Source organism: Manihot esculenta, chromosome 13 (genome assembly GCF_001659605.2).
Source record: "Manihot esculenta cultivar AM560-2 chromosome 13, M.esculenta_v8, whole genome shotgun sequence".
In the NCBI taxonomy this organism is placed as follows: domain Eukaryota; kingdom Viridiplantae; phylum Streptophyta; class Magnoliopsida; order Malpighiales; family Euphorbiaceae; genus Manihot; species Manihot esculenta.
The window spans coordinates 1,989,670-2,060,371 of record NC_035173.2 but is presented as its reverse complement, the minus strand read 5'-3'; the positions used below and the strand labels follow the sequence as shown (position 1 = coordinate 2,060,371).

Here is a 70,702-nt window from a genome sequence, read left to right as displayed (position 1 = left end):
TGACCTCGACCTATTCCAGGAGGGCCATGACCCCTGCCGCGACCACCTCCTCTACCTCTACCGCGTCCTCTACCACGCCCACTTCCGCATCCTCGACCTCTACTCATGTCCTGGGGACGCTTCTCATTAGTTTTTGAGGACTTAGCTCATGCTTTCCACTCTCCTTTAGTAAGTAGCATGTGTTCGTCTGTCCTGGAGTCGTAGCTCCGCAACCTCTCCTCGTGAGCTTTGAGAGAATCGGTTACTTCTTCAATCGTCTTTACAGACAGATTTCTGAATTCTTCTATGGTTGAGGCAATCTGAAGATACTTAGGGGACACTGATCGCAACATTTTCTTCACTACATAAGTTTCATTAACCACTTCTCCAAGTGCTCGGAGCTTGTTGACAACAGTTGAGATTTTTCCTATGAAATCATCGACAGACTCACCATTTTCCATTCTCATGCTTTCGAGCTCCCATCTAGGAGCTTGTGCTCGTACTTCTTTGACCCTCTCTGCACCGAGGTTCATAACATTGAGAGCATCCCATGCCTCTTTAGCTGATTTCTTTACCCCTAACTGTAATAAGGTATCTTCGGTGATCCCTTGAAAGATTACCGCCAATGCAATCCGGTCTGAACGAGGATCAACTGGATCTTTCGACTCAACGACATCCCAAACACCTTGAGCTTGCATATATACTTGCATCTTGATTGCCCAAACCGCATAATTTGTCTTAGTTAGGAGCAGATACTGTAGAGAGACACCCCCTTCTCTTACAGGCGCTCTCACTACCGCTTCTGCCGTCTGTCCAGTTTCTGCCGTCTGACCACCATTGCCGCCGTTACCACTACGGACAACACTCAACGATGATGATTCGTGCCAAGGCATGTATTTGGGCATAAACAAGGTCCTGTGCTCTGATACCAAGTGAAGACTGAGAGGCTGTTCTCCTGCAACCTCTTAAGCTGATCTCCTGAATGCAAGTGATCACTCTGCAGCAGATCTAGCCGAGCTCTCCGACCTCCTGTAACTCTGCAGCAAATCTTGCCGAGCTCGCCGACCTCCTGTAACTCTGCAGCAAATCTTGCCGAGCTCTCCGACCTCCTTTAAATCTTGCCAAGCTCGCCGACCTCCTGTAACTCTGCAGCAAATCTTGCCGAGCTCTCCTCCCACGACTTTGCAGCAAATCTCTGATAAGCCAGTCTCCTTTATCGAATGGGACCACTCCTCCTTCCCTTACGAACACTTTAGCAGGACTAACGACCTCCTGCAACTTGCTCAAGCCAAATTTATAAGAATGTGCAGAATTTCTCTGTGCAAAATGTAAATCCCTTCTCTTTACAATTAGCTGATCAAATTGTTTCAGCTTTTTATTCTTATTTATACTGAATCAAATCAACCATTACAAACTGAAAATGAAACTTACTCCGATCTTGAAGCCACATTGCGCAAGATTCGGATTACAGAACACGTGGGCAACAGACTCTTAACAAATTGAAAACATGTAGAAACACGTGGGTACGTGTTTTATTAATAAAACAGAAAAACAGAGCACGTGAGTACGTGCTTAACAGAAAATGGTGCGAACAGGCTTACTTTCATCATTTATTAGGTAAGTGGAAGTAAGAATACGTACATTATGATCAAAGGCTTTTTGGAGCACAAGATTTAAATTTTACAGCACAAGATTTAAGTGGAAGTGACAATAATTAACATAAATTTTAAAATTTTATTAAAATAATAAATTTTACAAATAACGACCGATTGATCAATATATTATATGTATTTATAAATAACAACCAATATGAAAGCCATTGATTAATTTTAAGTAATAATGTTTGTGTTGATTTTTTTAGGGATAAAATTATTTAAAGGGATTTTAAATTTATTAGTCTTATAAATATAATTTGTAAATTTATTTTTGAATACTCCTTAACACAAAAAAAAAAAAAAAAACATTTAGTAATTCAAAAACAAAATCAGAGCAATATTTTTTTAAAAAAAAAAAGAAAAAGATATATGTAATATTGCCATGATATAATTAGTCCATGAAAAATGTTAAGAAATAAACTTTCTTTTATTTGTCAAGATTATAATTTTATTGAATTCAAGTTGGAATGAACTCAAAAATAAATATATGTTAAGCCATTAGATTACAAAAGAATATAAAATTCCCATTTCTCTTTAAACTAAAGAATGGACCATTTTAGTCCATCTCTCTTTATATGATTGAAAGAAAAAAGATGGAGAAATATTTACAAGCCTTTGATCAATCCTTGAATATCAATGAAAATATTGTGACACCTCGAAGTATACATATTTTTTTTGTGTCAACTATTGTGTTGGACAAATGACACTACAATATTAGTCATAATATAATTGTTTAATTTACAATTAGCTACAATTCTCATATTAACTTGTCTCTTGGACATGAAAAAATTAGGAACAGCTTGTAATTTTTTAATAGAAATATTATTTACACCATTAAGAATTATAAATCATAAAGAATAAATATAGGTTAAAAAAAATAAACCAAGTTTGAATGTTTAAATCTTGTTACTACATTGTAGGCGATCAACTAGATATTGTAGAATTATGCATTATTGATCATTTTAGTTAAGATTTTAAAAGCAAATACCGAGTCGTATGAAGAATAAAAAAGTAATATTTTCTCCCTAGTTTAGCTCATTAAGCCTCCTCAAATGGTGCAACTTAACATCTAAATCTTAGCATTAAAAAAAGTATAAAAGGGACAGAGCTCAGCATGTTTATTCATCCGCTAAAAAACAAACAAAAAAACAAATATCTTCAAAACCTGAAAAAGATAAAACAAAAGGAAAAAAAAGTAAAATCAAGATGAAGAAATTTGGGTTTTTCATTTGTTGTATTTCACTATTGATTATACTTTCCTTCCTTAATGTTTCAAACGCTCAGGTGAAAGATGTCGTTGCAGAAGAGAAGAAACTTGCTGCTGCCAATGAGGTCAAAGGCGAGGTAGAAGCCGATCCTCTGACCGAGAAACTAGCTGAGTTACAAGACGGTGAAGAAGCCTCGGCTCCCGGCGGTGCAAAAGCCTCAGCTCCTGGCGGTGCAAAAGCCGCAGCTCCCGGCGGGAAGGAAGCCTCTGCATCCGCTGAGAAAAAAACTAAAAAGTAGATTTCTAAATAATCTAAAAGTTTATGTTTACAAGATTCTTTCATACAGTCTCAACAAATAAGATAAGAAAAATGCTAATTAGTGTATTTCCAAATAAATAAAACTTTCGCGTTTGCAATATTCTTTCATGTACCGCTATATCCAGCAAGAATTAAGTTATATGGAGTCCTAGTAATCCATGGTAAGAGAATTAGGGAGAGAACCTAATTAGTGGTAACCGACTCGGGTAATATAGTTATAAAAATGTTAGTGCAAAGATTCATGTATTAATTTAATATTACAAATTTACATGAATTAAAAAATAAATAAATCATAGGTTAGATTGAGAACAAAGACTAGGCTGTTATACAAGTCAGCAATTAATGGCAAGTTTTGCTCTTAAATTTAACTCATTTAATGTGTACAATTTGTACTCACTTGACAAATATGTAATACAGTTGGTAAGCTTGTGTTATGCAAAGCAGCAATCCAAATGCAAGTGGACCTTCAAACCAAATTGAAAGGGGAAAAATTAAGGGCAAAATCATAAAAACGTTTTTTCAAAAGAAATATGCATGTAGAAAATTGAATACCAGCAATACACTCAATGTAACTTAAAGGAAATGGCATGCCGTGGGTAACCTGCCCAAACATAGCAAGATTTGCCACCAATGCCCCTTTTTGAATTCCAGGAAATTGATGGACATCTACACGGAAGACAATAAGAAGAAAATGATGTGCTACAATGTTAGAATGTCAATAATGAATCTTCAAAGTTAAAGTCATCCAACCACAACAACATTCAAATAAACTATTGAAATTGCACATGATATCTTGGAATGTAAAGCATTGAATGAGAGAGAGAGGTTGATATTAAAATTTCTTATCTTCGTAGTCTTACAGTGTCTTCTACAACCGCTAGACTGGTGTGCCAATTCACCCTTACATGAAAGATTCAAAGCTCACATGCCACTGAGAAAGAAAACTCACTTCAAGTAACATATCTAGATGCATTTATGATCTGCATCATCATGACCCTGATGTTTAAACTTTAAGTTGTCATGAAGAATCCTATCTCAGCTTCCTAAGCACTATTCTTTTTCTCACTCTCAATCAAGGGATTTCTTTAAAAGCCAAAACCAAAGGAAAACGAGTCTAGTATTGCTAAAGGCATGGCTTGGGGTTTCAAGAAGCAACGCAGGTGATGTCAGCAAGGCATCTAATCTGTGAGCCTGCACCGAATGCAAGGCGCAAACAGGAGGTTGTCCATGTATCCTGCTAGCTCATAAGTGTCTTTAGGAACTTTGGTAGGGCCACTTCGACTTCAATGCTATCAAGAACTCGGGCCCCTTATCACCAAGGAATTTGTGTTAAATAATGATGCTTTCTTAAGCACAGCAAGCAAGAAAAAAAATTGCGGAATGGAATAATTAGAGAAGCCAATACCTGACAGGCGACACCTGTTTTTTAATTTTTTTTATAAATGAACAGAGCCAGCAGGGGTGCTGGCTTTGTTTAATAGTAGAATAATGTTATTTTATAATTTATTATTATCAAAATTTATATTATAAGTAATATTAAAATATTTCAAGTTTAATTCTTGTAATTTTAAATATTCATATTAATTTATTTATTTATAAATTATAAATAGTCTAATGATATCGTGCAGATTTATTCAATGATAAAATATTTTTAATTATTTATTGATACTATATAAAAAAATTTTACAGTCGTGAGCTATTGCTGTAAGATAAGGTTACGTGGTAAGATTTGATAAGCTGATAAGCGGTCTCACCCATAGAAAGGATGACTCACGGCCAGCTCCTAATTAATACTCAGATGACTATCATTCTCAGAACCAAGAGAAAAGACTCGCCCTCAGGACAGGTCGGCCTCAAGTCGGACTAATCCGCCCTCTCAAACGTCGAGGCAAGTCTCTATAAGGAAGTTACCATTTAACGGCTATAATCCAGCAAATCTCCTTTATGCCTGTGGTCACGAGATTCCCAACCAATTAGCTTGTCAAGATCCCTTATCTACAGTTCAGCTACATCATCGCCGGATTATCAGGAAATGCTATATTTATCTCCACCTTCTTACAATATAAAAAGAAAAATGATCATAGAGGTAAAGGTACGCTATTCTCTCACACCAATATTTTGAATTCTCGGCAATTTCTTACTCCCGTTTTTTTCTTCAGTTTACTGACTTGAGCATCGAAATGGCTACCGTAAGCGCCAACCACCTCACTTTCTCCCTCTTGCAGGTCTATCCAATCACAGCACAGCTCCAATCTAGCCATGTTATAATTTTAGTTTCAGCAACGTCATTAGTTCCATTGTCGGGAAGTCTATTTTCGGGAAGTCCATTGAATTCTCTCTATTCATTTAGATTAAAATCAATCTCTTATCCCTTTTCTCTTAAAAAGAAATCTTACCTTTCCCTCCAGACATGGCCGGAATCTCGCAGGCTGCTGCTAAGGGTGTTACTAATGAAGACGCCACTATTTCTTCCACCCCTAGCAGCGGACAAAACGTGCCCTCAATGGTCAATGAAGTAGATCTCAACAATCTGAATATTGAGCAGATGCTCTAGTACGTCAGAAGATTGCAGGTTACTTTCGAGCAATGCAAAGGTCGGGAAGAGGCGTCGCCCATAGCTCCTAGTGGAAGGGAGGAAGTCTCATTGACACCTCAAGGCTTCGGACAAGGGCAATCTAGACGCGGTCTAAAGGGAAGGAAAAGTCCAAGAAAGAGGAGTCATCCGTTAATGCGCCAAAAAATTACAGCAAAAAGCTAGTATGGGTTGCTCCAAGGCACCAGGAAGAACAAGAAGAGGATAAAAGAACGAGCCAAAAATAATACTAGAAGCTAGAGAAACAAGAATACAGGGAAGAACATGAAGGTTATCTAGTCTCCCAAGGAAGGGATGACCAAAGTAAGTATAAGGATTACGCCCCATTAAATGACTCAGGAATACATATTCTAATATGATTTAGAAAAACGACAAGAAGATCAGGTGGCCTCTCAAATCCTAAGAAAGCTGAAAAACGAGGTAGGACTAGGTACTGTCATTTTCATGTAGACCATAGACATGTAAAGGAGGAATGCCAGTAATTGAAAGACGACATCAAAATATCAGTAAGGAATGGCGCACTTCGGAAGTTCACCAGAAAAAGAAAAGATGGTAGGCCTGAGCTCAAGGTAATAATTCTGGAAATCACCCCTGACAGTGAACCTGTGGAGATTATTCATGTGATTACAGGAGGACCAAGTGTTAATAGAGGAGACAATAAAGAGAATGTCGCAGACGTTCAACTCCTGGATCTAACTCCGAGCTTTGAAATTGGACAAGTTAGACGACCGAGTCTTTTATTTTATGTCTAGAAAATATTTGTGATTTATCAAAATATTATAAAACTAAGATGCATTCTTTAAACTTCTTGATAGGAAAATCATAATCTTTGGATGGATGAAAGCATGAAGACAAGAACAAAGGGTATAAGGCAATTGCCAGCTATCCGGGCATGGGTCCCGTAGATAATTCGTGCATGGGTCCCACATTATAATCTGGGAGTTGGTCCGTGGAAATAAATTCATAAAAAACCACAAAGCCATCTGGACATAGGTATCGCACGATAAGGCAGTTTATGTTAGGCCTCAAGGTAGGTATAATCAGGCCGATTTACAAGGTGTTAATCTTACATCATGAGAAGTTTCTAAGGCATTTGATGCCAGGTCTGAAGGTAGGTATACGCAAGCCCACCTACCGGAAGATTCTAAGGTATTTGATGCTAGAAAAATACCTGAAAACTCACAAAGGCATTTGGTGCCAAAATCTCATTAAGATTATAAAAATACAGAAGCTCGTCAGGGCTGTATAAGGCCAAGGAGCTCACAAGGGTTAGAAAAATATCTGAAAACTCTTGAAGGTTAGAAAAAGCCAAGAAGTTTGTAAGGGCTAGAAAAATGTCTGAAAGCTCGCAAAGGCATTTGGTGCCAAAAACTCGTCAAGGCTGTAAAAGGCCAGGAAGCCCGTCAGGGCTATATAAGGCTAAGGAGCTCGCAAGGGTAAAAATGCCTAGAAGCCCGTTAGGGCTGTAAAAATCCAAGAAACTTATCATGGCTAAAAAAATGCTCGCAAGCTCGTTAGAACTGTAAAAATACACGTAAGCCCATCAAGACTGTAAAAGGCCAGGAAGCTCATTAGGGCTATAAAAAGCTAAGGAGCTCGCAAAGGCTAGAGAATGCCCGAAATCTCGACAGGACGAAAAAAATACTCAGAAGCAGGGCTAGAGAATGCCCGAAAGCTCTACAGAGCGAGAAAGTTCTCGAAAGCAAGTCAGGGCTAGAGAATGCCCGACAAGGCAAGAAAATGCTCGGAAGATAAGACAAAAAAATGCTCGAAAAATTGACTAAGCAATAAAATGCTCGGAAGATTAGTCGAGACAAGAAAATGCCCGAAAGCAAGTCAAGGTTGGAGAATGTCTGAAAGCTAGTAAGGGATAGAGAATGCCCGAAAAGGCACGAAAATGCTTGGAAGATAAGTCAAGGCAGGAAAATGTCTGGAAGATAGACAAAGCAAGAAAATGCTCGAAAGATTAGTTAGGACAAGAAAATGCTGGGAAGCATGGACAGGGCTAAAGAAAGCCCATAAGTACATCAGGGCTAGAAAATGCTCGTAAGCCCGTCAAGGCATTACTATATCACTCAGATCAATCTTTGCTAGATAAGGTCTTGGACTTGACTGGTTGGCAGGGCAAGTAAGAAAAAAGCATGGATATCATGCGCTCAGCCCAGACAAATAAGCCACATGACCCAGACTATGAAGACAACTGTCACTTTCGAATTTAAAGATCTGTAACGACCCGAAATCCGGACCGCTACCGGCGCTAGGATCCAGATCGGTATAAGGCCGCCGGGACCCGTAGCAAGCCTGACATACCTCCTGTAAACCTGTTTAATCTCATACATGATCAACAAGTACATAAAAATTTTGATCTTTCTCATTCAATCACCAAACTCAACCTGTGCATGCACAACTCATAAACATAAACATCAACCCCACACTTTTCAATTAAAAAAAAGTAATATATTACATTCCATTTCAAAAAAAAAAAAGTGATATATTACATATTAGGAATACTAAAATATTTATATGAGAAAAATATAATAATTTATTTTAGGGAGATTTATGTTTTAGTTCCTGAGTATTGCCATTATTAATAAGTGAGTCCCTACATTTTAAAAAACTTATTCAAACGTCCTTAATTTTCTCTTCGTTAACGAAATAGTCCTTTTGTCATCTTTTCCGTTAAAAATAGATAAAGAATGAGAGAAAATTTTTAAAATTCAATTTTGCCCTCAAATAAAATCCCTTATTTAGTTCTTGGATATTGCTATTATTAACAATTCAGTCCCTAAATTTTCAAAGATCTATTAAAACATCCTTATCTTTTTTCATATCTATTAAAACGTCCTTATCGTTTCTTTCCGTGAACGAAATAGTGCCTCCTCCTCCTCCTCCTCCTCCTCCTTGAAAAAGAAGAAAAGAAGAAGATCATGATAACATAGCGTATAGTGAGTTTGGTCTACATAAAACATCATTAAACCATTATATTTAAAAGATCATGTAACAAAAGGGATTAACATACATACTAGGGTCAAGCACGACTCTAATCCTCAATAACATCATTATATTACATAACTGATCAATACTATACTTTACATTACATCATTCTCATGTCTACTTCTAACTATTACGTAGACATGACTTTACTCTAGCTGACCTCCTGGCCTATCCCGTACCTGCAAACCTGAGAAAATTTGGGAGTGGGGTGAGCTACTAGAGCCTAGTGAGCAAAATAATAAAACATTGTATTTAAAACATATGATATCATGGAATGCATCACAGCACAAACAAATCACATCAAGGATGAACTTGTCACCATTTAGCCCTCCATATAGTCTAATCATGCTAGGGGCGTAGTGCAGGCACGCCTGGACTTCCATATCATAACATACATATCCAATCTGTAATACCCGGCTAGAATCCGGCATCGGAATTCCTGTCGTCCGGTGGAATCCGGGGTGTCGGACTTCTAGAGGAGGGTAGGATTTATGTGTTTTACTGATTGAACTAGGTTTTGAGCTGAAATGACCCAAGGCTGATGAGCCAAGTTCGGCCGCCGAAGGTAAGTTCGGCCGCCGAAAGTGCTCAATGTTCGGCTTCCGAATTCAGGTTCGGGCCCCGAACGTTGCATGGTTTTGCATGCGCTTCGGCAGCCGAAGCTGAGTTGCTGAGCCAGCAGTTTTGTATCCCTTAGTCAGCATATTAGACAGGTGTTATCACCAGATAATGTCCAGAAGATTGGCCACGTCTCCCATACTTTATTTGCTGAGTTTGAGCAGCTCATGCAGAGTGTTTTGATCGTTCACAAGGGTTTGAGTGTTTTGCAGCAAAAAGCTAAGTTTGTGAGAGTTTGAGAGTTTGAGAGTTTGAGGCGAGTTGGTCCGTTTTCCCTTGTTCAGAGTGTTCATCTTCCTGTTTACAGAGGTAAGGGAAGAGCTAGAACCTGTTTATATGTTTTCTGAAGGTTTTATGGGGATTAAGGAAAGAGATGCATGCTTAGGTTAGTAAAGGGAGTTTTGATGATTTATGCATGTATACATGTTTATGTGTTATGGTTGATTTGTTGTTTGGGGTTATTAGATAGTTTTGGACCCCTGTGACCATATACGTATGTATATGAGTGTTGAGGAGTTGATTATGCATGTTTGGAGATGTTGAAGGGAAGGAGGAGCTTGGTTTGCCGACGGGCTGAGTTCTGGATGAACTCAGGTTCGGCAGCCGAAGGTTCATTCGGCCGCCGAACCTCCTGCATGGTGGCTTTGGCTGCCACAGCGTGCCCCGAGAGTTTTGCATGTTCGGCTCTGTTTAGGGGGTTCGGCCGCCGAAGGTGCCGCCGAAGGTAGAGACTTTCGTCTCTGGAGTATGTTTTGGCCCCCGAAACTTGCCCCCGAAAGGGTTCGGCCGCCGAAGCATTAGATTCGGCCGCCGAAGGTGCTTAAGTTTCGTCTCTGGAAAGGACTTTCGGCCGCCGAACCTGCCGCCGAAAGTGTTCTGTCCAGCCTTCTTTTGCATGCTTTGCATGAGGTTTAGAGAGAGGTTAAGGGGAGTCTTGGGAAGTTTAATAGAGTTGGTCAGCAGTTAGTTTGGTCCCTCATTTGCATTTATCTGTATCTGTACAGACCAGAGGAACCAGAGAGAGCAGCAGTGAGTACTGCTCTAGAGTGTACAGAACCTGCAAAGTCAGTCCAGAGCCAGAGGTGAGTGGAACTAAACTGATTACTTGATTTAATTCAGACAATAACTGCTTTTAGCATATTTCATGCATCATATTTATACCATAGGGTGATTGCATTAGAATGCACAAAGATGTTGCATTACATAGCTTTATTATGGGTGTGGGTAAATGCTGAATGATCCAGTAGTTCCAGACAGGAAGACCAGGACCCCATTCTACGGCCTGGCAGGTAAAGGAAGACCAGGACCCCATTCTACGGCCTGGCGGGTATAGGCAAGTAGTCTATACTGGCAAAGGGTAAGTACAGGTGTTATATACACATATACATATATGGTACAGGAAGTCCAGGACCCCAGTCTACGGCCTGGCACGGATTACTGGGATTATGTGGTGACAGGTTTACTCTTGATGTGGCTTGTTTGTGTTATGACGCATTTCATGAGATCATGTTTTACTGAGATATTTTACTGTTCTACTCACTGGGCTATAGAGCTCATCCCACTCCCTTAATCCCAGTTTTGCAGGTTCAGTGTACAGTGTACAGGGACAGTCCAGCAGAGTACAGAAAGAGAAAGAGTAAAAGAGCTTGTAATCGTATAGAGTGGACATGTAACTTGTAAAGAGATGTTATAGTTGTGTATAACGTTAGAGTTGTGCTTGACTAGTGATGTATGTGTTGTACATGATCTGGATATGTATCTATGTCTATGTTTTTCTGTATGTTTTATAACCAGGCTTAACAGGTATGAGTTAACCCATCTAGAGCAAGCTCTAGTCAGGAGTACAGAGTACAGAGTACAGAGTACAGAGTACAGAGATAGTGCATGCACAGGTTAAGCCTTGGTTCAGCACAGAGTTGTTATTTATACAGAAAATGTATAATCATGTATGAGTTGTACAGGTACACAGAGAGTATAGCAGGCTTGCTACGGGTTCTGGCGGCCTTAAGCCGACCTGAATCCTAGCGCCGGTGACGGTCCATTTTGGGGTCGTTACAGATTGGTATCAGAGCCCTAGGTTCACATGATCGGACCTAAGAGACAGTGTCGGGCTCATAGGAAGTGGTCAAGCACAATAGGAAAGCATGTCCACTAGGATAGGGTGTTGCGTCCTATCTGTGTTATGCCATGAGTTATGCATGTGTAGTATGATTGAGCTCTATGTTTATGTGCTGATATGCTATAGTATGTGTTGTTTTTCAGCGTTAAGATGCGAGGAACTCGTCGATCAGCTCGATTGACTGGAGTCCCATCAGATAGTGAGGGATTAGCTGCTCGTCCTCCTGCATTGCCGAGGGCAAGGTCTCAGAGATCTAGCAGGGAAGGCATGTCAATAGACCCTAGAAGGTCTGTAGACGAGAGCAGAAGAGGGATAGTTAGAGGAGGTAGATCTGAGGAAGAGAGGGAGGCCATGGAGACTGATCTGTCTATGGATGAAGGTATGGGAGAATCTCTGGGAGGTGTTCAGGTCTCAGGTTTTGATTATCCAGCTGTTTCCCAGGTTCCAGAGTATCCAATGGAAGGTATGTCGGAGTACTCTCGATTTGACCCATATCCTACATCTATGCCATATATGCCATATCCTTACTATTACCCATCATATCCACCATATCCTATGTATCCACCCTCCCCTACCCATCCAAGTGCAGCACACCCAGAAATAAATGAACCAGTACCTCCACCACCACAAACAGAACCAGCAGTCCCTGTTGCACAAATACCTCCACCTAGTTCATCTGGGAGTAAGGTACAGATGACTGAGTACCTTAAATTGGATGCTCCTAAGTTTTATACAGGAGATGATCCATTTGAGTACTTGAGATGTGTAAAAATGATTACTGATGAGTTGGGTGCGGATGGTAGTAGAGCCATTGAGATGGCAGGGTTTACACTAAAGTGTAAGAAGGCTTAAGAATGGTTTAGGAACTATATAGAGCCTAGACTGAACAGTATGTCGTGGGGAGAATTTGCTAATGAGTTTGCAGGATGGGCTTTTCCTGATAGCTCCAGGGAGATGAAGCTAATAGAGTTTGAACAGTTAAGACAAACAGATGAGATGACGGTTGATGAGTTCACAGATAAGTTTCTCGAGTTGCTTCAGTACGTGGGTCAGGCCTATGATACTGATCAGAAGAAAGCTAGAAGATATACCCTAAGACTTCATCCCAGGTATTCTTCTTTAATCCTTCCAGCAGAAAAGGAGAGTTTCCACTCTATTGTGGATGCAGCTAGGAAGATGGAAGCTAGTGCCAAGATTCAAAAACAGTCTCAGGCACAGGCTTCGGGTTCTAAGGCCCCCAGTTCAGGTACCGCAGGTAGCAAACGATGGGATAAGACAAAAGGAACAAAGAGTAGATTCTGGAGTAAAGTCAAGTCTGGTCTGGGAATGGGTAGTGGCTCAAGCTCTGGCACAACTATTCCAGCATGTAGGAGATGTGGAAGACCACACAGAGGAGCTTGTCAGTTGGGATCTTCAGCCTGTTTTAGATGTGGACAGGTGGGGCATTTTGCTCGAGAGTGTCCTCAGGTGACTTTTGTGGCACCTTCCCAGCAGATGAGTTCAGGCAGTGTAGCACAGCCAGTAGGGCAGCCAGTGGCTCCAGCCATGCCTCAGAGTAGTGGCAGAGGTAGAGGGAGAGGGGCAGCCTCTACTTCAGCAGCAGGTTCCCGAGGTGGAAATCCTGTAGCCCCAGCACGGATTTTCACTATGACTCAGGAGGAGGCTAATACATCGAACACAGTGGTGTCAGGTAATCTCATCATTGGGTGTTCAGATGTGTATGCTTTGATGGACCCCGGTGCTTCTCATTCCTTTATTGCTTCGAGAGCCATAGAGAGATTGGGTTTGATCAGGTCTGAGTTAGAGTATCCTCTCTGGGTCAGTGGACCCAAATGCGACCCATCAGTGGCAGTGTCAGTCTGTCGTTTCAGTCCAATATTTATAGAGGGTAGATACCTTCCAGCTGACCTTGTGGTTCTAGATTTGACAGATTTTGATGTCATTCTAGGGATGGATTGGTTATCTACATATAGTGCTACTTTGGACTGTAGAGAGAAGATAGTGAGTCTCAGAGACCAGGATGGGTCAGAGTGTGTCTTCAGAGGAGACAGGAGAGGTACACCCAGAGGTATGATTTCAGCCCTTCAGGCTCGTCGTTTGCTTAGGAGGGGTTGTCAGGGGTTTCTAGCTCATGTGAGAGAGCTAGACAGTCAGGTGAGGGAACCAGCCGCAGTACCAGTAGTCCGAGAGTTTCTCGATGTGTTCCCAGACGATTTACCAGGACTTCCACCTGATAGGGAGATAGGGTTTGAAATTGAGTTGCTGCCAGGTACGAGACCTATCTCTATTCCTCCCTACAGGATGGCACCAGCAGAGTTAAAAGAGTTGAAAGAACAGTTGCAGGACTTGGTAGATAAGGGTTTCATCCGCCCTAGTACCTCACCTTGGGGTGCTCCAGTGCTTTTTGTCAGAAAGAAGGATGGATCCCTCAGACTTTGTATCGACTACAGACAGTTGAACAAGGTCACTATCAAGAATAGGTATCCCCTACCTAGGATTGATGATCTATTCGACCAGCTAGCGGGAGCAGGTTGTTTTTCTAAAATAGATCTAAGATCCGGGTATCATCAGTTGAGAGTGAGAGAGGCAGATGTGCCTACGACAGCTTTCAGGACTAGATATGGGCATTATGAGTTCTTAGTAATGCCGTTCGGGTTGACTAACGCCCCTGCAGCATTCATGGATCTCATGAACAGAGTTTTCAGTGAGTTTCTGGATCACTTTGTCATTGTTTTCATCGATGATATTTTAGTGTATTCCAGAGATGCAGAGGAGCATGCCCAGCATCTGAGGATAGTTCTGCAGACACTGAGAGAGCATGGTTTGTATGCCAAGTTCTCGAAGTGTGAGTTTTGGTTGAGGAGCATTTCCTTCTTGGGACATGTAGTATCAGCAGAGGGTATTGAGGTAGACCCCAAGAAGATAGAGGCTGTAGCTAACTGGCCCAGACCCACGACAGTGACTGAGATTAAAAGCTTTCTGGGACTGGCAGGTTACTACAGGAGGTTCGTTCAGAACTTCTCAAAGATAGCAGCTCCTATGACCAAACTAACTCAGAAGAACCAGAAGTTTGTCTGGTCAGACCAGTGTGAAGAGAGCTTTGAGGAGCTCAAGAGGAGATTGACAACAGCACCAGTGCTAGCTCTGCCTGTGAGTCATGAGGATTTCACAGTGTTCTGTGATGCATCTCGAGTGGGATTGGGTTGTGTATTGATGCAGAGTGATAGGGTGATAGCTTATGCGTCGAGACAGTTGAAGAAGCACGAGTTGAATTACCCCACCCATGACCTAGAGATGGCAGCAGTTATCTTTGCACTTAAGATGTGGAGGCATTACCTCTACGGGGTTAAATGCGAGATCTTCACTGATCACAAGAGTTTACAGTACATCTTGAGTCAGAGAGAGCTGAATATGAGGCAAAGGAGATGGGTAGAATTGCTCAGTGATTATGATTGTACGATCCAGTATCATCCGGGTAAGGCGAATGTCGTGGCAGACGCCCTCAGCCGGAAGTCACTAGGCAGTTTATCCCATATAGCAGCAGAGCGGAGACCAATAGTGATGGAGCTGTACAAGCTCTTAGAAGAGGGGTTACAGTTAGAGTTGTCTGGTACAGGTGCGTTGATAGCACAGATGAGAGTGACACCTGTGTTTCTAGAGCAGATCGCTCAGAGACAGCATGAGGACCCTGAATTGATGAAAATTGCCAGGACTGTTCAGTCAGGCAACAGTGCAGAGTTCAGATTTGACAGTAAAGGGATCCTTCGTTATGGTAGTCGACTTTGTGTACCAGATAGGGGCAGTGTGAAGGACCACATTATGAGGGAAGCTCATAATGCGAGATATAGTGTTCACCCAGGAGCCACCAAAATGTACCAGGATCTCAAAAAGATCTATTGGTGGCCAGCCATGAAGAAAGAAGTGGCGCAGTTTGTGACAGCTTGTGAAGTTTGTCAGAGGGTGAAACTAGAACATCAGAAACCAGCAGGAATGCTTAACCCATTGCCGATTCCAGAGTGGAAATGGGAGAACATAGCCATGGATTTTGTAGTGGGTTTACCAGCAGCGTCCAACAGAATAGACTCTATATGGGTGATTGTGGACAGACTCACAAAATCTGCTCATTTTCTTCCAGTTCGGAGTAACTATTCTGTGGATAAGTTGGCACAGGTCTATCTGGATGAAATAGTACGATTACATGGTGTTCCAGTGTCGATAGTTTCAGACAGAGGACCTCAGTTTACCTCCCGCTTTTGGCGGAGTCTGCAGAGTGTGATGGGCACGCGATTGGAGTTTAGTACTGCTTTCCACCCACAGACTGATGGACAGTCAGAGAGGACCATCCAGACCATTGAGGATATGCTCAGAATGTGTATGTTAGACTTTGGCGGTTCTTGGAGGCAGCATCTACCTTTGGTGGAGTTTGCCTACAATAACAGTCATCATGCTAGCATTGGGATGGCTCCTTATGAAGCTTTGTATGGGAGGAAGTGCAGATCCCCTGTTTGTTGGGAAGAGATAGGAGAGAAGGCTCTTACAGGGCCAGAGTTAGTAGAGATTACTCGTCGCGTAGTGCCCGTGATCAGAGATAGAATCAAGACAGCGCAGAGTAGACAGAAAAGTTATGCAGACGTTCGCAGAAAGCAGTTAGAATTCCAAGAGGGTAGTATGGTCTTACTGAAAGTGTCTCCAATGAAAGGAGTGGTTCGTTTTGGAAAGAAGGGTAAGTTAGCTCCACGGTACATTGGACCCTTTGAGATTTTGCAAAGGATCGGAAATGTGTCGTATAAGCTAGATTTGCCTGCTTCTATGGCGAGGATTCACCCGGTATTTCATGTTTCTATGCTACGGCAGTTTGTGTCAGATCCGAATCAGGTTCTGAGTGAGCCTGAGGTGGAGATTCATACAGATCTCACCTATATAGAGCAGCCAGTGCGGATTCTGGACACACAGATCAGACAGCTAAGGAACAAGGAGATTCCGATGGTGAAAGTTCTATGGAACCACCATAACCTAGAAGAGTGCACCTGGGAGACACGGGAATCTATGCTCCAGCAGTATCCATACTTGTTTTCAGGTTTGTTTCCTCCAGTTTATGTGTTATTTGTTTTTGAATCATTCGAGGACGAATGTTTTTAAGGGGGGGAGAATGTAATACCCGGCTAGAATCCGGCATCGGAATTCCTGTCGTCCGGTGGAATCCGGGGTGTCGGACTTCTAGAGGAGGGTAGGATTTATGTGTTTTACTGATTGAACTAGGTTTTGAGCTGAAATGACCCAAGGCTGATGAGCCAAGTTCGGCCGCCGAAGGTAAGTTCGGCCGCCGAAAGTGCTCAATGTTCGGCTTCCGAATTCAGGTTCGGCCCCCGAACGTTGCATGGTTTTGCATGCGCTTCGGCAGCCGAAGCTGAGTTGCTGAGCCAGCAGTTTTGTATCCCTTAGTCAGCATATTGGACAGGTGTTATCACCAGATAATGTCCAGAAGATTGGCCACGTCTCCCATACTTTATTTGCTGAGTTTGAGCAGCTCATGCAGAGTGTTTTGATCGTTCACAAGGGTTTGAGTGTTTTGCAGCAAAAAGCTAAGTTTGTGAGAGTTTGAGAGTTTGAGAGTTTGAGGCGAGTTGGTCCGTTTTCCCTTGTTCAGAGTGTTCATCTTCCTGTTTACAGAGGTAAGGGAAGAGCTAGAACCTGTTTATATGTTTTCTGAAGGTTTTATGGGGATTAAGGAAAGAGATGCATGCTTAGGTTAGTAAAGGGAGTTTTGATGATTTATGCATGTATACATGTTTATGTGTTATGGTTGATTTGTTGTTTGGGGTTATTAGATAGTTTTGGACCCCTGTGACCATATACGTATGTATATGAGTGTTGAGGAGTTGATTATGCATGTTTGGAGATGTTGAAGGGAAGGAGGAGCTTGGTTTGCCGACGGGCTGAGTTCTGGATGAACTCAGGTTCGGCAGCCGAAGGTTCATTCGGCCGCCGAACCTCCTGCATGGTGGCTTTGGCTGCCACAGCGTGCCCCGAGAGTTTTGCATGTTCGGCTCTGTTTAGGGGGTTCGGCCGCCGAAGGTGCCGCCGAAGGTAGAGACTTTCGTCTCTGGAGTATGTTTTGGCCCCCGAAACTTGCCCCCGAAAGGGTTCGGCCGCCGAAGCATTAGATTCGGCCGCCGAAGGTGCTTAAGTTTCGTCTCTGGAAAGGACTTTCGGCCGCCGAACCTGCCGCCGAAAGTGTTCTGTCCAGCCTTCTTTTGCATGCTTTGCATGAGGTTTAGAGAGAGGTTAAGGGGAGTCTTGGGAAGTTTAATAGAGTTGGTCAGCAGTTAGTTTGGTCCCTCATTTGCATTTATCTGTATCTGTACAGACCAGAGGAACCAGAGAGAGCAGCAGTGAGTACTGCTCTAGAGTGTACAGAACCTGCAAAGTCAGTCCAGAGCCAGAGGTGAGTGGAACTAAACTGATTACTTGATTTAATTCAGACAATAACTGCTTTTAGCATATTTCATGCATCATATTTATACCATAGGGTGATTGCATTAGAATGCACAAAGATGTTGCATTGCATAGCTTTATTATGGGTGTGGGTAAATGCTGAATGATCCAGTAGTTCCAGACAGGAAGACCAGGACCCCATTCTACGGCCTGGCAGGTAAAGGAAGACCAGGACCCCATTCTACGGCCTGGCGAGTATAGGCAAGTAGTCTATACTGGCAAAGGGTAAGTACAGGTGTTATATACACATATACATATATGGTACAGGAAGTCCAGGACCCCAGTCTACGGCCTGGCACGGATTACTGGGATTATGTGGTGACAGGTTTACTCTTGATGTGGCTTGTTTGTGTTATGACGCATTTCATGAGATCATGTTTTACTGAGATATTTTACTGTTCTACTCACTGGGCTATAGAGCTCATCCCACTCCCTTAATCCCAGTTTTGCAGGTTCAGTGTACAGTGTACAGGGACAGTCCAGCAGAGTACAGAAAGAGAAAGAGTAAAAGAGCTTGTAATCGTATAGAGTGGACATGTAACTTGTAAAGAGATGTTATAGTTGTGTATAACGTTAGAGTTGTGCTTGACTAGTGATGTATGTGTTGTACATGATCTGGATATGTATCTATGTCTATGTTTTTCTGTATGTTTTATAACCAGGCTTAACAGGTATGAGTTAACCCATCTAGAGCAAGCTCTAGTCAGGAGTACAGAGTACAGAGTACAGAGTACAGAGTACAGAGATAGTGCATGCACAGGTTAAGCCTTGGTTCAGCACAGAGTTGTTATTTATACAGAAAATGTATAATCATGTATGAGTTGTACAGGTACACAGAGAGTATAGCAGGCTTGCTACGGGTTCTGGCGGCCTTAAGCCGACCTGAATCCTAGCGCCGGTGACGGTCCATTTTGGGGTCGTTACACAATAGTGCCAGGGGAGTAGTGCAGGCACGCCCGGACTTTCTCTTACATAGTGCCAGGGGCGTAGAGCAGGCACGCCTGGAATTCCATATCCTACCATCATGTCATAACATATGAGGGCTAATGGATCATTCAACATTCATCCACATTAACAACATAATATGCAATGCAACATATTCATGAATTCTAATGCAAGCACCCTAATATATCTCATGGCATTCATGATGCGTGAATCATGCTAAAACTTTCATTATTTGCTTTGAAACATAGAGAGTTATTCCACTCACCTCTGGCTAGCTCTGACAAGACACTGAAGCAGCTGTCTCACTGCTGGGGTCCTCGGTTCCTCGGGTCCGAACCTACACAGGTGGACTCAAATGAGGTACCAAACATTCATGAACATAACTCTAAAAATACCCCCCAAAAACCTCCTAAAACACCTTAAAACAATCATAGAAATCATGCAAAGGAAGGCTGGACAGGGCACTTTCGGCGGCAGGTTCGGCGGCCGAAAGTCCCTCCAGAGACGAAAGTCATGCACCTTCGGCGGCACTTTCGGCGGCCGAAGGTTCCTTCCAGAGATGAAACTCATGCATGTTCGGCGGCACCTTCGGCGGCCGAAACTCCCTTCCAGAGCCGAAAGTCTACTTTCGGGGGCAGGGTTCGGCAGCCAAAGGCTGGCCTCCACAGGCAGGTTCGGCGGCCGAAAGTCCCTTCGGCTGCCGAACCTGAGTTCTTCCAAATGGCAGAACTCAGCCTCCAACATGCACATTTGCCTCTCAAAACATACAATCATGCATTTACCTATTCTACAACAAGCAAACTCAAGCCAACAAGCATATAGGGGTCTCAAACTATCCTAAACCCCAACTACAACACATCAAACATACATAAACAACCCACATTGCTCAAAAACTCAACATTAACTCATAAACTCAAAAATAACCTAAACATGCATTTCTAACCCACAAATCTCATAAAACTTGTTTAAAACATACAAGAATGGTAGGATCGAAGCTTACCTCTTGAAGATCTAGAGGAGAAACGATCCTAGCTTGGAGATGGGGGAGATCTCGCTCCTTGGGTCTCCAAGCTCCAAAACTTGCTCAAAGTTCACAAATCTTCAAAAGCCAAGCAAACACTTGTTAAAACTTGAAAGATTGGAGGAAAAACCATCAAAAACGACCATAGGAGAGCATGGACTCACCGTTGACCGAAAATGGGGAGAAAGCTTGACCGTTTCGGCCATGGAGCCCTTAAATAGGGGTTGGCCAGACTACCTTCGGCAGCCTAAAGTGCCTCCAAAACTCATGCAAGTTCGGCGGCCGAACATGGGGTTCGGCGGCCGAACCTGAGCCACTTTCGAAAGCCTAACTTGCCCCCCTAAACTATCCCATGTTCGGCGGCCGAACTTGAGGTTCGGCGGCCGAACCTGGAAATGCCTCCTTGGTCATTTTCATTAAAAACTCAACTTCTTTCTTACTTAAAATCATAAAGCACATTAAAACATTTTATGAAAACATGATTTTACCCTTCTAGAGGTTTTCGATATCCGAGATTCCACCGGATGGTAGGAATTCCGATACCGGAGTCTAGCCGGGTATTACAGAATCTAAGACCAGTAGGGGACCTCTGATGCTACATAAGAATTTTTCAAAGTAAGTTACAAGCTGTCACCATAAGATAGGGCCATGTGGTAAGGTTTGATAAGCTGATAAGCGGTCCCATCCATAGAAAGAAAGACTCAAAGGTCCAGCTCCTAATCAAGTCTCGGATGACCATCATGCTCGAAACCAAGAGAAAAGACCCGACCCTAGGACAAGTCAGCCTCAGGTTGGATAGTCCCACCCTCTCAAACATTAAGGCAAGTCTCCATAAGGAAGTTACCGTTTTACAACTACAATCCAGTAGATCTCCTTTACGCTGCAGTCACGGGATTCCCGACTAATTAGCTAGTAAAGATCCCTTACCCACAGGCTAGCCACATCATCACCGGATTATTAATAAATGCTATATTTATCTCCACTTTCTTACAGTATAAAAAGTAGAACGATTACAAAGACAAATGTACACTATTCTCTCACACCAATACTCTGAATTCTCACAATTCCTTACTCCTGCCTTATTCTTCAGTTTACTAACTTGAGCGTCGGAATGGCTGTCATAGACGCCAACCACCTCACTTTCTTCTTCTTGTAGGTCTAGCCAAACACAGCACAGCTCCAGTTCGGCCATATCATAATTTTAATTCTAGCAACATCATTTATCATAATATATTTTATTATTTTTAACATATTAATATAGTAATAATGTAATTAAATAATATTAACGATCTGGTACACGTTTGTTTAATCATAGGATAATGTCATTTCATAACTCTAAATTTTTCAGCGTAGTTTCCTTTATTACCGACTTTTACAGTGCCTCTATATATTAAGAATAATAAAATATATTAAATATAATAATTACTTAACAATAAACTTATAATTGATACTATTTTTAATTAAGGTATTACTACACTAATATATTAAAAATAATATTAAAATATTTATTATTATAAAAAAATTATATTATAAATAATATTAAAATGTTTCAAATTTAATTCTCATAATTTTAAATATCTATATTTATGTAACGACCCCAAAAAGGACCGTCACCGGCGCTAGGATTCAGGTCGGCTTAAGGCCGCCAGAACCCGTAGCAAGCCTGCTATACTCTCTGTGTACCTGTAAACCTCATACATGATCATACATTTTCAGTGAAAATAAAACTCTGTTCTGAACCAAGGCTTAACCTGTGCATGCACTATCTCTGTACTCTGTACTCATGTACTCTGTACTCTGTATCCCTGACTAGAGCTTGCTCTAGATGGGTAACTCATACCTGTTAAGCCTGGTTTTCACATACAGGAAAACATATAACATATACAGATCATGTACAAAACATACATCACTAGGTCTAGGTCAAGCAACAACTATTACATCTCTTTAATATTACATGTCCACTCTAAGCTATTACAAATTTCTTTACTCTTCCGGTAATCTGCTGGACTGTCCCTGTACACTGTACACTGAACCTGCAAAACTGGGGTTAAGGGAGTGGGATGAGCTCTATAGCCCAGTGAGTAGAACAGTAAAACATCTTAGTAAAATATGATCTCATGGAATGCGCCATAACACAGACAAGCCACATCAAGAGTAAACCTGTCACCACATAGTCCCAGTAACTCTGTGCCAGGGCGTAGAATCGAGCACCTGGTCTTCCTGTCATATATGTATATGTGTATATAACACCTGTACACTTACCATTGCCAGGGCGTAGTCAAAGGCTCCTGGACTTTACTATATACCTGCCAGGGCGTAGTCAAAGGCTCCTGGTCTTTGCTATACGTGCCAGGGCGTAGTCAAAGGCTCCTGGACTTCCTGTCTGAGACTATTGGATCATTCAGCATTCACTCACATCACCAAATAACAATGCAATGCAACATAGTCGTGAATACTAATGCAATCAACCTATGGCATAAACATGATGCATGAGATATGCTAAAAACAGGTTATGGTTCAATTAAAAGTCATAAGTTTAGTTCCACTCACCTCTGGCTATCTGGACTGACTGACTCTGCAGGTTTACCTCTGGAGCAGTACTCACTGCTGCTCTCTCTGGTTCCTCTGGTCTGTAATACATAAAGATTCAAATGAGGGACCAAACTATCGTAAGACTACCTCTTTGAAACTACCCAAGAAAACCCCTTCATCTCACTCTAAAACTCATGTAAAGCAAGCAAAGGAAAGCTGGACAGAACACTTTCGGCGGCAGGTTCGGCGGCCGAATGTCCTCTCCAGAGACGAAACTCAAACACCTTCGGCGGCCGAATCTCAAGCTTCGGCGGCCGAACCCTTTCGGGGGCAAGTTTCGGGGGCCAAAACATACTCCAGAGACGAAAGTCTCTAACCTTCGGCGGCACCTTCGGCGGCCGAAGTCCCCAAACAGAGCCGAACATGCAAAACTCACGGGGGCAAGCTGTGGCAGCCTAAGCCCTCATGCACGAGGTTCGGCGGCCGAATGAACGTTCGGCTGCCGAACCTGAGTTCATCCAGAACTCAGTTTCAACGACAAACCATCTCCTTCTTTCCTTCAACTTCTGAAACCATGCAAACTTCACCTCCTCAACATACATATACTCATGTATATGATCACAGGGGTCCAAGACTAGCTAATAACCCCAAACAACAAATCTAACATAACACATAAACATGTATACATGCATAAAACATCAAAACAACCATTAAAAACCTAAGCATGCATCTCCTTCCTCAAATCCCCCTAAAACCTTCAGAAAACATATTCAAGAACATCACTTACCTCCTGTAGTAAGAAACTACACACTCTGAACAAGGGAAAACGGATCACCTCCTCTCACACTCTCAAACTCTCTCAAACTCACTTTTTGCTTCACAACCGTTCTAAACTTGGTGAATGAGCAAACTCCTGCATGAGCTGCTCTAAACACTTGCAGAAGAGTCAGCAAAAACGTGGCTAATTCATGGCAAGAATCTGAGGCCAACATCTGTCAAAAGCCATGACTCAGCTTGGCTGGCCAACTCATCGTCGGCTGCCCAATCACGTGCAAGACCATGCAACATTCGGGGGCCGAACTTCCCTTCGGAAGCCAAACACTTTCGGCGGCCGAACTTGGCTCACCTGCCTTAGGTCATTTCACCTCAATACTCACTTCCCTTAACCTTAAAACATCTCATATAACACATAATAGCACTTAAGAACAAAGAACACACTTCGACATCCTGGTTTCCACTGGTAAACAGGAATGCCGACGCCGGACTCTAGCCGGGTATTACATTCTCCCCTCCTTAAGAACATTCGTCCTCGAATGTTCCTAAAACACACAATTAACACATGAAACGGAGAAAACTCACCTCAAAACAAATGTGGATACTGCTGGAGCATAGACTCCCGCGTCTCCCATGTGCACTCTTCTAGATTATGGTGGTTCCATAAAACTTTCACCATCGGAATCTCCTTGTTCCTTAGCTGTCTGATCTGCGTGTCCAGAATCCGCACTGGCTGCTCTATATAGGTGAGATCTGTATGAATCTCCACCTCAGGCTCACTCAGAACCTGATTCGGATCTGACACAAACTGTCGTAGCATAGAAACATGAAATACCGGGTGAATTCTCTCCATAGAAGCAGGTAAATCCAGCTTATACGACACATTTCCGATCCTCTGCAACACCTCAAGGGGTCCAATGTACCGTGGAGCTAATTTACCTTTCTTCCCAAAACGAACCACTCCTTTCATTGGAGACACTTTCAGTAATACCCAATTACCCTCGTGAAAGTCCAACTGCTTTCTACGAACGTCTGCATAACTTTTCTGTCTACTCTGTGCTGTCCTGATTCTCTCTCTGATTATGGGCACCATTCTACTGGTAATGTCTACTAACTCTGGCCCTGCAAGAGCCTTCTCTCCTACTTCTTCCCAGCAAACAGGGGATCTGCACTTCCTCCCATATAAGGCTTCATAAGGAGCCATCCCAATGCTAGCATGATGACTGTTATTGTAGGCAAACTCCACTAAAGGTAGATGTTGCCTCCAAGAACCACCAAAATCTAACACACAAAGGCGAAGCATATCCTCTATGGTCTGGATGGTCCTTTCTGACTGTCCATCAGTCTGTGGGTGGAAAGCAGTACTAAAATCCAATCTCGTGCCTATCGCACTTTGCAGACTCCGCCAAAAGCGAGAGGTAAACTGAGGTCCTCTGTCTGAAACTATAGATACTGGAACTCCATGTAATCTCACTATCTCATCCAGATAGACCTGTGCCAACTTATCCACAGAATAGTTACTCCGTACAGGAAGAAAATGAGCAGATTTCGTGAGTCTGTCCACAATCACCCATATCGAGTCTATCCTGTTGGACGCTACTGGTAAACCCACTACAAAATCCATGGCTATGTTCTCCCATTTCCACTCTGGAATCGGTAATGGGTTAAGCATTCCGGCTGGTTTCTGATGCTCTAATTTCACCCTCTGACAAACCTCACAGGCTGTCACGAACTGCGCCACTTCCTTCTTCATGGCTGGCCACCAATAAACCCTTTTCAGGTCCTGATACATCTTGGTAGCTCCTGGGTGAACACTATACCTCGCATTATGAGCTTCCCTCATAATGTCTTCCTTCTCACTACCCCTATCTGGTACACAAAGTCGACTCCCATAGCGAAGGATCCCTTTACTGTCAAATCTGAACTCTGCACTATTGCCTGACTGAACAGTCTTGGCAATTTTCATCAACTCAGGGTCCTCATGCTGTCTCTGAGCTATCTGCTCCAGAAACACAGGTGTCACCCTCATCTGTGCTATCAACGCACCTGTACCAGACAACTCTAGCTGTAATCCCTCGTCAAAGAGCTTATAAAGCTCCATCACAACTGGTCTTCGCTCTGCTGCTATATGGGATAAACTGCCTAGTGACTTCCGGCTTAGGGCGTCTGCGACAACATTCGCCTTACCCGGATGATACTGAATCTTACAATCATAATCACTGAGCAATTCGACCCATCTTCTCTGCCGCAAATTCAGCTCTCTCTGACTTAAGATGTACTGTAAACTCTTGTGATCAGTGAAGATCTCGCATTTAACCCCGTAGAGGTAATGCCGCCACATCTTAAGTGCAAAGATAACTGCTGCCATCTCTAGGTCATGGGTAGGGTAATTCAACTCGTGCTTCTTCAACTGTCTAGAAGCATAAGCGATTACTCTATCACTCTGCATCAATACACAACCCAATCCCACTCGAGATGCATCACAGAACACTGTGAAGTCTTCATTACTGACAGGCAGAGCCAACACTGGTGCTGTTGTCAATCTCCTCTTGAGCTCCTCAAAGCTCTCTTCACACTGGTCTGACCATATAAACTTCTGGTTCTTCTGAGTCAATTTGGTCATAGGAGCTGCTATCTTTGAGAAGTTTTGAACGAACCTCCTGTAGTAACCTGCCAGTCCCAGAAAGCTTTTAATCTCAGTCACTGTAGTGGGTCTGGGCCAGTTAGCTACAGCTTCTATCTTCTTGGGGTCTACCTCAATACCCTCTGCTGATACTACATGTCCCAAGAAGGCAATGCTCCGTAACCAAAACTCACACTTTGAGAACTTGGCATATAAACCATGCTCTCTCAGTGTCTGCAAAACTATCCTCAGATGCTGGGCATGCTCCTCTGCATCTCTGGAATACACTAAGATATCATCGATAAACACAATGACAAAGTGATCCAGAAACTCACTGAATACTCTATTCATGAGATCCATAAATGCTGCAGGGGCATTAGTCAACCCAAACGGCATCACTAAGAACTCATAATGCCCATATCTGGTCCGAAAAGCTGTCTTAGGCACATCTGCCTCTCTGACTCTCAACTGATGATACCCAGATCTCAGATCTATTTTCGAGAAACAACCTGCTCCAGCTAGCTGGTCAAATAGATCATCAATCCTAGGTAGCGGATACCTATTCTTGATAGTGACCTTGTTCAACTGTCTGTAGTCGATACAAAGTCTAAGGGATCCATCCTTCTTTCTGACAAAAAGCACTGGAGCACCCCAAGGTGAGGTACTAGGGCGGATGAAACCCTTATCTACCAAGTCCTGTAACTGTTCTTTCAACTCTGATAACTCAGCTGGTGCCATCCTGTAGGGAGGAATAGAGATAGGTCTGGTACCTGGCAGTAATTCAATTTCAAACCCTATCTCCCTATCAGGTGGTAGTCCTGGCAAATCGTCTGGGAACACATCGAGAAACTCTCGAACTACTGGTACTGTGGCTAGTTCCCTCACCTGACTGTCTAGCTCTCTCACATGAGCTAGAAACCCCTGACAACCCCTCCTAAGCAAACGACGAGCCTGAAGGGCTGAAATCATACCTCTGGGTGTACCTCTCCTGTCTCCTCTGAAGACACACTCTGACCCATCCTGGTCTCTGAGACTCACTAACTTCTCTCGACAGTCCAACGTAGCACTATATGTAGATAACCAATCCATCCCTAGAATGACATCAAAATCTGTCAAGTCTAGAACCACAAGGTCAGCTGGAAGGCATCTACCCTCTATGAATACTGGACTGAAACGACAGACTGACGCTGCCACTGATGGGTCACATCTAGGTCCACTGACCCAGAGAGGATACTCTAACTCAGAACTGATCAAACCCAACCTCTCTATGGCTCTCGAAGCAATAAAGGAATGAGACGCACCGGGGTCCATCAAAGCATACACATCTGAACACCCAATGATGAGATTACCTGACACCACTGTGTTCGACGTGTTAGCCTCCTCCTGTGTCACTGTGAAAATCCGTGCTGGGGCTACCGGATTTCCACCTCGGGAACCTGCTGCTGAAGTAGAGGCTACCCCTCTCCCTCTACCTCTGCCACTAGTCTGAGGCATGACTGGAGCTGCTGGCCGTACAACTGGCTGTACCACACTGCCTGAACTCATCTGCTGGGATGGTGCAAAAGTCATCTGCGGACAATCCCGAGCAATATGCCCTTCCTGTCCACATCGAAAACAAGCTGAAGATCCCAACCGACAAACTCCTCCATGTGGTTTTCCGCATCGTCTGCAGACTGGAGCTGTGCCAGAGCTTGAGCCACTACCTATTCCCAGACCTGACTTGACTTTATTCCAGAACCCTTTCCTTGTTCCTCTCGCTCTATCCCATCTCTTACTGCCTGTAGAACCTGAACTAGGGGCCTTAGAACCCGAAGCCTGTGCCTGTTTCTGACTCTTAGCACTCGCTTCCATTTTCCTAGCTGCATCTATAATAGAGTGAAAACTCTCCTTTTCTGCTGGAAGGATCAAAGAAGAATACCTGGGATGAAGTCTCATGGTATATCTCCTTGCCTTCTTCTGATCAGTATCATAGGCCTGACCCACGTGTTGGGAAATCCGGAGATTAATTGCAATCTAATTGCGCAGCGGAAAAATAAAATTTTGGATTTCCTTGCCCAGAATCCGAGTGCTCCGTTTAAATCATAAGAAAGATGTGAGACTAACCTGTTAATCTCGTAGTGAAGATACACTGGCGGACTGATGGTGCTGCTTTTTCAAACGAACACCCTCTATGGTATCCACACGAACGTCTTCTATCCTTCTAGAGTGCTAGCTCTTTCAAAGATGGATAGATCATGTGCTCCACAATCTGCAATCTTTTAGACTGAGTTTTCTCAAAACTTAACATCAACATACTCAATCTGTAGAAGGAGTATTTATATGTCTCAGTCTTTTATTTTCACACAACTCCTTTTCCTAAAAGGAGTTGTATTTTTCCCACAATTCTTTTCCTAAAAGAATTGTACAACTCTTTTCCTAAAAGAGTTATGTTCAGAACCCACTATCACAATCTCACAGATACTCAAATATCTTTATGTGATAGAGTCCTTTATCTGTAACAGTTACAGATAGACTGCAGATCTTTTAAAAATTATTATCTCATAATAATAAATAATTAATATTAATAATAATAACATATTATTATTATTAATTATACTAATGGGCTTTTAGCCCATTAATATAGCACATCAACAACGTTCTTGTGTGTGACCCAATAGGCTCATATTAATTGGCAATAGGCCCAGTCCAACAAGGCCTATAAATCATAAGTGGCCTCTAGCAAGACATTATGACTACCCAACTAATATGAGGATCAATAGTCCGATAAAGCCTATTAAATAGAACATGTATTAATCCCTTTGTCTCACGATATCTAGTTTGAACATAAGTCATGGTCAATGTCAAACTTATAATGTTCAAACTTATGATTTCTCGATCTCTAAGTAGACTGATAAATTCAAATGATATTGATCACACTATCAATTCATTTGAGCACGGCCATGCATTTCTCAGTCTCACTTATCGAGGGGCCCAGAAGATATCTCTCATAGAGAGGGACAAATCCTATCTTGATTGTTCATTTTCCTCTACATAATTTCTATTATGTTCAATCATAACCTTTATGATTGTCCGATTAAAGACAACGTTTGATTATGTCAAAACATAATAGTCCTTATGTTGGAAACTATGACAATCTCAAGTCAAAGGATTAAGACATAACTACTTTGAGATTCACTTATGACAATGACCCATGTAGTGATCTCAATGCGGGTCCATCCAATACTTTGTTCTCCAACAAGTATTTATGATTATTGAATTATATCAACATATACATAATCATCTCATGATTATCAATCAATAACCATACCAGTTATATTTTATTATTATCAACATAATAATAAGTAACCAGGGATGATAATCATTATTATGTAACATGCAAACAAATAATAATGATAAAAACCTCTTTTATTTATAACAAAAATGACATACAAAAAGGTCCAAGATAATGGCCTAGGGCATATACACTAACAATCTCCCACTTGCACTAGGCCTAATTATACAAGTATCTAATACCCGTAGACCTAGTGTGCTGATCATGCTTGACCTGTGAAAGAGGCTTGGTCAGTGGATTTGCAATGTTGTCATTTGTGTCTACTTTGCATATTTTGATATCTCCTCTGAATAAGGTGATATCGCCTGAGTATAATTTTAGATCTCTAGTGAGATCTGGGCTCCTTTGCCTATGCTATGGCACCGTTATTACCATAATAAAGGTCCACAGGATTTGCAATGCTGAGAACCATTCCCACCTCTGAGATGGATTCCTTCAACCAGACTGCCTTTTTAGCTGCATCTGATGCTGCTATATACTCAGCTTTTATTGTAGAATCTGCTATAGTGCTCTGCTTGGAACTCTTCCAACTAACAATTCCACCATTTAAAAATGAATATGAATCCTGACTGCGATCTTAACTCATCTATGTCGGTTTGGAAACTAGCATCTGTGTAACCACTTACAACTAGCTCGTCTTCCAACCCTCCATAAACTAGGAATGCATCCTTAGTCCTTCTAAGGTACTTTAGGATATTCTTGACAGCTGTCCAGTGACTTTCACCGGGATCTGCCTGATATCTGCTTGTTGTGCTCAAGGCATATGAGACGTCTGGTCTAGTACATAACATGGCGTACATGATAGATCCAATAGCAGAAGCATAAGGGATCTTATTCATCCGTTCTCGCTCATCAGATGTCATAGGACATTGATTCTTGCTGAGATGAATACCATGAGACATGGGCAAGAATCCTCTTTTGGAATCTTGCATGCTGAACCTTTTCAGCACCTTGTCAATATAAGTACTTTGACTCAGACCGATTATCCTCTTGGATCTATCCCTATAGATCTTAATACCAAGGATATATGCAGTCTCACCTAAGTCCTTCATTGAAAAAGAATTCCCTAACCAAGTCTTAACCTTTTGCAAGGTAGAGATATCATTTCCAATGATTAATATGTCATCCACATATAGGACTAGAAACACAACTGCACTCCCACTAACCTTCTTGTAAACACAAGATTCATCTTCATCAATGAGTAAAAGTTCACGATTATCAGCCATGAGAGATAAATTCCTTTTCCAAAAAGGTACCATTTCGAGCAACAAACACTTTGTTCTCTGAGGGAGTATAGAAGTAGTATCCTTTGATTTCATTAGGATACCCCACAAAATTGCACTTGATAGATTTTGGTGCTAGCTTATCTGAAATTGGACGTTTCACATAAGCTACACAACCCCAAATTTTAAGGAAAGACAAACTGAGCATTTTCCCAGTCCATAACTCATATGGTGTCTTTTCAACCGCTTTCGATGGTACTCGGTTTAAAATAGATGCAGCTGTTTCCAAGGCATAACCCCAAAATGATAAAGGGAGATTTGTTTGACTCATCATAGATCGAACCATATCTAATAAAGTTCGATTTCTCCTTTCAGAAACACCATTCCATTGTGGAGTTCCTGGAGGAGTTAATTGTGAAACAATTCCACAGTTTCTAAGATGTTCATCAAACTCTTGGCTCAAATATTCACCACCTCGATCAGATCGAAGCATTTTAATAGTTCTACCAAGTTGATTTTGTACTTCATTTTTGAAAAGTTCTAAACATTTCAAAAGATTCATGCTTATGTTTCATTAGATAGACATAGCCATATCTACTGAAATCATCAGTGAATGTAATGAAGTACTGATAACCTCCCCTAGCACTATTGCTTAGTGGGCCACATACATCTGTATGTATTAAGCCCAATAAGTCTGAAGCCCTTTGACCTTGTCCAGTAAAAGGGTCCTTTGTCATCTTACCTAGCAAACAAGATTCACAATTTTCAAATGATTCAAAATCAAATGAATCTAATAAACCATCTTTATGGAGCTTAGATATGCGATTCTCATTTATATGGCTAAGACGACAGTGCCATAAATATGTTGGGTTTAACTCATTTGGCTTAGTTTTCTTAGAAGTTATGTTATAGATATTGTTGTCTCTAGAATCATCTAGATTAAGGACATAAAGGTCATCATATGAATTTGCAATACAATAAAGCAAATCATCTTTATTAATGGAGCATTTCTTATTCTTAATAAGAAATGAAAAACCTTCATCGTCCAAAACAGAAACTGAAATAATATTCCTACTCAAAATAGGAACATAAAAGCAATTATTCAGAACTAGCAAAGGCCCATTGGGCAACACAAGTTCATATGTCCCTACAGCTATGGCAGCAACTCTTGCTCCATTGCTTACACGTAGGTCCACTTCGCCCTTTTTCAGTTTTCTACTCCTTTTGAGACTCTGCGCATTTGTACAAATGTGAGAACCATATTCGATATCTAATACCCATGAAGTAGAAATAGATAAATTAAAATCTATAACATAAATACCCGAAGTCGTAGTCTCACTACTCTTCTTCTTCTTGCACTCATCCAAATAGAGTTTGCAATTTCTCTTCCAATGCCCTGGTTCCTTGCAATGGAAGCAAATTCCTTCCTTAGGAACTATTTCCTTAGGAACTTTTGCCTTGGATTGCCATTTAGGCTTGCCTCGTCCCTTAGGCCCATTACCACCTTTAGACTTGAGCTTCCCCTTATTTTTCATGGGCTTACCTTTATTGACATGAAAAATTTGGGTAGGCCTTTCATCTTTAAAACATGAGTACTAACTGATTCACATTCAGCCATTTTGCATTCATGCAATGCAATGGTGGTTTCATACCTATCCTGCCTAGCTTGTTGTTGGAAAACCTGTTTGAGATGGACACTCATCTCATAGACCTCAAGGTGCTCCAGATCCTTCTGAAGTTCTGGGCACATAGTTGCCAACATAAGACATCCAATGTCATTAGAATCATCCATATGCTTCTTATGCTTGTTCTTAACAGCATTAGTAGCATCAGCAGGAGGTAGTTCTGGGATAGCTTCATCTAGCACATAGGACTTTTCTTTTGCTTTGAGAACAATTCTCAAATTTCTAAACCAATCAACAAAATTAGTCCCATTTTCTTTCAGTTTATCCTTCTCAAGGATAGATCGCAATGATAAGGTGGAATTGTTATTAGCAGCCATAATTATCTACAAAAATATGCAAACATAATAAATTTAGTAAACAAATTAATATTGAGGTGATGATAATCTCCCACTAAAATATAACCCTCAAAATAATAATAATATTTTAATGGGCTAAGATCCATATTTCACCTAATTCTAAGTCAGCTTTGGCATGACGCTTAAAATTAAGTTATTTAGGTAGGTAATCCCTTACCAATTACATCTAATGTAACTCTTAAATTATGAGGTACTGACATCATATGTCAAATGCATGTTATACCCCATCTAATGCCTTAGGCCCAAAACCGTTTTGATAGCCTAATTAAGCTCAACCAAAATTAAATAAATGAGTAACCATTACTCATCCTACCTTACTAGGATAACCTAATGCACTTTGCTTTGGCAAAACCTGCATTTTGGTGATCTTAGTCTTGATAGGTTTTAATATATGGGTGGCATTAAAACTTAAAATTTTAGAGTGAGGGTTTAACTTTTAATTTTAATTATTTTGTCTTGCATATATATATTATATTATAGTATCTCATACTAATATATGACAAAATAATAAAATTATTTTATCTTACATATATATATATATCATAGCATCCAATATGCATACATATATATATAGACAATGATGCATAGTATCCCATACTAATAAAATATAGTCATTTAAATCTAATTTAAAGACTAAAAATAATAATAAAATATAGTCATTTAAATCTAATTTAAAGACTAAAAATAATAATAAAATATAGTCATTTAAATCTAATTTAAAGACTAAAAGAAAATAATATTTTCTTATTATTATTATTTTTATTTTTATTAATTATTTTCAGGGGCAAAAACGTAATTTTGGGGCATCATCTTCTTCCCCCAGCTTCTGCCCGAAGGTCCAGAAGCCCGCCGACGCTCCGGCCGTCGCTGCCACCTCGACGCGCGACTCAACGGCGGGAGAACCACCGGTGCGCGATCCAATACGCGACCACTGGGCGCGCGATCCATGGGTCGCGTGATCCCCGGGTGCGCTATCCACGGGTCGCGCGATCCCCGGGTGCGCGACCCACCGGAGGAGCGATCCTCCGGTCGCGGGGCCCTCCAGGGGGCGCGATCCGCCGGCTCCGGGACGCGCAATCCCTGGGGCACGATCCCTGGGGCGCGCGGCCCTCCGCAGCGCGCTGCCCCCGGAGCGCGCAGCCCTTTGGGACGCGCGACTCTCCGGGTGCGGGACCGTTTCGTTTCCTGCTCGACGTCCGGTGAATTGCGCAACGATTGCGCGTCCGCCGGATGTCTGAGCCAACGCCAGCAGCGGAGACATTCTCCGGTTTGCCTGCTTGTCCCAGCCGCGGTAATTTCTGGGTTCACAATGACTTTCATCGTGAATCCTCCTCCTTTTTTTTTTTTTATTTTATTAATTTAATTTTTCTAACAAAATTAAAATTATTTAAATGATCTAATCATTTATCTATAATTATCATGCCATTCTAATAAACATATATCACATATATAATATCAATCATGGCATAATTAATTTAAACGAAAAGCGCAGGTAGGCTCTGATACCACTGTTGGGAAATCCGGAGATTAATTGCAATCTAATTGCGCAGCGGAAAAATAAAATTTTGGATTTCCTTGCCCAGAATCCGAGTGCTCCGTTTAAATCATAAGAAAGATGTGAGACTAACCTGTTAATCTCGTAGTGAAGATACACTGGCGGACTGATGGTGCTGCTTTTTCAAACGAACACCCTCTATGGTATCCACACGAACGTCTTCTATCCTTCTAGAGTGCTAGCTCTTTCAAAGATGGATAGATCATGTGCTCCACAATCTGCAATCTTTTAGACTGAGTTTTCTCAAAACTTAACATCAACATACTCAATCTGTAGAAGGAGTATTTATATGTCTCAGTCTTTTATTTTCACACAACTCCTTTTCCTAAAAGGAGTTGTATTTTTCCCACAATTCTTTTCCTAAAAGAATTGTACAACTCTTTTCCTAAAAGAGTTATGTTCAGAACCCACTATCACAATCTCACAGATACTCAAATATCTTTATGTGATAGAGTCCTTTATCTGTAACAGTTACAGATAGACTGCAGATCTTTTAAAAATTATTATCTCATAATAATAAATAATTAATATTAATAATAATAACATATTATTATTATTAATTATACTAATGGGCTTTTAGCCCATTAATATAGCACATCAACAACGTTCTTGTGTGTGACCCAATAGGCTCATATTAATTGGCAATAGGCCCAGTCCAACAAGGCCTATAAATCATAAGTGGCCTCTAGCAAGACATTATGACTACCCAACTAATATGAGGATCAATAGTCCGATAAAGCCTATTAAATAGAACATGTATTAATCCCTTTGTCTCACGATATCTAGTTTGAACATAAGTCATGGTCAATGTCAAACTTATAATGTTCAAACTTATGATTTCTCGATCTCTAAGTAGACTGATAAATTCAAATGATATTGATCACACTATCAATTCATTTGAGCACGGCCATGCATTTCTCAGTCTCACTTATCGAGGGGCCCAGAAGATATCTCTCATAGAGAGGGACAAATCCTATCTTGATTGTTCATTTTCCTCTACATAATTTCTATTATGTTCAATCATAACCTTTATGATTGTCCGATTAAAGACAACGTTTGATTATGTCAAAACATAATAGTCCTTATGTTGGAAACTATGACAATCTCAAGTCAAAGGATTAAGACATAACTACTTTGAGATTCACTTATGACAATGACCCATGTAGTGATCTCAATGCGGGTCCATCCAATACTTTGTTCTCCAACAAGTATTTATGATTATTGAATTATATCAACATATACATAATCATCTCATGATTATCAATCAATAACCATACCAGTTATATTTTATTATTATCAACATAATAATAAGTAACCAGGGATGATAATCATTATTATGTAACATGCAAACAAATAATAATGATAAAAACCTCTTTTATTTATAACAAAAATGACATACAAAAAGGTCCAAGATAATGGCCTAGGGCATATACACTAACACCACGTACTGAAGCAGATCTAGGAACTTATCTGTGAACTCATCAACAGTCATCTCATCTGTTTGTCTCAGCTGTTCAAACTCAATTATCTTCATCTCCCTTGAACTGTCAGGAAAAGCCCACCCTGCAAACTCATTAGCGAACTCTCCCCATGACATGCTGTCCATTCTAGGCTCCACATAATTCTTAAACCATTCTCTGGCTTTCCTGCATTTTAATGTGAAACCTGCCATCTCAATGGCTCTCCTATCATCTGCTCCCAATTCGCTGGTGATCATCCTAACTGCTCTGAGGTAATCAAATGGATCATCTCCTGTGTTATATTTAGGAGCATCCAATTTCAAGTACTCCGTCATTTGGACTTTACCTCCAGATGAGCTAGGTTCATGTCTGTCAACAACAGGGGCTACTGGTTCTGGTGGTAGTACTGGTTCATTTGGCTCTAGGTGTGCTGCACTTGGATGGGTAGGGGAAGATGGATACATAGGATATGGTGGATATGATGGGTAATAGTGAGGATATGGCATATATGGCATGTATGTAGGATATGGGTCAAATCGAGAGTACTCCGACATCCCCTCCATCGGATACTCTGGCTCCTGAAACAAGGATGGATAGCCAAAATCTGAGGCCTGAGCACCACCCTGTGATTCTCCCATACCTTCCTCAAAACTGCCTATACCCATGCTGTCATCTCTAGACGGATCAAGCTCCATAGCTTCCCTCCTTTCCTCTAATCTTCCTCCCCTAACTGTGCCTCTTCTGCTCTCGTCTACAGACCTTCTAGGGTCTATTGACGTACCTGCCCTGCTAGATCTCTGAGACCTTGCCCTTGGCAATGCAGGAGGACGAGCAGCTGGTCTCTCATTCTCTGGTGGGACTCCAGTCAATCGAGCTGATCGACGAGTTCCTCGCATCTTTACTCTGGAAACACAACATATAACATACCACTTTAGCACATAAACATCACATATCAATCATACACAAACAATACTCATGGCATAGCATAACAGATAGGACTCAAGACCCTATCCTAGTGGACATGATTTCCTATTGTGCTTGACCACTGCTAACCTATCTGAGCCCAACACTGTCTCTATAGGTCCGATCATGTAAACCTAGGGCTCTGATACCAATCTGTAACGACCCCAAAAAGGACCGTCACCGGCGCTAGGATTCAGGTCGGCTTAAGGCCGCCAGAACCCGTAGCAAGCCTGCTATACTCTCTGTGTACCTGTAAACCTCATACATGATCATACATTTTCAGTGAAAATAAAACTCTGTTCTGAACCAAGGCTTAACCTGTGCATGCACTATCTCTGTACTCTGTACTCATGTACTCTGTACTCTGTATCCCTGACTAGAGCTTGCTCTAGATGGGTAACTCATACCTGTTAAGCCTGGTTTTCACATACAGGAAAACATATAACATATACAGATCATGTACAAAACATACATCACTAGGTCTAGGTCAAGCAACAACTATTACATCTCTTTAATATTACATGTCCACTCTAAGCTATTACAAATTTCTTTACTCTTCCGGTAATCTGCTGGACTGTCCCTGTACACTGTACACTGAACCTGCAAAACTGGGGTTAAGGGAGTGGGATGAGCTCTATAGCCCAGTGAGTAGAACAGTAAAACATCTTAGTAAAATATGATCTCATGGAATGCGCCATAACACAGACAAGCCACATCAAGAGTAAACCTGTCACCACATAGTCCCAGTAACTCTGTGCCAGGGCGTAGAATCGAGCACCTGGTCTTCCTGTCATATATGTATATGTGTATATAACACCTGTACACTTACCATTGCCAGGGCGTAGTCAAAGGCTCCTGGACTTTACTATATACCTGCCAGGGCGTAGTCAAAGGCTCCTGGTCTTTGCTATACGTGCCAGGGCGTAGTCAAAGGCTCCTGGACTTCCTGTCTGAGACTATTGGATCATTCAGCATTCACTCACATCACCAAATAACAATGCAATGCAACATAGTCGTGAATACTAATGCAATCAACCTATGGCATAAACATGATGCATGAGATATGCTAAAAACAGGTTATGGTTCAATTAAAAGTCATAAGTTTAGTTCCACTCACCTCTGGCTATCTGGACTGACTGACTCTGCAGGTTTACCTCTGGAGCAGTACTCACTGCTGCTCTCTCTGGTTCCTCTGGTCTGTAATACATAAAGATTCAAATGAGGGACCAAACTATCGTAAGACTACCTCTTTGAAACTACCCAAGAAAACCCCTTCATCTCACTCTAAAACTCATGTAAAGCAAGCAAAGGAAAGCTGGACAGAACACTTTCGGCGGCAGGTTCGGCGGCCGAATGTCCTCTCCAGAGACGAAACTCAAACACCTTCGGCGGCCGAATCTCAAGCTTCGGCGGCCGAACCCTTTCGGGGGCAAGTTTCGGGGGCCAAAACATACTCCAGAGACGAAAGTCTCTAACCTTCGGCGGCACCTTCGGCGGCCGAAGTCCCCAAACAGAGCCGAACATGCAAAACTCACGGGGGCAAGCTGTGGCAGCCTAAGCCCTCATGCACGAGGTTCGGCGGCCGAATGAACGTTCGGCTGCCGAACCTGAGTTCATCCAGAACTCAGTTTCAACGACAAACCATCTCCTTCTTTCCTTCAACTTCTGAAACCATGCAAACTTCACCTCCTCAACATACATATACTCATGTATATGATCACAGGGGTCCAAGACTAGCTAATAACCCCAAACAACAAATCTAACATAACACATAAACATGTATACATGCATAAAACATCAAAACAACCATTAAAAACCTAAGCATGCATCTCCTTCCTCAAATCCCCCTAAAACCTTCAGAAAACATATTCAAGAACATCACTTACCTCCTGTAGTAAGAAACTACACACTCTGAACAAGGGAAAACGGATCACCTCCTCTCACACTCTCAAACTCTCTCAAACTCACTTTTTGCTTCACAACCGTTCTAAACTTGGTGAATGAGCAAACTCCTGCATGAGCTGCTCTAAACACTTGCAGAAGAGTCAGCAAAAACGTGGCTAATTCATGGCAAGAATCTGAGGCCAACATCTGTCAAAAGCCATGACTCAGCTTGGCTGGCCAACTCATCGTCGGCTGCCCAATCACGTGCAAGACCATGCAACATTCGGGGGCCGAACTTCCCTTCGGAAGCCAAACACTTTCGGCGGCCGAACTTACTTTCGGCGGCCGAACTTGGCTCACCTGCCTTAGGTCATTTCACCTCAATACTCACTTCCCTTAACCTTAAAACATCTCATATAACACATAATAGCACTTAAGAACAAAGAACACACTTCGACATCCTGGTTTCCACTGGTAAACAGGAATGCCGACGCCGGACTCTAGCCGGGTATTACAATTTATTTATTTATTTATGAATTATAAACAGTCCGTTAATATTTTACTGATAATATGTTATTGTACAGATCTATCCACAAATAAATGGAAATTTTCCATTAAAGAGTAAAACGAAAAAATCTAATAGACAAAATCCATCGGCTTCTTCACTCTTAACTTTTCTCAAAGATAATTTTAATTTTTTTTATCAATTAAATTTACTTTTAAAGTTTATTTAAGTTAATTTTTATTAATTATTATTCGGTTGCTTTTTATTTGAAGTGGGAGACTAGTCCAAATGAATTTGACTTTTTTTTTTTAAGTAACTTTTATAACTCGTACTATTCTAATGTGAATTTTTAGTTTAGAAGGATTTCATAGAATTTGTTAGATTTAATAAAAAAGGGTATATGTGAATTGCCAACTGAAATTTGGCCCTCTACACGTTCAATTCTGCGTCTGCCCCTATTCACAGAGCCATTTATAATGAGCAATGGAAATCACGCTTGTGTCTTTCATCTACCATGTTGGCAAAATTCTTAAGGTAAGCATAAAGTTTGAACTCAAAACTACAAGACAATTTTCTAGTAGAATAGCAAGTTTTCATTTTCTTACCAAACTTTGTATTCTTGAAAAAAAGTTGTTTTTCCATGACAGGCGATATTGGATAGAGGTGCAAGGTATGTTGTTGTTCAAGGGTTTCCACCAACAGGTTGTTGCCCATTGTAATTGCTCCTGAACCCACCAAGGGAACGTGACAACATGGGATGTTCATCAGGCTTGAACGCATTGGTTCAAGCTCACAACACGCTTCTCCAGAAGAAGTTGGGAGAATTCCGTGCACAGTACAAAGATGCAGTGATCATCGATGCAGATACATGGAATGCATACAAAACAATTTTGATTAACTACCAGAAGTACAAATTCGAAGAGCCCTTCAAGGTATGCTGTGGAGCTGGAGGAGGACTTCTCAACTTCGACTTGCATTCTCTTTGTGGATAAACTAGCATCTCTATTTGCAAGATCCAGATTGCTACATCAGCTGTGATGGACTTCACATCACTGAAGCTATCCACAAATGTCTACCGGAGCTTTTCTTCCACGAAAACTTCTGCTCTCCATCATTTCAAGCTACGGTTGACATGAAGGTCAAGGCAACTGCGACAGTCAAGACTGCTGCTACTACTTAGGCTACCATTGTCCATAATGAGCTGATTGAAGTAGAAGAAAAATAATAAAACATCACCAATCCAAGCTAAATGTCCCAAAATATAATCAGCAATCAAAATAAAACATTAATAAGTATATTGCTAGCTAATATTTGTTATAAATTTTTTTATAAAACATCTTTAAAATATTTATTATTTTTATTAATCATGTCATCATATTAGACACTTTATTAATAATAATTTAGAATGAATTAAAACATATATTTTATGTATGATAGTAAAATTATCTTGAAATTATTTATATACGATGAAAATAATGTCTCAATTAATCTCGTTCTTTGTTTCAAAATCACTTCAAAATAATTTAATTAGTGAAATTTTCAAATTAACACATTTCTTTTATTATAATTTTATTTAATATTTTTTAAATTAATAGTTTAAGGAAATGTAATATTCATTATTAATCAATTAAAAACAAATCCTTGTAACTTGATTAATATTTTCTTTTATAAATATAAACATACAAATACATAATTAAATAATTAAATAATATTTGTATAAATCAGTGTGAAACCAATAACATCATTTGCTTTAACTACAAATATAAGAAAAATCAAAATAAAACTAAAAATTAAACAACAATTTCATATAGTTAAATTTAGCTTGCAAGAAAAAATATCTATTTTAGCTTCACAATTGACGAAAAATAAAAGGATTTTAGTCTAGCAAAAAGAGAGTGGATATAAACCTACTATATAAAATATTATAATTAAAATAAAATTAAAATTACATAAAATATACTTTATTATTGATAATCAATAAATTATTATTTCACTTATTTAATATTTATATTATTTTTACATTTTAATTTTATGAATTTTGTATAAAATTTGTATAAATATATATAATAATTATAATTATAATTATGTAATATTTTAATACGAAACAATTAGTTTTAAAATTTACGATAGACTTGAATCAGTCTTAATTTTTACTGCAGACATTCAATAAAAATCCACGATAATTTTTTTAAAATAAAATTTCAAAATGTACAATTTTCAAAAAAATAAAAATCCAAAATTATTACCTTAGCACACTTTAGAATAGTAGGTTCACTTTTCTTTTCTAGGAGTATTATTATATAACCTTAAATTTAATTAACATATTTAAACATTAATTGTTTCTTTTGTTATATGTATAATTGAACTAATTTTAAAAATATTTTCTTCTTTTTTCTTTCGAGACTATTATTATATTGGTCTAAATCTTTTCATTAAATAATTTTAAAGTACACCAAATATATTTTAAAAAAATTTATACAATTTTAAAGTCCTACCTAAGTTAAACTTTAATTAAAAAAATGAACTTTTATTGCTATTTATTAATTAAACTAAATTTATGGGAAACTATGGTTTAGTGATTCAAATGAGTAAGTCATACATTGGACAAAGCATTTTTATAGTTTAAAAAAAATATATAAAAATACAACGATAAAATTTATTAATTAAATTATTGAAAAAATAATTTATGATAACAAAATCAAAGTAGAATTTATTTTTTTCCTTAAAATAGATGTATGATACAAGTGATTTAATTCATGAGAAAAGTAATGAAATTGACTCCAAGATTGTAAATTTCATTGAAGTCAAGGTTGCATGATGCAAATAACAAATATTAAGAACCAATAGTAAATATTTTTGAATAGAAATATCTTTAAAAATTTTAGATCATAAAAAACATTTATAGATTAAAAAAATTAAAAGACTAAATAAAATTAGTGTTGAACATTCAAATCTTGTTACTATATTGTTGGAAAAATCTCTACATGTTATAGAATTACAATTGTTCATAACTTTTAGTTAAGATTTGAATAGCGACTCATGTAAAAAAATCAAAATGTAAATTTGTTACCTAGTTTATCTCGTTGATCCTCCTCAAACCATGGATCTTAACTTCTTAATCTAGCATTAAGAGAGGTATAAAATGTTCAGAGGTATGAATGTTTATTCATCATGTTAAAAATAAATAAAAAATAAATATCTTCAAAACCAAAAAAACAAGAAAAAAAGAAAAAAGAAAAAAAATCCAACAAAATGAAGAAATTTGAGTTTTACATTTATTGTAATTCACTATTGATTATGTTTTCATTCTTTTCTGTTTCAAATGCTCATGGAAGCGCCCAATTTTCTGCTTCTGGACAGCTCAGTTTTGAATCTTCTATGCAAGGGAAGCATAGTGCTTCTGGTTCTGCAAGCCAACAGAGTTCTTTAGAACAATCAAGCCAAGGCAAGGTTGACGTTGGCCAACAAAGTTCTTCAGGCCAGTCAGCCCAAATGAGTGCCTCTGCTTCCGGCGGGAAAGAGGCCTCTGCTTCTGCTTCCAAAGAGGCCTCTGCATCTGCTTCTGGCGAGAAAGAAGCCTCTGCTTCTTCTTCCGGCTCCAAAGAAGCCTCTGCAACTGGCTCTGCATCCGCTTCCGGCGAGAAAGAAGCCTCTGCATCCGCTTCGAAAGAAGCCTCTTTATCTGCTTCCGGCTCTGTATCTGGCTCTGTATCTGCTTCCGGCAAGAAAGAAGCCTCTGCATCATCTTCGAAAGAAGCCTCTGCATCTGCTTCCGGCTCTGTATCCGCTTCGAAAGAAGCCTCTGTATCCGCTTCGAAAGAAGGCTCTGCATCCGCTTCCGGCTCTGTATCTGCTTCGAAAGAAGCCTCTGCATCCGCTTCCGGCTCTGTATCCGCTTCGAAAGAAGCCTCTGCATCCGCTTCGAAAGAAGCCTCTGCATCTGCTTCCAGCGAGAAAGAAGCCTCTGCATCCGCTTCTGGCTCTGCATCAGCTTCAAAAGAAGCCTCTGCATCCGCTTCGAAAGAAGTCTCTGCATCCGGTTCTGGCTCTGTATCCGCTTCGAAAGAAGCCTCTGCATCAGCTTCCGGCTCTAAAGAAGACTCTGCATCGAAAGAAGCCTCTGCATCCGCTTCCGGCTCTGCATCCGCTTCTGCATCCGGTTCTGGCTCTGTATCCGCTTCGAAAGAAGCCTCTGCATCCGGTTCTGGCTCTGTATCCGCTTCGAAAGAAGCCTCTGCATCAGCTTCCGGCTCTAAAGAAGACTCTGCATCGAAAGAAGCCTCTGCATCCGCTTCCGGCTCGAAAGAAGCCTCTGCATCCGCTTCGAAAGAAGCCTCTGCATCCGGTTCTGGCTCTGTATCCGCTTCGAAAGAAGCCTCTGCATCTGCTTCCGGCTCTAAAGAAGACTCTGCATCGAAAGAAGCCTCTGCATCCGCTTCGAAAGAAGCCTCTGCATCCGCTTCGAAAGAAGCCTCTGCATCCGCTTCGAAAGAAGCCTCTGCATCCGCTTCTAAAGAAGCCTCTGCATCCGGCGAGGCAAGCCAGAGTACTACTTCTTCCAGCCAACAAAGTCAAGGTAGTGCTAATGCTTCTAGCCAACAAACCCAGGAAAGCCAAAGCTCCGCTACTTTAAGTTCAAGTTCAAGTTCAAGTTTAAATGTCAGCTTGAAAGGACAGTTCAAAAAACTTTATGCGTTTGGAGACTCATTTACTGATACTGGGAATGCTGCCACCATACAAGGCGTCAAATCCTTCGCTGGTAAACTGATTAAGAATTCTGCCTTGGCCAAGTCAGCTGGCCAGAGAATGTGCAATGGTCGATTGCTTGTCGATTTCCTTTGCGACGATATTGGTTTGCCTTCACTGCACGCATATAAGGAAGCTTCGGGTGACTTCTCCGCTGGTGTGAACTTTGCAGTAGCAGGATCAACTTGTCTTACAGCAGACCTCTTTTCTACTAACAAAATCACCCATTCTTTCATGTTCAAGAAGAAGCCTGAAAACACCTTGACTCAAATTGATTGGTTCAACAAGTTTATTATGGGTCATGATTGCAAGGGTATGGATGAGGCTCAATGCAAGTCTCATTTATCAAATTCCCTCTTCTGGGTTGGTGCTATTGGCTTTAGTGATTACGCACGTATTTTTGGATCTGCTATCTCTGGTAAATCAATTGCAGAAGCATCTACAGACCATGTTGGCAAAATTCTTAAGGTAAGCATAAAGTCTGAACTCAGAACTAGAAGACAATTTTCTGGTAGAATAGCAAGTTTTCATTTTCTTACCTAACTTTCTATTCTTAAAAAAAAACTGTTTTTCGATGACAGGCGGTACTGGATAGAGGTGCAAGGTATGCTATTGTTCAAGGGCTTCCACCGGCAGGTTGCTGCCCATTGCAATTGCTCCTGAACCCACCAAAGGAACGTGACAGCATGGGATGTTCATCAGGTTTGAACGCATTGGTTCAAGCTCACAACGAGCTTCTCCAGAAGAAGTTGGGAGAATTCCGTGCACAGTACAAAGATGCAGTGGTCATCTATGCAGATACATGGAAGGCATACAAAACAATTTTGGTTAATCACAAGAAGTACAAATTCGAAGAGCCCTTCAAGGCATGCTGTGGAGCTGGAGGAGGACCTCTCAACTGCAACTTGCATTCTCTTTGTGGATCAACTGGCAGCTCTACTTGCAAGAATCCAGATAACTACATCAGCTGGGATGGAATTCACTTCACTGAAGCTATGCACAAACGTCTAGCTGAGCTTTTATTCCAAGAAGACTTCTGCTCTCCAACATTTGAAGTTATGATTGAAAAGAAGGTAAAGGCTAGTGTGACAGTCAAGACTGCTGCTGCTGCTTAGGCTACTATTCTCCATAATGATCAGTTGATTGAATACCTGTTGCTTTAGCAACAATGCATTAGTATGGCTACTATTCTCCATAATGATCAGTTGATTGAATACCTGTTGCTTTAGCAACAATGCATTAGTATTAAAAAGACCCCAGTGCTGAAGACTTGAGATTCTGAGGTTTCTCATTGTTTTGACTTAATCTAGAGGGGAAAAGTAAGTGTATTGTTCAATAAGGCCTTTTGAGGATAGTAAAAAGAGTTTCTTTTTATCAACAATGGTGTTGTTTCCTTCTTTTTTTTTTTTGTAAATTACACTTTGATTCCTAAATTTTAGAATAATTAACAAATCAATCTCTATATTTTTAAAATTGAACGCTTAAATTCTTCTATAGTCGGTCCATTCAAATGAGAGGACCTTCCATCTATTTTTACCATTAAAAATGTAAAAATATTTTTATTATTCTTTTTAAATGGGTAAACTACACATTAATTCTTAAGTTTTAGCATAATTAATAAACCAGTCCTTATATTTTTTAAATTGAACACTTAAATCCCTTTATAATCCGTCCGTTTAGATTCTAATCTTTTCATCTATTTCTTGCAATTAAAAATATAAAAATATCTTTATCGACTCCTTTTTAAATTAAAAATATTAAAAAATTAGGGTTTGATCCATTTTCCGACGTCTATTAAAATTACATATTTTTATTCTTTCTTTTTCATTTGAAAGAATACTTAAGTATCCATTAATTTTAATTTAAATTATCATATTCAACTAAATTTTAACACTTTTTATTCTTCAATTTCCATTCATTAAAATACTCTAATACTTGATAATTTTAAAATTTTTAGAAAATATTTAAAATTTCAACTACTTTTAACTGCTATTAAGTAACCTTTACATAGATTGTAGATGTTTACAAAAATTATTTTAGAAATAAATTATACTTTTAGAAGTTTGATTAGCCACTGGTATTAAATTAATGTCTAAAATAAATGGAAGAACTATAATTTTAGATAGACTGAATATCGAGGAATTTAAGAATTCAATTTTAAAAATATAAGGACTAATATGTTAATTATGCTAAAACTGTAAATTGTATTTATACAATATAAAATGTTTCATCCATATTAGCAAAAATTTAAATGATCATAAGGATATTTTAGGGGTTTGAAATTTTCTTTTTTTTTACTTATTGACTAACGAAATTATTATGGAATGACCTCTCATTTGGACAAATAGACTAATTATAGAGAAATTTAAGTATTTTGACTTAAAAAATATAAAGTCCGATATGTGAATTACGCTAATTAAAATATAATATATTTTTTATTTATATTGAACGCTGATTGCAAAGCTTGTGCAAGTTTCAAAATGTTTAAAATTATTATTGCATAATTTATAAACTATTACATTATTTTTTATTGTATTTTTAATTATTTATATTTATTGGTTCTTCATTATTATTATTATTATTAGATAAGGCTTATTATTTTTCAGCAAATTATTCAAATAACAAATGACATTTTAATTTGTAGAAAATTGTTTTGCAATTTTTTTTACTAATATTACAGCTTAACGATATATCTTGCACATAAGAGAGATTAAACTCTTTTTTTTTTTTTTTTTTGTTCTTATTGATTAAAAGATGTGTAAAGAAATGGCATACCTGAGAAAGATTGAATTCTTTTGCGTTTCCTTAAAATTTTTTATTATATGTAATAATTTTTATTATTTATTAACATAAAAATATAACTAAAAAATATTGCACATCAACTGCACATCTTGCTGCTGCATGTTTGAAAACAGAATTCTCTAAATATCAATGCTTGTAAATTTCAAGAACAACACTTAAATAGTAAAAAAGAAGATTAGTCAGTTAAGAAATGATGCTATTATGATCATTCAAATTAAGAAACACAAGTTGGCTTTTTGCTATTAAAAAGCCAGTACAGATGTGCTTCCATGGCACTTTCAACAAGCTTGTGAGCTTAAACTGAACCTTTAAGAGCCGTCTCTATATTATGTACAAGAGAAACGAACTCTTCCACCAAACAACAAGGATCAGTTGAGAATTTCTTCTTTTTTTTTTCCTCTAATAATCAGAGAGAAACAATCATTCATGTCCTACCAGACTCAATTTGTAAATGAGAGTTGGCTCGGCTTTGTTCTCTGTACATCACTCCTCTCATCTTCTCCAATTCACATTAGATATTCATAATATACTAAGAAGAGAGCATCAGGGTAATCTTTTGGTAAGCTGTTGATATAGAGGTAGAAACGCAGCAAGTCCTCTTTGGATAATGTTTTTGTGTCGACCACATCGTTGTTACAAGTAAGCACCCATAGGTCTTCTGAGTTAACTCTCTTTATGCTCCCCCGACAAAAAGGGCACGATTCTGACCTCGTGTTCCTGCATTTTTTAGAAGGAAAAAAGTGAATACAGGCACCTCTATTCCATATCAAAGTATGCATAACACTGAGGATTACCAATTGCGGTAGCATTTGATGCACATTGCATGGCAACAATTAGGCAGGACCACTTTTGTGCAAGGCTCCAAGCAAATTCCACATTCATCTTCTCTCTCTATATCAACATTGGCAAGCCTAATATCTCTTTCCACCCTCTTCTTCCCCAAACCCTCCATTTCCAAACGCCCTTCCTTGACATCCTCCGAGTCCTCCATATTACTATGAAGCCGTTGAAGAGATGGTAATATAACACCTACAATTTGAGTTCTTTCAGAAATGAACAATATCGAAACAAATACATAACAGTAACGCTGGAAAGTAGTTGATGTTCAGTTATATTTCTATGCAAAGTCGTTGATGCACGATAGCGAATAGGTATAGTTGCAGGTAGCTTTACATACCATAGAATTCCTTAATTGTTGCTTTCCTTCCATGTGTAAACAGGTTTGGTCTACCATCTGCATATACCTGCATGACATTGATGAGCAAGGAATGTAAAATGCACAAATTATATACAACAAGAAAATGGAAAAGTTATGGTATTCAAATCAATAGGCTAAAAAATAAAGCCTACCTTATATACAAGTATGTGAAAGAGATTTAAATATCTAGGGAGTAGACATATGCAAGAAAAATCTATCCGTTGCAGCAAAAAGAGAAAGAAGGGAGTCCATTGATTGTAAACTAGTTTCATCTGAAGACGAGCACCATTCTTGCCTCTTGGAATTGCAGCGGCCCTGATACACCAAAATTTACATCAAGTTCCATATTAGTTCACTCAACCCATGTTGTCATAATGATTTAGATTCTAATTTCATCTGAAAATGACAATGATCGCATCACAAGAACACAGGCTTTTATCCCATTTTGCTAAAACCAAACAAGGGAAAACTCCATCCATCTCTGCTAGATATTCCAATAAAAGTCAAAGCAACCCACTTGGGCGGAAATAAAGTACAGAACCAACATTAGCAGAAAATCTTCATGTGCACATAAGCAGAATAATCACAATCAGACACAGAAAACTGCAGTCTTTTATGCTAAATTACAAATTCCCACTTGATGATTGCTCCCCAAAATTCCCAAATTACAAATTGCACAGCCCAAATAAAAATTTAGCATGAAAACTACATAGACATGCCCCCCGACTGGTTTTTTTCCCCCGGCAACCAGAAGAACAACCGAGCTCAATCATGAAGATATCCACCATGAAAGATACAGCTAAAATTCATTTATGAAGAACAAGAAACAGAGAAATTGGTAACATAAAAAAGTGGAAAGAATCGAAATTTAGTCCGAGAATGCACACTCACAAAGCATTAGCTTGCTGTATATCAGCCTCCAGTACTTTGAGAGACTCCTGGTAAGAGGAGCTTCCCACCTGCAAATACATCATCTCCATCTCTCTCTTTCAGACAAGAACACAGGGAGTCCAAGAATAGCAACTGGGTTTGGTGTCTTAATATTACCTAATCCACCAAAGACCAAAAGAGAGTTCAACAAACAGAGATGTCTCTCTTTAGCTTTCTTATTGGGGGCGGCTCTGATAAAAATTCCCTTTTTCTTTCTTTGTGGGTTCTGAATTCTGATAGCTTTTTTGGTTAGAGAGAGAGACTGCAAACATGAAAAATACTTCCTTTTGTAGGATGAATCAAGACAGGAGGTGTGCTGTTTGCTTCTTATTTAATTTCCATTATTTAATTATTTTTGTTCTTATCTTAATCTTTGCTTTTTTTTTTTTACTTTTTTTTCCAATGCGTTCATTAGATTCTTTTCTTATTACGTATAATTATAACTCCATTATTATTTTTGTTATATGGTCATTATATAACCCAACTCACATAGAGCTTATTAATGATACTATTTTGTCTATATATCTAATTCTAATTAAAATTAAAATTTAAAATTTATTATAATATTAACTTTAATATATGGTATTTATTTTATTTTATTTTATTAACTTACAAGGTTTTTTATTAAATTACAATATTTTTTATAAAAAAAAACAATTAAGATATGTTATATTTGTAAATTATAGCATATTTTCAAATTATTTTAATATTTAAAACTAAAAAAAAAAATTGAAACTTCACTTAAAGAGATTTGAGTAAATTTTATTTTAAAGAAAATCCTAAAATTCCTTATATTTTCAAATTACAACTAAAATCCATGAATTTAAAAATTAAGATTTTCAGTTTCTTAGATTTGAAAAAGAAAAAAAATTCAAAGTCCAAAAATCATAATGGACCAAAAGGGTTTGTTTGGAGGAGTATTTATTAATTTAATAGTATTAGGTATAGATGATTATTGATTAATAATTAAGAGTTTGGTGACAGTTGGGCTACTTATGCAAATAAATCCCTAGTAATATATGGTCAAATCATATTTAATATAATTAATAATTTTAAATTAACCAATTGTTTGCTAATGTAGCTTTAATGTTTGTTTAATTAATAATGATTCTTAATTTAATGAAGCAAAAGACTATGGATTAACAGAAATACGCCAAAATTGAAAAACCCCTAATCCCTAATCCATATTATCTAAGGTCTTGTTTGGGGCTGCTGCATTCCTAATAAAAGCAGTAATTCAAAATGAAAACAACACAGGAAAATTAATTCGTTGAATTGAGTTTATTCATATTTCTAATCTATTTATGATCATAAATAATAATTATATCGTATTAGGCGTGGATCAACTTAATTTAAATTTGATATATTTATGATATATTTTATTATTCAGAGCACGTGGCGAGTGTGATATATAAATTTATTTTGATTTACCGTTTTTTAATTATAATATTAAAAAATATATTATTCAATATAAATATTAATTTTTTATAAATTATTTCCATTTTATTTATTAAAAATTTATTTGATATATGTATTTATATAATATTATATTATTTTGTAAATTTTTTATTAAAATATTAATTTATTAAATATTAAACCCTTAAATTTTATATTTTAATATATTACTAACTTTATGAATTTTAAAAATAATTATATAAATTTCATATAATATATTATTTTCAAAATATTAATTTTATATTAAATATATATCAAATAAATAATATTAAATTATGTTATAATCGTGTTAAATAATATTGTATTATATTAATTCAATACAATTAAATTAATATATACATAATTAAAAAATTATATTTTTTTTTTGAAATAGAGATCGAGAATTGAAAAAGTCGAATCTGAGATATTTTAGATTTATTCGGATGTATTTTCTATCGGGATTATATATGTGAATATAATAAAAAAATATATATTAACATTTAAATTTATGACATTATTCGTGTGAACATGAACCGCAAATCCAAATAGCAACCAAGAAAAGCACCTTTTAATTATTTGTACAAATTTTTTAAGTGTAGAAAAAAACTTTCAAAGTGAGAATTTATGCACAATAAATTTTATATTCTTAAGGTCAACATATAACAGAACCAAACAGAACTTTAAAAAAAAAAAAAAAAAAGAAAAAACTTGGACCACAAAGCTGTCCAATATACCTAACTATGTGGTAGGGCAACTAAAACCTCAGCAATCAATACACATTGAATAGCAAAAATTGTTTAATTATTCTTCAGAAATTTTTAATATATTGATATTATTTATATTAAATAACAAAAATTGTTATTCTCGGTTACCCAGATCATTTCTAAGCATAAATTAAATTTTGCTATATTTATATTAATTATTTATTTATTTAAAAATATTTTTTATATATTTTTTTAATCAAAAATATTTTTTATATTTATTTTATCATAATTTCTTTTAGAAAAAAAAAATCACATTAGCATGCCAAGTCTATATATAGTAGGTGCCAATTATTAATTTGTTTATTTAATTTTTTAAAATTAATTCTCTTTTCTCAATGTAACTTACGAGAGAGACTTGAACTTTAAGTAATGTACTTGTAGGTGAAAGTGGAAAAATATTTATCTTACATAATAATAGATAAAAAAAAAATTACTGTTTAATTCTTGTAATGGAAAACTCATTAATTAATTTTTTAATTTTAAAAATATAGTAAAATATTTATAAATTTTAAAAAATATATTAAAATATTTATAAATTTTTTAAAAAATTTACTGATATATATTATTTAATTTTAATTATTAAGTATTAAAAAAATTTAAAATATTCTCAATACAAATTAAATAATTAATTAATAAATATTTTTATAACATTAAAAGATGAATTGATAAGTATGTTTTATATTATATAATTAAATAGTAAAACACTTAACGCAATTAAAACTAACAGAAAAAATAATTAGTATATTTTTTAAAGACTCATAAATACTTTAATATATTTTTTAAAATTCGACTAATTAATTAATTTTTTTATATTATAAAAATTGAATAATATTTTTTCATACTACAGTGAGTAAATAAGTTTTTTAAGATCATAGGAGCTGAATAAATTTTTTCATATCATATCATAAAAAATTAAATAATTTTTTCTAAAATTGATTGATTAATTAATAAATTTTTTTATACTACAATAATTAAATAGTAACATATTTAATAGTTAAAATTAATGAGATAATTAATTAATAGATTTTTTAAAATTTTAAAGCCTTTTAATATAATTTTTAAAATTAATGAATTAATTAATAAATTTTTCTTATTATAAAAATTAAATATATAGTAAATTTTCTTAATATAAAATAAAAACACATAAAGAGGGGGAAAAAAGAACTGTTGAAAGTGGTAGCCTAAGTTAATTGGCAGGAGGAGCAGATACAGGCAAAAAAGGTTGAATCATGTGGCTCTAGGTAAATGGACGGTGCAGTTGCAGTTCAAAATCCTTGAGATGGTGAGCTCATCATGGGGTCGGTTTCATTTTATGGATAATGTTATTGGAGAACAACAGTGTACATGCAACTAATATTGTCTGTTTCTCATGGAGTTCCATTCAGCTTCAGACACAGTGGAGAGGACAACCACCTCCATCTTCTGGGGTTTGCACTTAACAAAGTTCATGCTCTTTTCAACCATATGGGATTAAGAAATTAAACAACATCATCATGGATCTTTTTGCCTAACCTAATTTATTTCTGTATCAAAACAAATAACACAAATGATTAGAGGTGACTGTGTGTAACAGTTTATAGAGTAGTTTTAGACTGAGACTTGGAAGGAAAATTATGTATAAGCTGTTTTTAGTGAAGTTTGTGCTTAGGAGCTCCAACGACCACAGAGGTTTTTTGAGTTTCATCACTCTTTTTTTATATTTCTTTATCTACTAAAATAGTATTTTACAGCTTTTTTATAATTATAAAATTGAATAAGCACTCAAATCCGAGTATATATTAGATGAATTATATAGTTCTAATAACCACTAAATTAAAATATTCTATACTTATTTTTTATTACTTGTATAAATGAATTATCATTTTTCTTAGAAAGAAACTATGTTTGCATACCAAGTTTATATTGGAAGTGGCTTTCATTAACAAGAATTATGACCACCTAAAGAAAGAGAGAAAGAGAAGGAGGAAGATGAAGGGACTCGGTTATCAAAAAATCAACAAAGGGTTGTATCACTTGATCTCCATTGAAATTTTATCGTGTTTGTGTTTAGTGATTTCTCACGAGTGTTGATTTTTTTTTTCTCCTATCTTCAGGTAAGGGAGAGATTGTGATTTGAATCTGTACTGTTTCTTCCTTTTATTTTTTTCTCATTAGTTGTGAGAGTTTTTATTTTATTTTGAGGTTGCTTGTTATACGAAGGTTTTGATTTTCTACCGTGATTGTTTTATCGAATCTAAGATTTATTTTAGAGGCAATAGCTTTTTGAGAAGGGTCTCTTTTTCTAATATAGTTGATATTTTGGGATGGTGTCGCTATGTCCAACCGATCTCCGCTTCCGCACATTGTTGCTGGCTAAGCTCTATGCAACGTTCTCTTTTTTGTGTTGCGATTAAACCATCAGTACTGATTTATTTTCGAAAGACTTTTCAATTTAGTTATATATTAGATTTTATAATTTTGGTGTCGTGTTCTGCGTCTCGCATGTGATTTACTTTTTGTGCATGTATTTGTATTGATCGATTTTAGTAAAATGTCAATAATTATTGTCGGTATTGTGGCGATAATTTTAATTGAGTCTGATATTTTACAAGTGTGATTATTGCATTGTATTTGATTTTTCTTTTTGAATTTACTATTAATTTGTGTGATTTGATTTCTTTATTTCTTTAGTTTGATTTCTAATTGATTTGAATTTTTAATTTAGAGTTTTTTTTCTTATAAAAGTTCTCTCTGTATATAATCTAATGGATCTTGTTAAATGATATAAAATGAGCATTGGTGAAAAAAAAAAAGGCTCTTATTTATTTATTTTTAAAATTATGACTTTTGTGAATATATTTCAATTTTCAACGTAGATAAAATTTTTCTGATAAAAACATGAATTTTTCAAAAGATATTTTGGATCCCAATCTCATCAATAATTGAAGCCAGGAAACTTCAAAAAAGAAAATGACATTTTTTATTGTTCATTTTTCTAAATAATATATCTTATTTTTTAAAATTAAATAATAAATAATTTTTTAAAATTTTTTTATAAAAAATTATAAATTATTTAAAAAAAAACAAAACCTTGGTATGTGTGCGTAAAATATGGACTTTTTTTCACTCGCAATCCTTTAATTTTGAGAGTATTTTTAAATTTAATTCTTAATTTCACTTTATTTCTTAAAACTCCTTTAATTTTAATTTAATTCTTATTGCACCTACTCTTACCTATTATAGCAAATTTATAGGTTAATATAAATAAAATATTATTTCTCTCTCATAATTTTTTTAATCAAAATTTAGAACATTCATACTTTAATTTTTATTTTTTAATTATTAAATATAAACTTTTATCTCCTTTAACTATAATTAACATTTTTTTATTGTTCTAATACATTAATTTTTTCTAAAATTAAATATTAAAAATAAATAAAATAAATATTCAATATCAATTAAATTGTACTAATCCGTATGTTTTATATATTAATTGCATTTTGTTAGATATTTATTAATATTAATATTATTTTAATAGGGTAATTTACGATTTAGTCCCTGGATATTACCATTATTAACAAGTCAGTCCCTGTATTTTTAGAAACCTATTAAAACGTCCTTATGTTTTCTCTTCATCAACGAAATAGTCCTTCTGTCTATTTTTGCCGTTAAAAATATAGTAAAAGACTATATTACCCCCCATTATTTTTCTCCTTCTCCTCCTCCTTCCTTTTCTTCTTCATCAATTATTCTTCTGCTTCTTCTGCTTCTTCTTCTTCTCCTTCTTCTTCTTCTTCTTCTTCTGCTTCTTCTGCTTCTTCTCCTCCTTCTCCTGCTTCTTCTCCTTCTTCTTCTTTTGCTTCTTTTTCTTCTTTCTCTTCTTCTTCTTCTTTCTCTTCTTCTTCTTCTTTCTCTTCTTCTTCTTCTTCTCATTCTTCTTCTTCTTCTTTTTCTTCTTTCTCTTCTTCTTCTTCTTCTTCTTCTTCTTCTTCTTCTTCTTCTTCTTCTTCTTCTCCTTCTTCTTCTTTTTCTTCTTTCTCTTCTTCTTCTTCTTCTTCTTCTTCTTCTCCTCCTCCTCCTCCTCCTTCTTCTTCTTCTTCTCCTTCTTCTTCTTCTTCTTCTTCTTTCTCTTCTTCTTCTTCTTCTTCTTTTTCTTCTTCTTCTTTTTCGGAGGAGGAGGAGGAGGACGAAAGAAAATACAGGGACTATTTTGTTGACAAAAAGAAACGATAAGGACGTTTTAATAGATCTGAGAAAAGATATGGACTATTTAGTTGACATAAAAAAACGATAAGGACGTTTTAATAGATATGAAAAAGATAAAAATATTTTAATAGATTTTTGAAAATGTAAGGATTAACTTGTTAATAATTGTAATATATAAGGATTAAATAAATGGTTTTATTTGAGGGTAAAATTGGATTTTAAAAATTTTCTCTCTCCTCCTTTATCTAATTTTAACGGAAAATAGGACGGGAGGACTATTTCGTTGACGGAAATAAAACATAAGGACGTTTTAATAGGTTTCTAAAAATACAGGGACTGACTTGTTAATAATGGTAATATCCAGGGACTAAATCATAAATTACCCATTTTAATATTATGTTTAATTTTAAGCAAATTAAACTTGTTAGTATGTATTTTTATCAAAGAAAAAAAAATTATAAATTGGGAGAAAGATAAATAGAAAAAATATATATATTCATTCACCTGGAAATCTGCAACGGTAATTGAAAATAATTTTTATCATATTTAAATTAAATTTATTATTTATGGGTGGATAGTATAGTAAAAAAAAGTTATTATTTTAACTACATTAGAAATTCAAATAAATTTTTAGAAAATCATACATAATTTTATTATCTTTTAAAAATAAAAATTTTATGAATTAAAAAAAATAAAATCTTATATTTTGAACATCAAATTTAATAAATTAATTAATTAATTAAATTGAAGTCCTATCAAATCTTTGATTCTATGTCCAAACCCACACCAGTATTGGGTCCATGGAAACTCAAAACCTAATGAGAAGCTAGATTTGGGCTTGGGTTCATGGACACTTGACAGGATTGTTCTTTTATTATTAATTTATTATTATTATTATTTCTTTTTAAGTAAAGTCTCATGTCAGTTATAGATAATAATTTAGTAACTTCTGGAAAAGAGTTTTTCTCAATAATTTTGATTAGCTGCATATAGAGAAGGAGTCTTTTTCTAAATCATTAGTCTATCCTTTCAATTAGATATGGTTATTCAATATCATTTCTATTTTTCTTAATTTAAATCTAAAATCTAATCATTGTGAAATAATTTACTTTTTATTTAAAAAAAAAATAAAAAAATCCCATTTTTCTTTAATGTATTTAGCATATGTTTTAACCCTTAAATATATGCTTCTCTTTTAAATATAATAAGTTATTTTAAATTCCCAAGTTTTGGGTTAACAAATGAGAATGTTTAGAATAAAAATAAAAGAATATTAAGCAGAAAGAAGAAAAGTCAGACATGGAATTATGGAAATAATTGGGAAACATCAGCAGTTCAGATAATAATGAAGGCAAAGGTAAGAAAGATAAAGATGCATTAGACAGACAAGGTATCCCTTTCTTTTCTTCAAGTATGAGAGGTTTGAACACTAAGCAAGCCTGCACTTCTCTCTCATCTCTTTCTCTTTTTTTTTTTTTTTTTTTTTTTTTTAAAGGGTCCCCATCTAATCTTTTATCTTCCAACATTCCAACAGAACAAAAACCACTCTCCTCAAAATCTACCCCTTTTTCATCATTCTCTCCCTCTCGCTCTGTTCTCTTTTTTCTTCTTTGTGTTTTTCTGTCTCTTATTTTCTCATCAAGACTCAAAAGATAGAACAAATGTGGCAGAAACAGCCCAATAAATCTTCTCCCTTCAGAGAATCTCTCAAAGTTCTTGAAGCTGATATACAACATGCCAATAACCTGTAAGTTTGTTTTTATTTTTTATTTTTTTAAAAAAAACCCATTTATTTATACTTCATTTGTTTACATTTTGGCATGATATTCTCCTCAACTTAAACTCTGTGGAGCCCATGATCATTTTGATACTTTATTAACTGATATGGAAGCAATTCTGTCCTTTCCTGGGTTCGTGTTCTTGGTGCCGTTTCATTTATGGTAGGTGGGGCAGAAATTGTCATCAACAATGGTAAAGTTGGTGAATTTTGAAATTGGGAAAATTGTGGTAGTTAGAAATTCAAATAATAAAAGATAAAAGTTGGTGAATTTGAAAAATGAATTTAGGTTTATGAATGTATAGCTGACCTTGGCATATGCTTTCTTAGTGGATTTGTTGTTAGAACTGCTATTACTGCAACTGGGTTGTAATCTTTACACTTCTAATTTTGGCCATTGAATTGGTTAAGTCATAAAGCTGCTTACTTTGGTAATTTTTAGTTTTTGTAATCATCATGTGAATTTTATTCTGAATGAATGTTAACTGGGAAGTGTTAATCTGTAAATTGGGTGTTTGTGGTGGATTTTGCAGAGCAGCAACTCTTCCAGGAGATTATGGTGGGGATCGTGTACATATGAGATTATCATATAGCCCTCTTGCACCTTTCATCTTGTTTTTGGTTGAATGGATGGATTATAGTTGCACAGATGCCCTTCCCAATTATTTAGGCCTTATCCACATTCTTGTGTACAAGGTAGTTGTGGTCCTATGCAGCTTATTATTACCTTTTCTCTTATTGTTAAGACAGATTTTAGTGATGTTTTTATTACAGACATGCTGTTTTAGGCTATTTTTTCTTTCTTAAAAGAAGCTCTTTGTGATTTATCCAGGTCTATGTTGATGGAATGCCAACGTTGTCGTCTAAAGAAAGGAAGGCTACACTAAGGGAATTTTATGGTCTGCACTTCATGGACTTGTTAACAACCTGCTGTGCGAAATTCCAATCTTTTTTAATATTTTTGACATTTGATGTATTTAATTGAAAATATTCGCAGCTACTATATACCCTTCTCTTAGGCTGCTTGAGGGAGAGTTTATTGAATTGGAAGATATCTCTAGGCGAAGTAGAGGCAGTGAAGTTTTGAGCAGAAAGAGAGTGGAAGACATGAGGAAGCAATTTGATAATGAATTTGAGAGAGATCATGAATGTGGGATTTGCATGGAAGATAGTGCAAAGATGGTGTTGCCTAACTGTGGCCATTCCTTGTGCATCAGCTGCTTCCGCGACTGGTACCTTCAATTTCCATTTCTGCCATTTACTTTTTATAGATTGCTTTCATATTAGCAATTCACTGAACATTGTTACTTCCATCTTTTACAGGAATGCAAGATCTCAATCCTGCCCTTTTTGTCGTGGCAGCCTTAAGCGAGTGAACTCTAGAGATTTATGGGTTGTCATAAATAATGGTGATATAATTGACACACTGACACTTGCAAGAGAGAATCTAAGGCGTTTCTACCTTTACATTGAGCAACTTCCTCTTTTAATGCCGGAGACTCATGCTATTGTGTCTGATTACATGATCTGAGTTGCAGATAAAAAACTGTGGTAAAACCATAGCTACTACCAGCTGCACATTGTATATAGAGTATATGGTGAGGAAATCTCTGATCCCATCAACTACAGCTGGTTGAGAAGATACGTCGAGTTAGTGATATATAATTAACTAACTGATCGTTACATTTCGATGAAACTTGAACCTGTTGATAAGCAGGTGAGCTTGGAAGTTCATGAAGTAGCAACAAATTAAGCAAAAGATTAAGCACCTACAAGTATGTTGCAAGGATAGATGTACATAGAAATAGAAAAAGAAAAGGTATGCTTCGCATTCAACTCAGCTTTTTCAAACCTGAGTGTTGGAATGAAAATAGCTAGAAATTTCCTTGTGTGTTTGGGATTCTGCTTCCCCATATGTTGTATGAAAATGTTATGAATCAAATCTATTCTCCTTATTTATATTATGAAATTCGCCTTCTTGAATTGTCACCAAGAAATTGTTAGCCATGGCTCTTCTTTTGTGCAAATGATGAAACAATAAATGGAATATTATTATAACATTAATGACACTCTTTTATGTTACAATAGATTCTTCATGGTGTATTGCCAACCTTCAATGTTGCACTATAAGATTCTTCGTGGTCTTGTCCGATGCTAAATATTAGATAATTTTGTCGCGTCTAGAGGCGATTACTACGTATGATATACTATTTTGTTTGCTATGATACATTGTGATTGAAAGTGGTATCACTTGGGTGTATTTGTGTTAATATGTTGCAAGAGAGCTTCGAGCTTTCAATGTGTTGTGTATGCAGTATTGATCATGGAAAATAATAATACATCTATATAATTTGTGACCTTAAAGTTAAACGCGACGAAATATATTTGACCATAAATATATTCGTGCTTACAATACATGTCAGGTGATTAAAAAATGAGTCATGAATTTAGAATCAAGATTTGGATAATGAGTTGATTATGAATATATGATTCTGTGCTTAGAAGATTTGTTTGTGCTTAGCTTGCAATGGTGGTGAATAAAGGCTTAATAATGTCCTAAACTGCAAGCAAAAGACTATGCTTTGGTGTTAATCTTGGTGGTTTAACTTCATTGGACTTAGATTTGTTAAATTTCACTGCAAGCACTATATCTTTTTAAGGATAGAATCCACTAGGTTTAATAATGAGTTAAGACACTTGAGAAAAAGAAAGGCAAGATTCAGCACAGGAAAGAATCATGATGGGATTGGGGAAAATCTGAAGTACTTGAACATTGTTAAATTTTAGCTCCTAAACGACGTCACTCAACGGGCTAAAAGAGGGAAGAAAGAAATAATTATTGGTGGGTTTGGGCCAGTCGATGCAAAGCCCATATGTTTATGAAGAAGAGCTCCCTTGAATAACTTAAGTAAAATTATTTATTACAGAATTATTATTATTATCATTATAGAAGGTACAATGTGATGCCAGATATTTTTTTTTTTTTTTTTAAAAAGAAGGGAAAAACCCAAAAAGTTAAAAAAATAATAATAGGAAAAGATGAAGCACCTGAGGCATTGTAGGAGGGAGCATCAAGAAGAAATAAATATATTCTGTTTTATTAATTATTAAATATATTAATAAAAAGCAACACTCCACTTAAGAGAAATTGCATGGAGATGATGATCCCAATTTATGGATCACCAATCATGTTCATCCTCTCTCTCTCTCTTTCAATGTAAAATAATTCTCTTTGACATAAAGTTTTTTGTTAGTGGGCATTTCCTTTTAGAGCCATTTTTGAATCATTTTCCTTCCCCACTCTCAAAAAATGATACCTTTAAATCCACATTCTCCTATTTATTTATTATACTTGATAGGTGAAGCCTCCATCAATAATATAAAATCATCAACTAAAGCCTCAATAGTTACCAAATTTATTGCAATAATCTTACAATACGATGTTCTATAACATAAGGAGGACTAGGCCCACTAATGATACTTCAATATGCTTTTGATGGATGATAACCGCCGGACTTCCCTCACCGGGATGAAGCCTGCCCTGAAGAAGGATATGGCCCATCAAGACACAGACAAGTAGATCGGTTCAATATCGCGTGATTCAGCCCTGCAAGGAGAGGCGGACCAGACTGATTACATGCATGGGCTTACCCATGAAAAACTTAGTTCGATAATGTGACAGAAGGTAAGGAGAGCCAGCTCAGTCACTTTGCAGCACTATCCGCATGTATGTCAAAAGGAATTAAATGCCTGCATGGTATGGAGGGATATTCTGAAACGTTCGTACATACGAGTTGAGTGATAGAAATATGTGTTACTGTAATAGATAGACGGTTAGATGTTACTAGTAGATAAAAAGAAAAAGGAACAAAAAGAAAAGGAATAAAAGGGAAGAAATGTCTTTTTTTTTGTCAAATTTATCTATTTACTGTAACTTTTATTTTTTAAATTTCAGAATATTAATCGAAAACTTAAGTGAATAATTATTTGTGAATGAAAGAAAAGAATGAAAGAAAGGAAGGAAAGGTGATTTCTTTTAAAGTTAAAGGTATTTAATTAAGAAGATGCCACCTTATCAATAACAAACAACAAATTGGAGCAGATGGCACCATGCCAATAAATTTGCAATTGCAAAAGCATATTAAGAGTAATATTAAGGGGGAAAAAAAAAAAGGAAAGGGGAAGAAGAAGTCACTTTCTTAAAAAGTTGAAAGGTTAAATTTCCTTTCATGGTAAGGGATAGTTGGCAGTTCATTACCATGAAAAGCTTGACAATGCACTACTAAATCCCACCTCTTTAAACTCCATTAGGAACCATTTCCCAATACAATTCAGACACCAGATAACATCTTTGTCTCCCACTTACACCGGATAGACATGTATTGTCTCTCTGTCATTGGATTTTTGTGCCTTAATCTTGTATGCCTCCTAACACTCGTCGCTTGCCCATTGGATAACAGAATTTGAAGTTTCTTTGTACAATTAATTCAATTGAAATTTCTACTCAAAATCTCTTAATGTTAAAAACCAAAAATTTTAATACTAATGGGTGTTATTGAAATGTGTGGAAGCAATTGAAATGAAATTGAATTGTAATTAATTAATTATGAGTGAAATAGTTGGTATCACTATAATTATTTTAATATTTAAATTAATAAATTGAAAAAAAAATAAATGTAATGAAAATAAAGAATAATTATATAAAAATATATATATTAATTTTTATATTTATTAGTTTTTATAATTAAAAAAATAAAATTAGTTATTAAATTTTTTAAAAATTTAATGAATATCAAACGGTGAATAAAAAATTCTGTAATTATTAATGGATTAAAAATCTATTCGATTGTGTTTTAATTTTTTTTAAGTCTTACTCTACTGAAAAAAGGTGAATCTTGACGAAAAATCAATAATTACAGTATTTAAAATTTTATTTTCATAAATGGAACCGCATATCAGTTAATTAAATATTTGTCACATAATTTTATTTTATAATAACAATTTATTATTTAATTTCAATTATTGTTATATCATTATTTAATTATAAATAAATTAAAAAAATTATTAAAAACATTTATATTATAGTGTGAACAGTTTAGATACTATTTTCTTTTTAATTCCCAATTTAGAAAAAGGTGGAAGAAGAACAAAGGTCTAAGTGATCAACATTTAGGATGGTAGAAAACAAATGCCCTTTTCAATTTCATTTTCAAAAAATGAAATAAATGATTTACAATTAAAATTAAAACTTATTATTATTAATAATTCACTAATATTAAAACTAATTTTAAGTAAACATCACTATAAATGTTATTTTTATTTTGATTTTTTTTTTAAAAAATAAATTTTAATTTATTTAATTAAATAATGATAATGACAGTAATACTGATAGTAATTGTTATAATAAATCATGCAAAAATTGTTGTCATCCAAACATCATGAGTTATAACATTATTTCAGTATTTTTTTTTACAAAAAAAATTAAGGATTTGTAAGTACACTAAGAAAAAGGTACACCGGCTGGTTAACGGTTGGAGGCTAACGTGCGCCGGTGCGCGCCACAGCCACACTAATATTCTTTTGCGCTTTCTTTCTTCTTCTTTCCGATTCCAATTCCTTTCACTTTCTCGCTCTTTCTTGTCTGACAACCCAAACAAACGAATTCAAAACCTGCAAGCTCTCCTCATTTGAAATACCCTATCTCTCTCTCTCCTCCAGTGTCTTTCTCTACTTCTTTCTGTAGGCCACTCTTTCCTTCGTTGTCTCTTTATTCTTGAATCTGTGCCGGCCATGATGGACAATGGGTTCTCTTCCCCTCGACACGACCCTTTTCCTGCTGGTCTCCGTGTTCTTGTTGTCGATGACGATCTCACCTGGTTGAAAATTCTTGAAAAGATGCTCAAGAAGTGCTCTTACGAAGGTGAATACGCTCAAAATTAACCTCTGTTTCTTATTGCTTAACACTCAAATTAAGCTTGCTTCTTCTCATTAACACGGTTGATTATTACTGGGTTTCTTTTGCTATGGTGGTAACTAGTTATTAACGTTCCATTTTGTTGTTATGCTACATGGGTTGTTTAGGCCAGCTTGTTTTCCCTGTTGAAAAGTACATTTGAAGTTCGAATTTTATGATTCTCTCACTAACAATGCTATATTTCTTGTTTAAGCGTGAACTTCGAAATTTCTGTCTGCAAAATTTTTAACTTTTTCAGTTATTTCCCATGTTCAGAAATAGAGATGGATGAATCAGAGTATAAGTTGTAGTCATGCACTCTTGCAAGCGTTTGAAGATAACTTTTCTAAAAGGTCATTGGGAAAGCTCGAATACCATAAAATGTTTTCTCATGGAACTTTACAAGTTCATGATGTGAAATTTCCTACTATCAGATGTGTTGTGCTATTCTATAAAGTTTTCCCCTTCCTTTTGTAGTTGGTTGTTTAGTTAGCTTGAAATTGTTTGTCATGATCTGGGTTTTGACTCATTATAAAGTTCATTGAAGTTCTTCACCAAGCAACAAAATTGAATTGAAAGGACATTACAAGATAATTTCTTAAAATTTAAACAATGTTTTAATTGAGTTTCCTAGTTGAATAAAAGGACTTTTTGAAATGCATCAACCAAGTTCTAATTGGATGAAGTTGTCTAACATGGTATTTTAATTCTGATGACGTGCTTGCTTCTCATTTTACTTGAACTCTATTGTGGATTTTTAAAAAGCTCAACTGCTCAGTGGACAGAAGTATAGACATTAATAATCCTTCAAAATTCAAGTACTCTCCTGTCCCCATTTGATTATTTCTCACCTTAAATATAGACTTGAGGCTCATGTGTTTGATGAAATTGAGACAACTACATTAATTTGATTCCTGGGCTTGAGAACTATTACGAATTATAAATAATGGACATCAGGGCTTGGTTTTACAGAGCTGGCATTCCTGGTTAACTTTCAAGATTAGCACATATTTTTGATAGAGGTAAATATAATCAGGTTCTTAGCAAGTCTTGCCCGAGAAAAATCAGCTCCATGAAGGTTTATACATTTTTTAGGCATCTGTCATGCAGTTTTAACAATACAACGTAGACAAACGAGTTAAAAAGAACAGAATATGCAGTTGATGTGAGGCTGAGGAACAATAAAACATTAACCAGTTGATTATGTATTCATAATAGTTAGCATTTTAGTTGATTGAACTGTTGGATTCTTGATGCAAACTATTTTGTCTGGGGGAGCCCCCACCCGAAGGCAGGGTTCGGGGCAGAGCCCCTGAGGCGAATTTTTTGAGAACTATTTAATCTTTTTTTATTTTTACTGGGTATATAAATATGTAATATTATTTTAGTGTATTTGATTTAAAATTCACATAAAAATTAAAAAAAATCTAGGTGCAGTGGACGTAGCCAAATTGGTGAACTACAATAAATCTGTCAGTTATTTACTTTTCGTGCTTATTATTTGATTGTCTAGCGCTTTTAACTGCTTGAATAAACATTTGTCGCTTTCAACTTTTTAGTATCCTTGTAGGTCCCATGCTGGATTTTCTTCTGGTGCATTTGAGACCATTACCTACGCAAATTTTATGTCAATCTTGCTGGTTCCTGTCCTTATTATATAATTTTGCTTGGTGAATGGAAGTGACACAGAATGGCTTTTGTTTGCCCAGCAACGTCTTAGATTTCTAATTGATATTACCATAACATTTGAGTTTTTAACATTTCTCTTTTGTATTGATTTTGTTTTGTTCAGTGACGACTTGTGGTTTAGCAATAGATGCTCTGCACTTGCTTCGTGAGAGGAAAGATCGATATGACATCGTAATCAGTGATGTCAACATGCCTGACATGGATGGTTTTAAACTTCTAGAACATGTTGGACTGGAGATGGATCTACCTGTCATTAGTCAGTTCTTTTCCATTAATATGGACTTTCATCTTGAATGCCAAAATATTTTCTTACTTTTTATCTTATATTTACTCCAAGTGTGCTTCTGACAAAGTGTTTGATCTTACTTCACAGTGATGTCTGTTGATGGAGAAACAAGTCAGGTTATGAAAGGCGTTCAGCATGGAGCCTGTGATTATCTTCTTAAGCCAATACGAATGAAAGAACTTCGAAACATATGGCAGCATGTATTGAGAAAGAAGATCCACGAGGTAAGAGACATTGAAATTCTTGAAGGAATGGAAAGTATACAAATGACTAGAAATGGATTAGATCAGTCCAGTGATGGTCACTTGCTTTGTGGAGAAGATCTGACTTCTGTCAAGAAAAGAAAAGAGGCTGAAAACAAGCATGACGACAAAGACCCTGGTGACAGTTCTTCCACAAAGAAAGCCAGAGTAGTTTGGTCAGTAGACCTCCATCAGAAATTTGTCAAAGCTGTAAATCAGATAGGATTTGATAGTAAGTAGAAGATATATCCTCGATTGCAAAATTCAGTCACTGGATCATGATCATGAATTGTGGATCTTCACATGTTTGACAAAAATTTGTTGGCATATATTCATCATTTATGTGTTTTTCAATGATATAGCCTACATATATTATTGTGCTTTCATGGAGCTATAACATGTAATATCTGTTTGGCAGAAGTTGGTCCAAAGAAAATCCTTGACTTGATGAACGTGCCATGGTTGACAAGGGAAAATGTTGCAAGCCACTTGCAGGTATTCCTTGGTAATTGAAAAAAAAAAAAAAGAAGGGTTCACATTCTTGTTTAAGGTTAAACAATACGAATTCTCGATGAAGTTTCTTGATTTGAATGCAGTATGAATTCTTACAGGAAATGTTTTCCTTAATGCAGAAATACCGCCTCTATTTGAGTAGATTGCAGAAGGAAAATGACACAAAAACTTCTGTTGGTGGGGGAAAGCATTCAGACTCACCTTCAAGAGATTCTGCTGGTAGTTTTGGTATTCAGAACTCTATCAACATCCAACGGAATGATATTTCAAACGGTAGCTATGGATTTTCAGGTAATAGTTTAATTGTCCGAAATGTGGAGCCTAGAAGCCAGGAAAATGAGCGAAAGGGAATTGTTTCAAAGACTGCTGTGGAACCCAAAAGAGCTTTAGCTGTTGAAGTTCCTGATCCTTGTAAGCCCAAGAGTTCAGAAATGGAATTTGGTCATTCTTTTACATCTCCAGCATCAGAGGTAAACTTTGCAGAATTTGGTTCAAACTTCCCAACTAAGTTTTCATGGTGTGCAATTCCACAAAGTCAACTGAAGCAAGAACAGAACCCACTCCATTTAGATGCTGGGTTTAGCCAGCGAACACGACCCGGAAAACAGCAGCACATTCAAGTTGATTATCCACAACCATCTCCACCCATTATTTCCGGATCTTCTGTAACTGAAAGAAACATGGATGGCTCTGTTAAAATTAAACCTATATATGATGAGTGCAGGAACAATGGTAGCCAAGTGAGTTCAGCAAGGAGCACAATGGACTCTTACCAGGTTCAAACCAAGACCTATGAGGTGAATCATCAAGCTTATGAGCCCATTTCAACCAACACATCAAGCCTGAAAAATCAGGCTGCTTTCAATCTGAGTAGCATATCAGACTTGGAATCAGCCCAAAAGAGTATAAATTGGGCAATGTCACCTTTGGCAACATTGGATGATGATTTTCAAGTCCGCTGGGTTCAAGGTGATTGTTATGCTATGAATCTTGGACTGCAGAACATCGAGTTTCCAGAGTATTTTGACGGGGGGCTCCTCGCTGATGTTCCAACACACCTCTACGAGAATCTCTATGACTCAACAGAATGTTCTGTAATAGAGCAAGGTTTGTTTATAGCATAACCTTGCTCCACCACCTCCCATGGAATTTCATCATTGCCTATTATCTAAAGTAGATCATCGATCTATCCGAGGAATGTTTAGAACTCCTATGGATTGGAAAATTATTTCCATGACAGTCATGCTCTTGGATGTTGCAACATGTATAATAGCGACGATGTCAAACATTTAGCATATAATAAGCTTTGCTTCTTCAGGTTTCTCTAACTTCCGACATTCACTGATGGTGTTGTATATTTTCAAATGGTATGAGAATGATGCATGTGTTAATGCATAGTTTGCTTGCTCGCTTCAAAAAAATATACCTTCAACTTCATCTCTATTTTATTTAACTTTTCAATTTTTAATGGCCAAAAACATAATTTGTTCCCACTTTTATATAAAAAATTAGTTTATTTTTAATTTTTTATTGTTAACTCTGAATTTTTCACTCAATAGTTCAAACAATAATGTTAAACAGACTTCACGCGCTCATCCATGCCAAGAATACTGCATATTGAAGGCTATCTGATCCTGACATAGAACTGAATTTTGCCTACCTGATTGGTAATAATATTCATATGTGAATTTTGTATGGTACAGGACAACAACAAAAGTCAGGGCCAAAAAAAAAAAGCACAGAACTTTTTACATGAAATCATGTAATAATAATGGCAACACTTGATACGAAAGCAAACTCATTCTACTATCTTCCCAGAACTGCTTTCCTTTTTAAGTGCAGATACATGGATAAACTATGAAAATTTTTGCTAGATGTTGAAAGCAGCCTTCTAAAATTCCCATTCTCTCTCCAGTAATATCCCTCTAATCTGAATCCCACTGCCATTGAAGGATTATTTTTCTTCTCTATATTGTGTAATAACAAAAGAATATCTGCACAATCACTGCTGGGTAAATCAATTCAACCAAAAATATGTTGTTGCTTCCTTGAAACACCCTCCGTCAAAGCTCAACGTTGGATGTTTGGAGAAGCATTCTCGTGTGCTTTCTTCTTTGGTAGCAAAGCGACTGAACGAGTAGTGCTTTGATTGCCTTTCTGTACGACGCGCTTGGAGCTTTCAGCATTGACTGAAGGCCTTCGAGGAACCTGAGAGTTTAATTCCTGGATCATACTGGAAGAGGGCTTCCTTCCAAGTTTTGGAGAACGAGGTCGTGTCAATGGTATCTGCTGTGCAATGATGGATCACAAATTAAAATTGCATGGGGTATCTTCCAAAAATACTGGCACCATAATAAGGTTTTATATAAAATAACCTTAGATTTTGCTTGCACATGTGTTTTCTCCACTTCTTTTGGATTGTTTTTCTCTTCAAGCTTCTGAAAGAACTGGCATATCAAATGAAAACAAGATATCAAAAAAGCCACAACGAACTTAGAAGTAATCATTGAAAAGAACTAGTTTTTAATCTTGCCTCTTTACGTTTTGCAGCTCTTTCTTCACTTCTAAAGCTAAAAGGAGAGGATATAATTGGAGATCGTGCTTTGCTTCCGCTTGAGGTTGAAGATTTTGCACGGCTGCCACAATCAGTTTAGGATAATTTATATCATACAATAAACGGTGAGTTTCCTCTTAAGGAGCTAATTATGCAAGCACCATAAGGAAAGTGATATTGGCAAATTAATGCATGAAAAGCTGCTGGGATAGGCATGTATATTCATTTCAAAGTTTTCTATATTTTCAAGGTAAATGCATAATATGAAATCAGTGAAGTCCATAGTAAGCATAGCAATGAGCTCATGCTTATTGCATGGTTAGCTAAAGCAAGCATTTAAGATCCAAACAAAGAACCATCTTGAAATTTAGATAGCAAAGTTCTTACTCCCCAGAGAGGGCCTGCAATATCCCGCCAGACATTGTTCCTCCAGAAACTGATTTATTGAATAGTGAACGAGTTCTGTAAGTATAAATATTAAATATCAGTCAAAGAAACAATTATAAAGGGCCTGATTCAGGGGGTTTGTAAGGGGAAAATACCTTTTATCCTCTGACTGACGATTTATCGAAGGGAGAAGCTTCGATATCCCGTAAACAGATGCCTACAGTTTGGAAATATAACTCATCATGCTGTGTAAACGGCATTTTCCTAATAAAAACACCCAGTAATATGTCTGCGTGTGTGTGTACTGTATATAAGGCAACTGAGAGCTATCATGTAAAGAAAGGAAATACCCTTGTTGGATTTTTTGTAGTAGTTGAGCTCTCTTTTGAAATTCTGGCAGAAGTCTTGTTGGTTTCCCCAGAGCTAGGAGCCAAATTGATTGACATGTGGACAGATTTTGGAGCTAATCTTCTTTTGTCAATCAAGTCTACCACAGACTTCTTGCTGTTTGGAGTTCCACCTTTCAGTTGTGTGGAACTAGTCTGTTTGGTAGAAGATTTTGGTAGTTTGGAAGCTCTGCTATGACTTGATGATTTCGACAAGAAATTCATTTGCCTTTTATTATTTGGCAAAGCCACATTTTCCTTTTCAGCAGCTTCCTGATGAAATTATAATAAAACAGAGTTAATATGATACATGATAAAAAGAATACAAGGTATGAACTATGAAGTGAGTCAAGTGACAATTTACATGTTTGGGTATTTTCTCTTCCGGCGCGGCAGCAATCTTGTTGCAGTCCTCAGCAGTATCAAGCTGCTTTGAATTTTCCACCTGAATAAGGTTCTCTCCCTCAACCTTTTCTTCAATTGTCTCTTCAGCTCTTTCAACTGTGGCATTTTGTAAATTATCCTTTTCGCTATTTGGATGAAATGCATTTGCATCAGCAGAATTAGCTAGGTCAAGGACATCTTGTTCCTGTTGTATATTGATCAGAACATCACTGGTCGTTTCAGCTGACGCTGAATCACTAGGACAGTCATTCTGAGTTTCTTCTGCATTTTTCACTTCAGGAACATCGTTAGCTGCAGGTTCTACTTGAGGATCGCCATTTCCTGCAGCATTGGCTTGCTCGAGCAAAGCTGCCGCTTTCATGGCAGCTCTCTTCTTGTAATGAGCTTCAAAATAAGCTCTCTTCTGAGCAACAGAACCTGGCTTGGAAAACTGCTCAACTTCTTCTAAGTAGCGATTGTGAGAAAAGGTTGACCATTTTTCCCAAGCTAAAGATTCTGACATAAATCTTCCAAACGAGATTGATTCTGTTAAGGCTCGAAGGGGGTCACCCTGTAATCCAACATGTTTCCCAGGTTGTATTAGTGATGTTCTTGAATGTTACTGTAATCCAAAAGAAAACAATAAACACAGAACTGCAGGGAAATTTCAAAGGTTTGCTTCTTCTTCAATCTTGATCGTATAATCAAATCAAGTTGCTTATTTATGCCGAGAAAAATAGACTCAGAAGAATTTAAACAAACAAAAGAGAGGCAATCACAAGTATCAATAAAAATAAGTCCAAGAAAATGGCAATCTTCAAATTTTATCGAATCAACTTCTTTTATTGCGGGTTTCAAAGCATGCAGCACAATCAAGAACTTGATTCCTCCATAGCCATCCGTCCACGATAACCTTTCTACAGATTCCTAGATTCCCCAAGGCAAAATAGCAAGAGCTAAACCAAAACCCATGAAAGATTACTGAACAACATGAAATACCCATTGATTAAACATAAAAGAAAATGAATTTTTTTTCATGTACTAACCTCTTTGGCTTCACGGGAAGCATTAGATGGATGAGAAAATGATCTCATAAGACAAGTTGGTTCACCCATCTCACTATTTCGTATACAGAGCCCTTCTCTCTCTTTGCAAAATTGCTTTGCTTATCCTATGTATGTTTATCAAACCCTCTAGTCTTATGGAAGCCTCTTCAAGGCTCTCACTCTACTCGTTCACTTAACAACTCAATCTTGGACTCATGACTCCATGGACCTTTACACCTTCACATGCACAGGCAAGAAAAAAACAGAGAGAGAGAGAGAGAGAGAGAGAGAGAGAGAGAGAGATTTGCAGAGAAAGGAAGAAACTTTAGGATGTGGGTGGTTTTGTTTGCCTTTAAAGTGCAGCTTTTTATTTAGTATTTTTTTTGGTTGTGTGGTGTGTGAATTCATAATTCATTCTTTGGACACTGATTTTTCTTTTTTCTGCTTAATTACAGAGAGGAGAGGAGTCTGAAATTCTTGAAATTTGTGGTGGGACCCCATGTGGGTAAAGGCTTCTAACGTCTAGTTTCTTTTTATTGATTTGATTAAATAAATAAATAAATGTTGGGGGATTGCAGAAAATCTGTAAG

General features: G+C 37.2%; 6 protein-coding genes across 10 annotated transcripts in view; 3 read left to right on the top strand and 3 right to left on the bottom strand.

The window, feature by feature from the left end:
- Positions 1 to 107, bottom strand: part of LOC122721580 (cellular nucleic acid-binding protein-like) — a 426-nt gene extending 319 nt beyond the window's left edge. The window contains exon 1 of the mRNA XM_043949770.1: positions 1 to 107. This exon is cut by the window's left edge and continues 319 nt beyond it. Within this exon, the coding sequence (XP_043805705.1) occupies positions 1 to 107 (107 nt within the window).
- A 42,026-nt stretch (positions 108 to 42,133) lies between these two features.
- LOC110630065 (pneumococcal serine-rich repeat protein) lies at positions 42,134 to 44,756 on the top strand. Its single transcript, XM_021777376.2, has 2 exons — positions 42,134 to 44,050; positions 44,164 to 44,756. Exons 1-2 carry the CDS (start codon positions 42,134 to 42,136, stop codon positions 44,695 to 44,697), a joined length of 2,451 nt encoding a protein of 816 aa, XP_021633068.2. The 3' UTR covers positions 44,698 to 44,756.
- A 1,807-nt stretch (positions 44,757 to 46,563) lies between these two features.
- LOC110629416 (E3 ubiquitin-protein ligase AIRP2) lies at positions 46,564 to 48,814 on the bottom strand. The gene is made up of 5 exons (XM_021776380.2): positions 48,474 to 48,814; positions 47,735 to 47,897; positions 47,562 to 47,628; positions 47,179 to 47,413; positions 46,564 to 47,101 (listed from the first exon to the last, which is right to left on the bottom strand). Exons 1-5 carry the CDS (start codon positions 48,560 to 48,562, stop codon positions 46,891 to 46,893), a joined length of 765 nt encoding a protein of 254 aa, XP_021632072.1. The 5' UTR covers positions 48,563 to 48,814; the 3' UTR covers positions 46,564 to 46,890.
- A 7,492-nt stretch (positions 48,815 to 56,306) lies between these two features.
- Positions 56,307 to 58,741, top strand: LOC110629444 (E3 ubiquitin-protein ligase AIRP2). 3 transcript variants are annotated; one of them, XR_002490208.2, is made up of 6 exons: positions 56,308 to 56,642; positions 57,206 to 57,368; positions 57,505 to 57,571; positions 57,670 to 57,904; positions 57,996 to 58,270; positions 58,390 to 58,741. XR_002490208.2 is itself a non-coding variant. In XM_021776416.2 (5 exons), exons 1-5 carry the CDS (start codon positions 56,557 to 56,559, stop codon positions 58,201 to 58,203), a joined length of 759 nt encoding a protein of 252 aa, XP_021632108.1. In that variant the 5' UTR covers positions 56,307 to 56,556; the 3' UTR covers positions 58,204 to 58,741. The 3 variants fall into 3 exon arrangements, 2 of the variants coding, with proteins under 2 accessions (XP_021632108.1, XP_043805207.1); XM_021776416.2 differs by having other exon boundaries at positions 56,307 to 56,642; positions 57,996 to 58,741; XM_043949272.1 differs by lacking the exon at positions 56,308 to 56,642 and adding an exon at positions 56,679 to 56,835 and having other exon boundaries at positions 57,996 to 58,741.
- A 3,476-nt stretch (positions 58,742 to 62,217) lies between these two features.
- Positions 62,218 to 66,683, top strand: LOC110630376 (two-component response regulator ARR11). 2 transcript variants are annotated; one of them, XM_043949588.1, is made up of 5 exons: positions 62,218 to 62,592; positions 64,418 to 64,570; positions 64,688 to 65,074; positions 65,264 to 65,337; positions 65,475 to 66,683. In XM_043949588.1, exons 1-5 carry the CDS (start codon positions 62,463 to 62,465, stop codon positions 66,477 to 66,479), a joined length of 1,749 nt encoding a protein of 582 aa, XP_043805523.1. In that variant the 5' UTR covers positions 62,218 to 62,462; the 3' UTR covers positions 66,480 to 66,683. The 2 variants fall into 2 exon arrangements, with proteins under 2 accessions (XP_043805523.1, XP_021633533.1); XM_021777841.2 differs by having other exon boundaries at positions 62,221 to 62,592; positions 65,261 to 65,337.
- A 352-nt stretch (positions 66,684 to 67,035) lies between these two features.
- LOC110630370 (protein WVD2-like 7) lies at positions 67,036 to 70,498 on the bottom strand. Of its 2 annotated transcripts, none has more exons than XM_021777829.2 (8): positions 70,113 to 70,498; positions 69,047 to 69,637; positions 68,647 to 68,955; positions 68,452 to 68,513; positions 68,297 to 68,371; positions 67,889 to 67,991; positions 67,731 to 67,802; positions 67,036 to 67,644 (listed from the first exon to the last, which is right to left on the bottom strand). In XM_021777829.2, the coding sequence occupies exons 1-8, from the start codon at positions 70,179 to 70,181 to the stop codon at positions 67,426 to 67,428; spliced, it is 1,500 nt and encodes a 499-aa protein (XP_021633521.1). In that variant the 5' UTR covers positions 70,182 to 70,498; the 3' UTR covers positions 67,036 to 67,425. The 2 variants fall into 2 exon arrangements, with proteins under 2 accessions (XP_021633521.1, XP_021633522.1); XM_021777830.2 differs by having other exon boundaries at positions 67,036 to 67,641; positions 70,113 to 70,488.
- Positions 70,499 to 70,702: the final 204 nt, after the last annotated feature.

What these genes read in the sequence shown, in the direction of transcription:
- LOC110630065 (XM_021777376.2), top strand. Translation starts at nt 42,134, where the DNA reads ATGTTTTCATTCTTTTCTGTTTCAAATGCTCATGGAAGCGCCCAATTT. An exon ending in ATGTTGGCAAAATTCTTAAG is followed by an intron (nt 44,051 to 44,163) that starts GTAAGCATAAAG and finishes TTTCGATGACAG; the next exon opens with GCGGTACTGGATAGAGGTGC.
- LOC110629416 (XM_021776380.2), bottom strand. Translation starts at nt 48,562, where the DNA reads ATGGAGATGATGTATTTGCAGGTGGGAAGCTCCTCTTACCAGGAGTCT. An exon ending in TTCACATACTTGTATATAAG is followed by an intron (nt 47,629 to 47,734) that starts GTAGGCTTTATT and finishes AATGTCATGCAG; the next exon opens with GTATATGCAGATGGTAGACC. An exon ending in ATCAAATGCTACCGCAATTG is followed by an intron (nt 47,102 to 47,178) that starts GTAATCCTCAGT and finishes TAAAAAATGCAG; the next exon opens with GAACACGAGGTCAGAATCGT.
- LOC110629444 (XM_021776416.2), top strand. Translation starts at nt 56,557, where the DNA reads ATGTGGCAGAAACAGCCCAATAAATCTTCTCCCTTCAGAGAATCTCTC. An exon ending in TCCACATTCTTGTGTACAAG is followed by an intron (nt 57,369 to 57,504) that starts GTAGTTGTGGTC and finishes TGATTTATCCAG; the next exon opens with GTCTATGTTGATGGAATGCC. An exon ending in ATCAGCTGCTTCCGCGACTG is followed by an intron (nt 57,905 to 57,995) that starts GTACCTTCAATT and finishes CATCTTTTACAG; the next exon opens with GAATGCAAGATCTCAATCCT.
- LOC110630376 (XM_021777841.2), top strand. Translation starts at nt 62,463, where the DNA reads ATGATGGACAATGGGTTCTCTTCCCCTCGACACGACCCTTTTCCTGCT. An exon ending in CAAGAAGTGCTCTTACGAAG is followed by an intron (nt 62,593 to 64,417) that starts GTGAATACGCTC and finishes TGTTTTGTTCAG; the next exon opens with TGACGACTTGTGGTTTAGCA. An exon ending in ATGTTGCAAGCCACTTGCAG is followed by an intron (nt 65,338 to 65,474) that starts GTATTCCTTGGT and finishes TCCTTAATGCAG; the next exon opens with AAATACCGCCTCTATTTGAG.
- LOC110630370 (XM_021777829.2), bottom strand. Translation starts at nt 70,181, where the DNA reads ATGGGTGAACCAACTTGTCTTATGAGATCATTTTCTCATCCATCTAAT. An exon ending in CTTCCCGTGAAGCCAAAGAG is followed by an intron (nt 69,638 to 70,112) that starts GTTAGTACATGA and finishes GTTGGATTACAG; the next exon opens with GGTGACCCCCTTCGAGCCTT. An exon ending in CGTCAGTCAGAGGATAAAAG is followed by an intron (nt 68,372 to 68,451) that starts GTATTTTCCCCT and finishes TTATACTTACAG; the next exon opens with AACTCGTTCACTATTCAATA.